The 55713-nt window shown below is 42.6% G+C and overlaps 1 protein-coding gene across 1 annotated transcript; it reads left to right on the forward strand.

Moving 5' to 3' along the window:
• Positions 1–3152: 3152 nt before the first annotated feature.
• IL16 (interleukin 16) lies at positions 3153–50031 on the forward strand. Its single transcript, XM_044981150.1, has 21 exons — positions 3153–3518; positions 12989–13125; positions 14733–14865; positions 16760–16909; positions 17897–18005; positions 21151–21293; positions 25403–25513; positions 28419–28533; positions 30880–30953; positions 31040–31256; positions 33106–33223; positions 34731–34863; positions 35800–35887; positions 37456–37934; positions 40720–40858; positions 41974–43183; positions 44689–44872; positions 46015–46116; positions 47276–47528; positions 48826–48951; positions 49497–50031. The coding sequence occupies exons 1-21, from the start codon at positions 3153–3155 to the stop codon at positions 49700–49702; spliced, it is 4593 nt and encodes a 1530-aa protein (XP_044837085.1). The 3' UTR covers positions 49703–50031.
• The last annotated feature ends 5682 nt before the right edge of the window (positions 50032–55713 follow it).

Here is a 55713-nt window from a genome sequence, read left to right on the forward strand (position 1 = left end):
TCTATGAATAACCCCAGTACCTCTCTCTGCCTGGCTTCTAGTTTTCCCAAGCAGCTGCTAACTGAAATGATCATGATTCTTGTCAGTTTCATTAATGTACACCTCTGAATAGCATCCCTGAAACTGACCAGACCCTGGTTAACGTCACTCAGCTTTTTGATAAAACTATGAGCAATAAGAGGAGATAGGTACTGGGATTTTTCAGAGAGAAGGATTCCATTCAACAAAAAAAGGAAACTAGAGGAGGTACAGCATTGTATGATTACAGAGCTGGGAGGTAAAGCCCTGCATTAGGATTAGATGTTGAAAGATTCCTTCAAAACTGAAACCAGAGAGCTTGGAAGCCCAGGGAGCCCAGTCTCTGTGCCAGCACACCAGGAGAGCTGCCAAGGAGCTGGGAGGTGGGCAGAAGAGCTGGCAGGAAACCAGGCAGGTTTCCATAAAAATTTTCATTGAAATCGACACATTCCAACACAACATTCTGATTTCAATGAATCGGCATTTTCTGATGGAAGAACGTTCCTTTGGAAAATCTCTCACCTAGTGCTAGTATGTAATTTGCGAAGTATTCTGGGATCCAGTTGGATGAAAGACACTATGAAGCAGAAAGATATTATTATTACTATGATAGAAAATAAATTATCCTAAACTCGTATAAAAGAGTATCACCTATCAAAATGCCTGAACCTCTTCAAGGCACCATATGTATTAGCATACTTCTCAATGATGGATAATGGGACCTCTTTGCTTCTCATGAAAAAGCTATGTGCAGTGTTTGTTTTTCTTTTACAAAATTAAACAAACTTTGATGCAGACTGGGTCTTGTACTCCTCTAGCAGCTACATATTTCCCATCATATAGCTCTTTTGCTCAGGTTCTCTATTACACATTACCATATTCATTTTTCCTTCTTTTCCTCAGTGTTTGGTTTGGTTTCTATGGGTATTTGCCAGAGCGGTAGAGGACAGGAATATAATTCGGAGGCTGTCTTGTAGAGTTCTATTATACAGTGGAGCTGGCTTGGTGTAAAATCTACAAGCCTATAATTTTCAGGTGGCTGGTCTCTCTTTTGCGGCTGCAATTTGCCTGTGCAAAATTTGCACCCACATTTTTGCACCGCCAACAGAGCTGTGGGTAGAAATCTCAGTTGTAACATGCAACTTATGACTTACACCCATAATTCATTTGCTGACACAAAAGACATAGGTGCAAATTTTGCACCTTTTTTTCAAGTGCAATTTGTGCTTGTAAACAATGAAGCTGAGCCCTCTGAGAAGCGTTCCCACAGTATCATCTCCCTGTGCATACATTTTCTGTGCTTTATTGCACTGTCCGTGATCTTTGTGCTATTAAACATTCATAAGAACATTTCATTATTTTTAAAAATGTCCAACAAAATCCTCAACTCATCACATCATAATTAGCATTACCTGGCACCTTTGCTAGCACTCTCAGAGATACTAAGGACTGAATGGAACAGAGATTGAACCATTCTCTCATCACTTTTCTTCCTGGTCAGGGTGTACCTGTTCTGGCCCTAACCAGATATTCCAGCCAGTTTTACAACTTTAACCAGCACTAGAGTCACTAAAAGAGAGAGAAAGAAATCCCAGTTTAAAGCATATTGTGTAAATTGCATGGGTCAAAGCTACAGACTTGAAAAGATTTATTTTAAATATGCTTTTCAATTTAACGTAAGCTACATTCCATAACTTTCCCGGACCTGTGCATTTTAATAAACAGATCAAGAGGAAGATAAAAACAGGAGGAATAAACCCTGTATAATTGCATAACTTTCTTACTAGAGCTGGCCAGAAAACAGAATTTCTGTTCTGTAGGAAATTCCTACATTTCAAAATTTGTTTTCATTCAGAATTGGAATGAAAAGTCAAAATTTTCTGTGAAATGGGAAATGCCAAAAAATTTAGGATCAGCAACATTTTATTTCAATAATGTAAAATCATTTAGTTTCAGTAGGGTAAACACATTTCATTTAGATAATGTCAAAACATAATAATATATAACAATAAATATATAATTTAAAATATACTATTCAAATTAATACTGTGATATACTATAAAAGTATAAATGAAATTACTTGAGATGATAAAGTTAAAACAAAATGTTTCAATGTTATCAAAATGAAATGAGAACGTCAGAATGATTCATTTAAACTTTCACCCATCAAAAATCAATATGCTCCTGAAAACCATTTCAATTTCAACTAACTTGCATTTTATGATGGAAAATGGTTATGCTGAACATTTGACTAGTTTTTCTTAATTTTTCTAATATGCTTATTCCTTTACTTAATATTCATTTTATAAAGTACCAATTTTTATGTCATATTGCTACTCTGTGGCATTTCTGCTCTGTTTTATTTTGATTTGGTACGCGGAAACATACAGTGGAAAAAATAATTCCTTTAATGAGTTATTTTTGCATTAATACGCTGGAGTTGTATTCTTTTCTGAGGTTCAATCCTTAATCAGGTATTCACATCTAAATGGCTTCAATGGATCTCTCTTTTGCAATTAAACACAGTTTTTTAAGTGGGCTTAGCTGTCCAAAGGTATGTGTTTCACTCCAGCCTGACATTCCTTCCTTATTCATGGCCAAGATCTACTTTAGCTAAACCACTTACAAGTCAGATGTGCCAGGCAGAGAATTTAACCTTAACAATTTGATTAATCCTATTTGAATTACAATGCTTTCATAAATCAGGCTCCAAGCAGAGCCTCTCCTTCTATGTGAATTTGAAGGATAGAATAGTGCTTTTGTGTATCTTCTTTTCAATTTGGGATTTCATCCTGCAAATTCAGCAGAAACCAGGAAGAAGCAACACAAGGGAAGCCTCAAAAACATTTGTTAAAAGCACTCCTCTGTGCTTGGAGAGCATGGGAAGAGAATGAAAAGGTGAAGGAGAATTTAGTACAGCACTTCTCAGAAATAAACGCTGCAAGTCATAAGGCATCACATGGTTGTTAGCAGACTGAAAGACTCTGTTGACTCAGTTTGTTCATCACAACTTTTCAGTAGTGTAGGTTATTGGGAGGGGAAATAGGACGAGGCAAATTATAACTCACTTTTTATATTTCTCTTCCAGGAAGATATTTAGCTGCTGAGGACTAGAGAAAGTTATTGGCGCTGTCATGCCACATAAATGGGAACACGAGAGGAAAAAGGGCAGCATCACGAGCTCACTGAAGATGGATCGACAGAGCAGCGTTGGGAGTAGGAAATCAAAAAAGTTTCGCTCCATTTCAAGATCACTTATACTCTGTAATGCCAAGAATACTGATGATGGGTCGAGTCCAGATGAGAAATGCCCTGATCCCATTGAGATTTCTACCAATTGGGATCAAGAGGAAATTGACAGTTGTCCTGGACTACAAGTGCTGTGCACTTCAGAACCGGATAACAGCACTCCTTATCCTCTTGTGATCACCAACGTGATCCAGTCCAAAGATGATGCAAGTGAGAGCTGCAAGAATATGAGAAGAAAGTTCTTCATCCAGGTAGGCATTTCACTGACTCTTTTTTTATTTCATGTTACAATGGTTTCATGAATCTCAGGGCACAGAAGACACCCCACTGATTCTCAGAGATCATGAGGCAGCAGTGTTCCAACTCCACATAAATAGCATACAAAATGTATTACACTCCCTCTTGGGCTACAGGGTCTCTCCACTGCACTCTGCTGACTGACATGCCATTGAAGTCAGTGGAATGTTAAACCCTACTCAGTGCATTCAGCAGCACAGCAGGTGCACTCTATCGGGAATGCAGCAGATCAGCTGTCATAATAGAAAGCTGTCAATACAGTACAGACCATTTTTAAACAGTGATCTTGTCAGATATTACAAGCTAAGTGAGGTGCAGCTGGGTTAGCACTATAGGAAACTCAGATGATCCAGTAGGCAAATGATCTGTCTGAGTTTGAAGAGTGCTAGAGACTATGTTGCTAGAGTTGTCACCTTCTTAATAGATATAAAAGTGAGACCCTAAGTACCTCTGGTCATTAAAAAACTGATGCTGCTTTTATGAAGAGGAAATGTAGTAACCCCACCATTCTGGCCATTTTTCAAATTGAGTGATTACATTCTGGACACCTATAATAAATTCCCTCTACAATTTCAGTTGGATGCTGCATATTTCATCACTTTCTGTCCTAAAGTGTTGTATATTGTTGCTGTGCTCAGTCTCATTCTCAGTTCCTTGCACCTCTTGCTCCCAGCTCCTCACATGTGCACCTCACTGATTAACTGGGAGTCTTTTAACTAGTTCCAGCCAGCCCTTGATTGGCTTCAGGTGTCCCAATCAATGTAGCTATCTCCACTGCCTTCTAGAAGGATCTTAATTGGCCCCGGGTGTCTTGATTAACCTGGAGCAACTGCCATTTGGTTACCATGGTACCAGGGATTTGTTTAGCCTGGGGCTAACATACCTGTTCCTCATTACTTTACTGTAGCCATCTGGCCTTGCCCCATCACAATACCTAGGTAATTTATAGCTGGTGACCTCCATGGTATCCTAATACCTATTACATCATATTCATATTAGCAATGCAAATATTGTCCTGTATGAGGGAACTGATTCCTTCGTATTAAATATTCCTTCCATTCATTTTTGCATATCTTCTTTAGCGATGGGCTCAAATCAAAACTTCATATCCAAATATTAACTAATATTTATGGTGTTCAAACTCTGAATCCAAATCTACATCATGCCACTTGAGCTTCTCTCTAATAATCACAGCACATAGCCCAAACTTGACAAAAAGGGAATCAGGAGAATATAGTGCACAACATTTCAGTCTCAAAATGGAGGCCCTCCCCCCTGCCTTCTACTGCATTTCAACGGAAAGAAAAAAAAATGACTTAAATTGAGTCAGCCCCAAAAGACACACAATCACAATGGAGCTCTGCAAAACCACACCCTTCCTCCAGCATGGAAACTTCCACATTCTGGCTGGTGATCTCACTCTGCAAATGAAAGGAGGCTGCTGGCCTCTGCCAGCCAAAGGATTCCTCTCTATCTTCCTTGCACAGTACATTCTAATAATAATAGGAGACATACTTATCTCCTAGAACTGGAAGGGACCTTGAAAGGTCATCGCATCCAGCCCCCTGCTTTCACTAGTAGGACCAAGTACTGATTTTTTGCCCCCGATCCCTAAATGGCCCCCTTGAGGATTGAACTCACAACCCTGGGTTTAGCAGGCCAATGCTCAAACCACTGAGCTATCCCTCCCACCACATGTGCTTGTCAGAGGTTGCAGCTTGTCCATCCACAAACCCAAAGCACTCCGAGTTCCAATAACTGCTACCAGGTTCAGCAGCATATGACTGCTCACCGTTTTACCAAAGATAGTTAAGTCAGAGAATCCAGGTGCCTTGAATTTACAGTAGTCAGGTTAGCTACTGCCGCTGGAGAACAGTTACACATTAATTCATCTTTAACAATGTAAGTGTTCTGTAGTGGCACTTGTTAACCTTCTGTATACAGGGTGGAATCATGGTGATGCCATCAAGTCTTCATTTCTCCTCCTATGAGTGCAGAGATGCTGGCATCATATACTTTGATCTCCCTTCTGTGTCATCTTGCTGAGGCTCTGCAATATGCAATGAAGTGATTGGTACATCCCCTCTATGTCACACAGGTCTGTCATAACCGGCTCCTTCATGCAGCATGTATTAGAGAGCCCTTGGCCCTCTCTTAAAACCTCTCTCCTCAAACATCCAGAAGAGTTGGTGATTTTCTTCAGGTCCCAGTGTGTCAGGCTCTCTATTCCTCTCTATAATCAGCTGCAGAAATTCACTGGTCAATGCACGGCCCATTCTCATTTCAGAGAATCAGAATCCATTTTTCTGTGACATTACTGGGGCACACAGCTGTGCCAGACTATTGCGTTAGTCCATCAGTTTTTTTGCCTGGCAATACCTTCAGCCCTATGCCCACTGCCCATGATACTGAAGGTGCGAACACCCTCCACAAAGACCTACTGAGGGTGTTCGCTGGAGAGGAGAAGTTGTTAAAATAATATTAAATGATTTATTGTTCATTGCGTACGGATGCACCAGATGTAGATGGAAATCCAGAGCACTGAACTCTCAAAAAGCAGTTCCTTCCACGCTCAACAGTGGATGAATTCATGCTCCTGTCTGAGCCTTACCCTGTTAATTGTGTACGATTCACTAGTGTTCATACTGTGATTAAATTACACAGTGTTTCCAGCATCACTTTACTTCAGGCAACCAGTTTCAGGTACTCTTGTTGCAAATACTTGGCAAGTTCTATGTATCAACACAATACATATCATGGGAAGTGCCATGATCTGATTACAGCTATCATTTACATATTACATAGAAATAATTTTGATAACCAGTGATCGTAACAAGAATAATAGAAGTACTACAAGGGTCTTTATCGCTTGTCAAAACAGAGCAGCTGTGAATAGATGGAAGTGTGGAAACTAAGGCAACACTTCTGATCTCTGGAAGACGTGGCTTGTTTTGTTTGTTGTGGTCTGGAGGGCCACACTGACAGCTTACAAAGACCCTGAGAATTGTATGTGACTTGCACCATAATCATAGAATCATAGGACTGGAAGGGACCTTGAGAGGTCATCCAGTCCAGTCCCCTGTACTCATGGTAGGACTAAGGGCTTGTCTTCACTACTGGGGTAAGTCGACCTAAGTTACACTACTCCAGCTACGTGAATAATTTAGCTGGAGTTGACGTAGCTTAGGTCAACTTACCCCGGTGTCTTCATTGCACTGCTTCGATGGGAGGCGCTCTCCAGTCGACTTCCCTTAGTCTTCTTGAAGAACTGGAGTACCGGGGTTGACCAGAGAGCGCTCTGCGGTCAATTTAGCGGGTCTTCACTTGACCCACTAAATTGATCCCTGCTGCATCGATTGCAGCAGCATCCATCTCCTTGTAGTGAAGACCAGCCCTATGTATTATCTAAACCATCCTTACAGGTGTTTGTCTAACATTTTCTTTAAAATCTCTAATGATGGAGATTCTACAGCCTCCCTAGGCAATTTATTCCAGTGCTTAACCACCCTGACAGGAAGTTTTGCCTAATGACCAACCTAAAGTGCCCTTGCTGCAATTTAAGCCCATTGCTTCTTGACCTATCCTCAGAGTTTAAGGAGAATACTACTACTACTTTGCTCTTATTTAACAAACAGAAATTGAGCACAATGCAACTAAAGACTTTTTTTTGTTCCAGTGTGGCTATACTGATGTAGCCACACCAGTGCAGTCCTGGGGCAGACACTGGTGCTAGTATAACAAGTGACTTGTGCCAGTGTAGATTCTCCCAGTTCCACCTTAGTGATTTGTACCATTAAAGCAACAATCGTGTGAGGTTGCATACAGTCTTCACCATGCTGACATGTGTATTATTATAAAGTAGCAGAGAGTGCTGTGTATTAGGTTTGCTTCATAACTGATTTCTAGGCAAAGTCACAACATTTTGGGTCTACTGTGACAATTCTGATAACTGATACCAGGTGGCTGAGTTTCAAATGAATCCCGGGAACTGTAACTTGTGTAACGGTCTCGCTATGGGACACTTATTCTGCTTATGAAAATAAACAAATACTTTGAAGTAAATTCAAACTGAAAAGATCATGGAAAGGTTCTCTGACATTCTGATTACATTATGGTTCTAAATCATTTGCCTTTGCTTTCAAGGAGGAACATTCAAAGCACGGTTAGTCCCCAGTATGCATTTTGGGGATTATTTTAACCCAGCAAATAAAGTGTTAATGATTTCAGAATGCATGCTCAGTGATTAAACTGGGGTGTATGCAATTCTATGTTCCCAATAGGTAGATGGACTTGGGGTGAAACAAAGGTCCCTCACTGATTACTCCAAGGGTTCTCAAAATGGGGGTCGCAAGGTTATTACCTGGGGGGTCACGAGCTGTCAGCCTCCACCCCAAACCTCGCTTTGCCACCAGCATTTATAATGGTGTTAAATATATAAAAAAAGTGTTTTTAATTTATTGGGGGGGGTCGCACTCAGAGGCTTGCTATGTGAAAGTGGTCACCAGTACAAAAGTTTGAGAATCACTGGATTACTCTGTAGTTGGCATGAAACTATGTTCTAAGTGAGTTTGATATTGTCTGAGACAAACTTCCCTATATCACTATAAAAATATACATCCATACAAAAAGTTGTCTGGAAAATGAAAATTGGTCCATTTGGAAAAGCCATGGAATGAAAATGCTTTCCAAATCTTCTAGATGCCTACATAATCTTTTTTATTTTTGATCGACTCTCATGGCAAGAATAGTCTGGCAGTATTCAGAGTATTCTTAACAGTATTCACCAAGAAAGGAAGGCATCTCAATCTTCATCTGGATGGGTCCTATGAGAAATCCTATGGCCTGTGTTATGCAGGAAGTCAGACTAGACTATCGCAAGAGGCCCTTCTGGCCTTAAAGTCTAGCATTGGTGAATCTCTGATGTCAGACAACAGAATCCTAAGAGCATTAAATATTATTGTGCTGGTCGGTAGCTGTCTGAAAATGCAGCTTTGGGAGGGCTAGTGATAGGGGCTATTTTGGCCTCTCTCACTCATTGGAATTCTCTTTCTATGTGTCACAAAAGTTAAGGATTTTGTTAAGTAAGTTCTACTGGGTGTGCTATGATCTTTCAACACATCCAATACTCAGAAGGGCAGATGACTCAAGCTACTGTGACCTTGGCTAAAAAAATAACAAAGAAAATGGAATGTCAAGCCAAAGGCTGGTAGCCTATAAGAAGTTACCCTGAGCAGGATGATCACTGGGAAAGAATGCTCCAATCTGAATGCATTCGCCTGTCATGTGCTGCTCAAAGTAACTTCCTGGCTTTTCATGTGTGCACCAAACAGTAAGGATGCTGGTGTGTAAATAAGAAGATCTGCTTTATAGCCTCTCTGCTCTTGATGACACTTGGTGCACTGACACTGAGGCAAAAGTTGTGGAAGGAGGGTATATCTGATGCTACTGAGAAATCAGAGACAAAGTCAGTCATGGGGAGGAATGGGTGGGACCAGGGACATCCACTGTAGCAAGCAATTTCAAGCAGTAATCCCCATCTAGTTTATTCCTGCTTCTGGCTGCACTACATTATGATATGTGGCTTCTCCTGCACATCTCACCCTCACCCATGTTGGGCAGTGGCATGTAACACCCAATCACTGTAACAGTAGCCATGGCAATAAGGCTACTCAGGGAGAGAGGGTATCCAGGACAGCGTACAATGTTGAGGGGCAGGTTTTCTGCCCAACCACCAAAAGACTGGAGTCAGGATTGTCAGTGGATCATAGAGCTCCATGTGGTTCCAGAACCATACCCCTGGCCTCTTCCATGTGGCCCTCGATCTCTCATGCCTGAGAGAAAAAATAACTCACTTTTTCTGCATCATCATCATCCTGGTATATTTTTTGTTAACTTCCCATTTTCCAGAAGAGGATGATTTGACCCATTCTTTGTGACGGGACGATTTCCATGGCAGAAGACTGTGATGTCTCAGAAACAGGGTTATGGCATGACAGCCGGACAAGGTTGGTTGGGAGGGAGGCTGTATTTATTCCTTCACTTTCTTCATGTGTGCTCTCTCTCTCTCTCTTTCCGTCCTCTCCCTTCTGCCTTTCCCAGAAATGGGACTGTGACATCAGAGACAGGTTCTCTCTTAAACTTGCTGAGTGATGTGACATGTAGGAAGTGGGTGATACAACAGGTGGGGCAGGTTCCCAGAAAAAAAACATGGCTAAGGATAGTTGATGAATAGACCGATTTACTGCGTGATCTGTTTACCTGTCTCTCTATCCATCAACTAGCTATAGCCAGAGTTTTGTGGGAACCTGAATCCCATCCCCCACTTGTTGCATCATCCCATTAATTCATGTGCCACTGATCTCATAATCTCACTACCGAGAAGGAGGGCAATTGGCAAGAAGGTGGTAAAACAGAGAGGGAAGGAGTAGGGCGGCCACCTCCAATGGCACAGTTCCACTAGCCCATGGATTTTTCACAGGTACCAGCTGGTACCTTTATTAATTGCAAAGGGAATTTGCAGACAGATGCTAGGAAAATAAATGGAATTTTGTCTAAAAGTTTTTAAAGGGCCAGTTCCTCAACTGAACATATCAAAATCAATGGAGCTCTGCTGATTTACACCAGCGAGGCCTCTGGCCCTATTTTTCAAAACTGACACAATACAATTTCTCTGGAAGAAAATTCAGAAAGGCTCTATTCTCTTAATCGGTCATTGACTCAGAAATCACAGCTCTTTAGCATTCAGCAGGATACAGAAGCCTAATAGTTGCACTCACTGTTATATTGTTATTACTGTTTTTTAAACAGAGTCAATCAGGTTATCATCATATGTCTGGTTAAGTGATTACCAGACCTTTCTTGAACCATCCATGTGCAGCCATGTATTTCATTTCAAACAATCTAACTATTGAGAGTTACATTCGGAGTGCACAAAAGTGTTTCCAGTGAAGTCGTGGTTACTCTTATTTCAAAACAGCATCTGGAAGGAGATGTTTCAAGACAGGATTCTCAGCTAGAAAAGTCTAATAAGAAAATGACAGAAAAAGAAATCTCCGAAATGGCAGAGAGAAAAATATCCTGAGATTTGGCCTTTGGCATGAGAAGAATGAAGAAAATTGGTTGCAAAATGAAAAGCGTGAAAGATCAGCTGAATCTAGACACAAAAGTTTCCAAAAGGTTCTTGCGATACTCCTTTGATTCAGATTTTTCTTCCAGACTGAGACTTTTTGCTTAAATCTAATCTTACTAACAGTGCACTATTGAAAGGCCTTCATTTTATTTGCATGCTTGGGGTCAATAAAATGTGAACAGATGTGAAATACATGTTTCACCAGCTTCATTAAGCGCTGTATGGCAAAGCTGCCTATAAGTGAAAGATTTTTTTTTATTCACTGGCAACCGATATGCAATAAACATACGTTCCAGTAACGACTAGGTCTGGTGCCCTAGGAGGAACCCCCTGCCCACCCAGCAAACCTGCCAACTTGATTTTAACAAGTTCTCTACATTTGCCAGGCCTGGAACTATGAGTCACCTAACAAAACCAACAGGACACATTAAAGAAAGGGGCAGAACTAATAACTGCTCTGCTCTTGGAAGCACTAGCAGAGCATTTTTATATATAAAATAATAAATGAGACAGGAAATAAGACATTAAAGAGCAAAGCCCAAACAAATTGGCTGCTGTAACATTGGCCAGTCTAATATTTATTTTTTAAAGGTCAGCTTTTATGTCATGTTGCTATAACTTGGATATTAATATAATGATCTATATCCGGAACTCAAAACTGAAAATGACGACAAACACATACGAATTGCTACACATCCCTCCAACAAAAACTAATTTCTAATGTGTTTGACAGACAGAGCTAAACTGAAAATTAACCAAGCCTGATGGGGTTAAAAAAGGGGATTTAAAACAAAAATTATAGCTGTTCTCTAGTATTTGTGAGACACACAACAGAGCTAGCTTCCATTTTTGCATTCTCACTAATTTAATGCATACAAAATGATTGTGCCCAGAAAAATATCCAAACCACCTCTTATTATTATTATTTGGCATTTAAATAACAGTAGCGCCTGCCTTGAAATCTGAGTCAGGATAGTGTCCCCATTGCATATGTGGACAACACATATTGAGTTAATTCCGGCCCCCAAAGAATTTACAATCTAAGCTTCTGATCTTGCAAAGAAAACCATGAGTCCACCTGCATGGAGCTCCACTAACTCAACTGGGAATCAAGCAGTTCTCCTTGCGGGATGGAGATCTAAGACCTGTACACAATTTGGGGAACCCACATGTGGGTTTCAATGGGAGGAGGTGTCTCTGAATAGAGTGGAGCTTGAGACTGGCTGAAAATTTGCCCCAACGTGTCAAAAAATAAAATCCTCCAAATTTAAGTGCTCAACGCTGTAAGCCCTGACTTGTACGAAGAATCATTGCTCATGTGAGCAGTTCTGTTAATTTCAAAGAGGCTATTCATGGGAATAAGTATTTCTGTGAGAAAAGGTTTGCAAGATCCAAGCCTGAATTCTGAATATAAAATGAAACATTGTTCGGGCACCTCCTCAGACCATACGGCCACTACCACTTTTATCCTTAGTTGTCCCAGCCCATGGCACTGCCAACTGCACAAGCTTTACCAGGCTGTAGGTATTTGGCCATGAACCTAGTGCAAGAATCTCACCAGACCTTATGTTCCAACATCAGTTTTTGGAAGCAAGAGTGACTTTCATGTATGTTTCTATAGGCAAAATTTGGCCTTGTATTGGCATGAGTTTCTTAGCAGTGCATAAATCCAAGTTAACAAAATAAAAATGGCAGTTTAACTCTACTGCCACTAGCGGTTGAATATTATAACGTATTACTGGGATTCAATCTCTCATTCTTTTTCTTTTCTTCCCCCCGGGGTGGGTGGCTACTTCTTTCAGGACCATTAACCACTTGTAACATAGTAAGGAGAAAACACTTAACTGTATCAATAAAACAGAGGGAAAAATACTCCACTGACTTCAAGTATAAATGTGTCCCAGCGTATTTAACTTATTATTTCTGTCTCTCCCTTCCCTTCCAGTTGGCATTGGCAAAAAACTCACACATCCCTATTGTCAAAAATCTGTCAACTGCTCTCTTGCCTCTTCATGGCAAAACACATCGTACTATAATCTTTTCCTATGGTAATCAGAAGCCATTGCAGTCCCATGGAGAAGAATTGCTTGACATGTTTGTCTCACACAACAGCATCTACTCACAAGTGAGCTGCATTCAGCTTCTACTTTTCTTGTGCTTAGACATAATCTGGATCTAGGACCAAGAAAATGGATGCTTTTTTAAAAAAAAAATCAAACTGTAAATAACTTAAATATTCTCTGCATATTTACTTTGACGCAATAAAGAGTTTTTGTCTTCATCTTCCTGAACCAGGATGGCTGCATCTGGAGGCTTTGTATAGCCACTGGGAATGATGGCCTGGGGATCCGAGTCTCGAGAACCCCCAACTGCACTTCTGTTGGGAAAGGGTTCACAGTCAGCCAGGTGATCAATGGGGGTGCTGCCCACAGGTACTTTGTTTATAATTATTATTATGGACTAACTTGATGTTTTTTGCAGGATCCATCTTCGGACACTAGCTGCACTTTAAGATCTTAAATACAAAGGAACGCAGTGATGCACAGGAAACATCTTACATTGCAAATGGTTACACATATTAGAAATAAAAGATGCAGCCATGCTCTGCTCTAACGCTTCTCAATGTTAATTGCAAATAAGGATTATAGAATCATAGAGGTGTAGGACTGGAAGGGACCTCGAGAGATCATCTAGTCCAATCCCCTGAACTCAAGGCAGGACTATGTAATAGCTAGACCATCCCTGACAGACGTTTCTCTACCCTTTCTTAAAACCTCCAATGACAGAGATTCTACAACCTCCCTAGGCAATTTGTTCCAGTGCTTTGTTACAGTTTTTCCTAATGTCCAACCTAAACCACCCTTGCTGCAATTTAAGCCCATTGTCTCTTGTCCTATCCACAGAGGTTAACAAGAACAATGTCTCTTCCTCCTCCTTGTAACAACCTTTTATGTCCTTGAAAACTGTTATCGTCCGCCCGACCCCGCCTTCTCTTCTCCAGACTAAACAAACCCAATGTTTTCAATCTTTCCTCAGAGGTCATGTTTTCTATACCTTTAAATCATCTTTGTTGCTGTCCTCTGGACTTTTTCCAGTTTGTCCACATTTTTCCTGAAATGTGGCACCTAGAACTGGTCACAATGCTGAGTAGAGTGGAGAAATTACTTCTTGTGTCTTGCTTACAACATTACAGAATAGTGTTCACTTGTTTTGCAACAGCATTTACACTTTTCCCTCATATTTATCTTGCAATCCACTATGGCCCCCAGATCCCTTTCTGCAGTATTCCTTCCTAGGCAGTCATTTCCCATTTTGTATGTGTGCAATTGATTGTTCCTTCCTAAATGGAGTACTTTGCATTTGTCTTTATTGACTTTCATCCAATTTACTTCAGACCATTTTTCCAGTTTGTCCAGATCATTTTGAATTGTAATCCTATCCTCCAAAGCCCTTGCAACCCCTCCCAGCTTGGTATCGTCCGCAAACTTTTTAAGTGCACTCTCTATGCATTATCTAAATCATTGATTAGAAAGATGCTAGCTTGTGCATTGTACAAGATTTATGGTGTCCTCTTTTTAATAGCCCTTGGTAAGGGCCACCATGCTAGCAGAAGTACTGGAAGGCATTATGGCCCTGAGTTCTCTTAAGAGAGCACAGTATGCAGTGCTCTGCACAGCTTAGACTGGTGGGGGAAGAGGGAGGTCTTGGGGATGTCTTGTGCACTAAGCAGCAAAGTGTCCTGTGGCACCTTATAGACTAACAGACGTATTGGAGCATCAGCTTTCGTGGGTGAATATCCACTTTGTCGGAGGCATGATGCATTTACAGATCCAGACTAACACGGCTATTCCTCTGATACTTGTGCACTAAGGAGTGCTAGCAGGGAGTCATCTGTGATTGTAGCCATCAGGGTGTTCAAGGTGGCAGGGGAAAGGAGAGATTTCATGTGGCTCCTTTGCGGGCGAGACACCAAGAACAATCTCAATTATGCTGTATTGTTCTTGGCTCTGTAATACTGTGTGTGTGGTTTTTTTTAAAGGGATGGTCGTCTAAGCCCAGGGGATGAATTGTTGACACTAAATGGACAATCACTTAAAGAGCTCACCAGCAAAGAGGCTGAATCTCTCATTCAGTCAGCAACAGGCCTGGTGAATTTGGTGATTGCTAGCAAGGTAAGTGTGAGGGCTGTGCCCACCCCCCCCCCCCCATCTCCATGGCAGTTCAACAGCATTTACCTGAAAGACAAGAAGAATCCGTGCACTGAACATCTGGAACATTTGTTTTTTCTCTTCTTGACAAACCCCAAAACCTCATGTGGTCTAAGTCTGCTAACCTTCAGTGTAAGTCTTCCAGGACAAACAGAGACTATGGGGAGCCATCAGCCCTTGGAAATTCTAGCTGGGACTATACAATCACTCCTTTCATAAGCACATATCCCACCCACTGGTTGTTTTCTATGTACAAACTGACCAAAGCTGGAGTGGATGAAGGGAAGATCCATGAACCCAGGACCTGGGCTGGGAAAGGGCCCAGGACCCACCAAGTTTGGATCCAAGGCTCTATAGCTGTGGGACCCACTGCTACAGAGTGCTAGGGTTTGCCATGGGGATTGGAGAGCACGAGGTAGCACTCATAGGACAGTGAGGAAGGAGTATTACAAACAAGCCCTTTTTCAGTGGAAGCCCTTTGATTTTTTTTGTGGGCGGGCCATTTGGATCCAGATCTCAGGGTTTGAATCTACTCTAAAGCACACATCTGAGGGTGCAGGTTGTATTTCCCTAATTTAGTCCTTGCTGCTAGCCCAGTAATCTGCCATATAGTGTAAAGGCATTAAAAAAAAATGAAGCCAGAGCTTTATTACATTTTACATAAATGTATTCATTTAAATTAAAACCCTGCTTCCATAATTTGTAGGAGAGACTCAGAATAAATGGTTGGACAGGGCATTCACTTTTTGATAAAAGCAAATGGCATATTGGCAAAAATTACATGACGACAGCGGGTACTGGACACAGTCTAGTGCACATTAAGGTAGTAGTGTCTGAAACGGGACTACATTAACGCAGACTAGGGAGCTTTTAGTGTGCGCCAGCAGGGTGCACCCAGGCCAATTAGTTCTCAAACTAGGGCCGCCGCTTTTTCAGGTAAAGCTCCTGCCGGGCCAGTTTGTTTACCTGCCACGTCCGCAGGTCTGGCCGATCGCAGCTCCCACTAGCCGCGGTTCACCGTTCCAGGCCAATGGGGGCTGCAGGAAGGGCGGCCAGCACGTCGCTCAGCCCGCGCCGCTTCCTGCGGCCCCCATTGGCCTGGGACGGCAAACCCCAGCCAGCGGGAGCTGCGATCGGCCGAACCTGTGGACGCAGCAGGTAAACAAACCGGCCCGGCCCACCAGGGGCTTTCCCTGAACAAGCGGCGGCAGCCCTAGTTTGAGAAGCACTGCACTAGAATTTATACCCAGCTAGTACAGACTGAAGCACTGTGTAGACAAGCCCTAAGGCACCATTCCTGCAGTGAGTTCCATGGGGTACTTCCCTGTCTTGCATCTGTGTGGAGCCCCTTTGAAGTCAACGGTGTTTGCATAGGTGTTCATTGCAGGACTGGGACCTAAATGTTAATGGGGGAAAAAAAAAGTTCAGTTATCTAGAGCCCGGGAAACTCACATAGCCAGTACAGGATTAGTTAGAGAAATGAGAGCTGAAGCCTGCAGTCCTGCCCAGAGTGTGCCTCTTTTTAGCATCTTCATCCTGTACATTGTCCCGCACCCTGAGGGCTGTTAGACTTTAACCAGGAGTTTGTTTATTTTTCCTTTCAAAATCAAAGAGGACTTCTGATTTATAAGGCAGACTATATTTAACATTGATATTGTGGTAGCACCCAACAGCCTCAGCCAGGGTAGGCCCCACGGTGCACTTTAAAACGTACATTACATTGGCTGAAAAACAAAACTAAAAGTGAATAGAAAACATTTTTGAAATGAGATTCTGGAACTGGCTGCTTAGCCAAAAGCTATAAAATCAGTTTCGCAACGCACCCTTCAGACTCTTCTTTGTGCTTCTTATTCTAAAGAATTCACTAGGGGAAGCAAGCCGGAAAGAAGACGTATTTTTTTATGATTTGGCAATGGCGCCACCTGCTGCTGAAGAGGAAAGGTATCATTCATTGGCTCACTGTGATAGGATACCTCCAAACAGCTCTACTAAAACTAGACTTCAAGTAGTAAGTTACATCTTTTTGTTGGCTCTCCACATCTTATGACATATAGACCCTGCTCCTATACCATTTTGTGGCCTCCTCAACCCCTGCAAGGTTCCCTTGAGTAAAATTGGCTTGGCTTTTTATGCAAAGTGATAGTTTGTCACATACATGTGATTTTATCATCGCTATTTTCCCAATGATTTAACTGAGGGCGGCGGGGGGGGGGGGGTGTTCCATGCAATTAATACTTTTTTATAGTATGATTATACTGCCAACAGTTATCATTCTTTTAGAACTGATAGGGCTCAATACATCCTATTAATTGCAATAAATTGCATTGCCTAGATTCATAGATGGATGAAACTTGTTATTTTTAAAGGATGCTTAGAGTGGGGTTCCTAGTTTGATGGGAAAAGTAAATGATGACACCCAACTCTCTAACCCCAAAGTGATTTTGGTTGCCTGTCTTGGAACTCCTTGAAAGGGCCTGATTCTCAGAAAGTGCTAATCATCTACCCTCCAAAAATCAGGCCCCTTTAAAACCAAACCACTAGTCACATCTGATATTTAGACCAGCATATCTAGAGTTTACCAAGAAATGAAAATATCCTTGTAAATTTGTTGGGGGTGGGGGAAGAAGAGGGAGTTGGTCTCATTTTTTACAGCATCCTGAATGTAACTTCTAAACTGCATGTATTTCCATACTAGTTCTCAGGTAAGTTACAATTACTTCTGATCTTTTGAAAGAAACATTATCAAAGAAATCATTTAGAACCACCATCCCTCATCATTCCATTTATGCCAAATAAACCGCTTTTCTCCCCAAGTTCTGGGATAGAAGTTAAAATCCAGGCTGAAGTTTGTGCAAACTAAATTGTGAGAATTTAAAAAAAAAATGGAGATTAACTTCCATGTTTTTTGTTGTTGCACTTAGTGAAGGGATTAGCACTCTCAGTAAAAACATAGCTGGTCAGATTTGTATTTAAAATATTCTGGGTCTCTTTTCAGGAATCCTCAACAGGTGTCTGTAATGAAAGGCCTGTTAAATTGGAAATACAAACTAATTGTTTTCTGCACACTAAAGCCAGCTGCCAAAGGACTCGCAGTAATTCAACCAGTAAGTTTCTAAGAGGAAATATATTCTCTTGGGAAATTTAAATGTATGAAACGTTCTCAGGTTATGATATCATGATGTTGAAAGAAAGAGCTTTTTTTTTTTTTTTTTGGCCAAGCTTTACTCTGGAGGGTTTTAGCTAAAGTTTCTTCTGTAAGACTCATGGTGCATGAAAAGCTAGTATTAAAAAATGGATTCAGATATCCATGCATACTTATCAGTCATGATCCCTGTACATAAAAATTATGTATATACATACACATGCACACCATTTTGCATATGTTAAAGGTACCCTGAACTGGTTCAGACTATTTTTCTGGGGGGGGGGAAGCTTTGGTTGATTTTTACTGAAATTAACATTAACAAAAATAGTTTTGTAATTTAAAAAAATCATTTTAGATTTAAACATTCCTCTTAAGTGTTATAATTCCCAATGACAACATATACCAATACTGGAGAAACGGGTAGTGCAACTGACTATAAACAAGTCTTTAAAAAGGGTACAATTTACAAGTGTGCCTCCTGTCTGTGTGTTCCATTCTATGCATCCGAAGAAGTGAGCTGTAGCCCACGAAAGCTCATGCTGAAATACATTTTTTAGTCTCTAAGGTGCCACGAGTACTCCTGTTCTTCTTCCTCCCTGATTTGTAGTCACAAATATGGGCACACCTATTTCATTGTGTAGCTATTTGCGCATACACATACACAGTGTGTGTCTGACGTTTTGATGTATGTTGGCTCCACTGAAGATAATGCCAAAACTCTCATCAATTTCCGTAGGACCGGGATTTCACCCACTGTGTTTGTGTGCAAAGATGCACATGAGCTTGATTTGTAGGTTCAATTTTGAAGGTCCCTTCGAGAGATTGAGTGAAAATGCAAAAAGGAAACAAGCAGCATAAATTCTGAGAAATAAATTAGATATTCAAAATTATTTATCTTTCCATACTCTTGAGTGTTGTTAGTAATAGGGGCAGTGGCGTTTTTGAATGTATCAGTTTTATGTTGGGAATGTCGCTTTAACTCAATGCTAACTCCTGTGCTGTAGTTTTAGTGTTAGGCTATGTTAAATGTTTGCATTAAATGAGACATCTGGACATAGAGTTTATGAACTACGTTACGATGTTCTCTCCCTTTCTTTGTCTGTACACAGACAGACATCACACACGGTTACTTCGCTGACAGTGTAGTCTGAGTTTATCATTTTCCATAAAGTTTTAAAACCGAGCCCTTACTTCCAAAATGAAAGATTTTCTGCATTTTAATGTCTTTTAGGAGATGTGAGAGGACTGTCTACTGTACTGCAATAACTGTATACAAGTTCTGGTTGTAATTCCTGGAAACAAAAATAATAGTGTTCTGGGGTACTCAGATGGGCTGAGTACAGTATTTATTCTCTAATCAAATGCACGGACTAGTGATACATGTTCCCCATGTGCTTCATTGGTAAAATATTTTGTCATATGGAGATGATTATTCACAATGCTGTTGTCTGTTTTCCATTGAGTGTAATCAGCATGGCCTTTCAAGTGAAATAGTTAAAACTAACAATTTAGCTGAGTCTCTAGGAGACGGTTCACTTTTGCCCAGAGACCGTGGCAATGGGCACACTGGAAATGCAAAGACTGATATAAACAGCCAGAAAAGAAACTTTATGAGGAGGTGCAGTAGCTGAAATAGCTTGTAATAAAATGAAATCCTTATCAGATGTGCCTGTACACAGCATAGGTGAAGGCACAGAAACAATATAGCACGGGTAGCAGTAGTGAAACAGGACACAGCCAGAAAACCCAATCCTATACGCTGTATGTCAGCATGTTAAAGTTTTAAACAGGTGAATTACCTGCCCAGTCCCCCAGCACTGCATATTCCTTCTAGTAGACATGGCATAGGCCAGAGGGTGGTCATTGATGCAGCAGTTTATTATAGCCAGAAAGCCTGGATCAGGTTCCGGCCTCCTATGATTGTTTGGCATAGGTGACATGAACAGAAGTATACTCCAGTGATTCAAACTGTGAAAGTCTGTAACAGCTAGAAATGCCATCCTCATCCGGGTACAAGCTGCCTGATCTTCCTCCTTATGGCTTATGCCAGCAGAACCCCTTTGTGGACACATAGTCTAGCATTAGGTGATTGGGCCTGATTACCCCCTTCTAAGACAGCTGGGGTTGCTGTGTCCTAGAGGGTCTCACCCCTGGGGAAGTGTAGGTAGTGTCTGCACCACTGTCCTTCTCAGCTGTTTCTCCCAAAGATGGAACTTGAATTTGGAGTCAGGGTTTCATAGGATCCTACACTGGCAGAGGCTGCCCTGGGGATATGCTGAGTCAGCACATCCCCTCCTTTCTCTCCCTCCCCACACAACTTGGTCAGCACCACTGTTGTAGCACAGGCTGGGTGCAAGTCCCTCCGTGGAGCAGAGTGGCGTAGACATGGTGCATCAGTGGGCAGATTTTCCACAACCAGGGGCCTTGCGCTCAGGGTTTTGCTGTGGAAAAAAGTACACATCCAGCCAACTGTCTTTTGAAAACCTGTAACAACTAAAACAAAATCTACCGAACAGTGAAGTCTGTTAGGTTGTGGAATAGTCTTTCAATGAAAGTGGGGAAATATGTGTAATAGTCTCACCCTGCATTGGCAGAAGGAGGAAATGGCTGAGCTAACAGGTCTTTTAATCTGTATCTCCTTTGATTCTGTGATAACTGTCTCTATGTCTTCTTTACTTTGGGGTAATGTGATTTTGCTCTCAGTGCATCATGTGATGCAATTAAGATGCTTCCTTGTAACGAGCCCCTGATATGGAGAGAGAGGGTTATGGATGCAGAAGCTTGTGCATAAAAGTGAATGGAATGTGTGTGCAGCAGGCAGGCTTTGAACAAGGTCCTGTGTGTCTGCCATACACAACTCTCTCTATTAGCTGCGTGTGCCCAGCAGCTGATCATGTGAAGTCACTGGGTGCAACTGAAGCTTGTGAGGTGTGGTTCCTAATGGTGGCTCAGGGAATCCCATCACTGCCTGGGACAGTTACATTTACAACTTGAAAAATCTTTCTAAACAGAATTTATTGAGCACCTGGTCAAGTGTTTGATGCAGAAGTGTTTGAAGCTAATGCTCATGAAAAATACGGTGTCATGCCTTCTGTCTCCTGTAGGTGTAAATCCTTACTGGATAGGGGAAATTGACTATCCAGCGACAAAGAAATCAGCAGCATATAGAGACAGACAGCCCCATTCTCTTTACAGTAACCGGAAGTCACTCTCTCAGCAGCTAGACTGTTTGGTAGGAAGAGGTCCGGTAAGTGCAACAGGAAATCACACACCACTAGAAAGTTACATTCATCAGGCTCAACAAACAAGAACACTCCAGCTAAGTTGCACTTAGTTTTCTTGCCAAAGCTTTCCCACCTTAGGGGCCCTGCCACCGGAGACTGCGCTAGGGATACAACGAATCAGGGCATCTCTCAGTCACTCCAGCCGTGCTCCCTGCCAGCGGGCCATCCCAAGTGAAAGGGTTTGTGCTGCCTCAGTCTCCCCATGGTGAATTTTCTGCCTACTCCCCCCGCCCCGACACACACTTGCGCAAAGCCACACTGAACTGACGGTGTGAGGCGCAGGTCCAGAAAAGGAGGAAAGGTTCAATGACAGCACAGCCCCTCCATTGTCCTTTCTCCAGCAGCTGCCGCCCCGATCATCCCCGATGCATGTTTTCCAGCTACAATGGATCCACAGGAGAGTGGATGCTGTTGCCCCTTTCCTTGTTCACCCCCATAGCCCTCTCGTCTATTTGGAGTTAGCAGAGAGCACTGCCACTGCGACAGCAGAAGAGGCCCCCTGAATGGCTGATCCACCCTGCTGGCCACAGCTAGAAATTGCAATGCTTCTGCACCTTGAAGAGCCTACACAGGCCTTTCCTCAGGGGCACGGATTTCAACAAACTCTGTATAAACTTGCACATATCTCAGGTCCCCAGGGTTTTGACAGAGATGTACCTTTCACCGAGTATATTTTTGGCACTGCACAGCTATCTCCCAGATATTCACACTCTTAACTCTCTCTCTATGGTACTGCACGAATAAGCTTCTTCTCATGTACAAATCAAGCCTCATTTCCTGACATACACAGAAGCTGAATGCTTGACGGGTGTTCCATACATTAGATCCTCATGCAGCTGTTAGTTTCACATCGCTGCATAAACAAATTTGTAGAAAATCAGAACTCTCAGCTTCCCTGCACATGCTTCTGGCCCTGCTGAACTTCATGCATACGTAGCATTAGATAATAACTTGATTCAGTGCTTAAATGAGCTTCGTGCTAATGCTCATCTAGGGAGTCTTCATTATGTATGTAACCTTTCTGCCAGCTGGAGTCGGCAGCAACAAGGTTCAATATCTAGGGGTTCCTCTGAACAATACAAAACAGAAGTGGCTTGAGTCCCCATGCAGTAATCTGGGAAAACTAAACACCACCCCTGGGCACCTCTAAGAGGCAATATCTCCCCAGTTGCAAGCATTGAGTCTGGGTATAACAAAAGAAAAACTTGTATTAAAAAGGAAAGTGAACCAAGCATTCATCTGAGAAAACACCACAACCACCACTCAAAAGCATGTAGCCATAAACAAACACCCACCCCCAGTACTTTGGGCGGTGTCCTTTGCCTCAGTTTCCCACTGTGTGGTGTGAAACTCCGACGAATGAACATCCCTTCAACACGCCCTTCCCCTTTCCCTCCGCTGCTCCCCACTCACAGCTGGTTGTCCTTAGTCAGCAAAGACCGGGAGTTCAGAGGTGCATTCACATGGGTCCATCCATCACTCTTGGTGGGGGGTGGGGTGGGCAGGGCATCAAGCCATGCCCTAGTTGCTGCTATCTCTGCCACTGCTCGCCGCTTGCTGCCGTTGTCTCTGCCATTGCTGGCCGCTTGCTGCCACCACTCATCTCTGCCACTGCTGCTTGCCATGTTCTGGGGTTCCCCAACTTAGTCCAGCTCTTAGTGATTTCACTGGGTAGCAGGGAACCTCAGTGCTGCCCCTCTCCATGTCTTTCACTGCAACACTGTCCCCACAGCACGACCAAAGCTTAGCTCCTAGACCTGCTCATCAGCGGTTTCAGCTCTAGTAATCACTGAACAGAAACAAGGCCTCTCAATTGAGTCCAATCAGCTCTGTCTTTAAACACGGGAGAGGGAAGGGTCAAACGGTAGCTAGGACTCTTTAGGCAGAGCGCACACTGTCGGGTAGGAGCACCAGTCCCCATCCGCTCTCATCCTTGGTGGGATTTGGCATCCTTACCCCCTGCTTAGCAAGTTAGTACTGTATGCCTTGACTGAACCTAGGTTCTGCTGCCCTTTACTCATACAATAAGGATACCCCTGCATTCAAAGTGGGTTGTAACCCAAAACCAGCCAAAATTGATCACTTTGGCAAAGCAGCTCTGTCTGCTGAATACCTAGGCAGAATAGGTGGGTCTGTGCAAATACGGTCTGCCCCAACGTCTTTCTCCCCAGTTCATCACTGGATGTCAGGGTAGAGCTCATTAAGACCCTGCTTACAGGTATATCACTACAGATACAGACTCATATTAAAACTGGTCATGCCTGATGGGCTGGAAACAAATTAAGAAATCTACCATCTATTAAACCAGGCCCGCACAACTCGTAAAGCAGCAAGGGCCATATTACTCCAAAGAAAACAGCTGAGGGCTGAACACCCCCAGCCCTGCCAACCCCGCCCCCCAGCGCCACCAAGCCCCCCTGAAATACTTCCTCCCCCCCAGCACCTGCGGAAACAAACCCTCCTTCCCCAGCACTGCCCCACCGGAACAGCGGTATTGAACCTTGGTAATATGTTATAGCAGGCCCCTAAGGTAGTATAATTAAGGTAAAAGAAAAATGTTTTTTTTGCTAGAAGTAGAATAGGATCTTCCCCCAACTTTGTAATCAATTGCCCTGTTGAATGAAGAGGTGTGACTGAGGAAGGCGTGGAAGGCAGCACCTCCAGACAGCTGCAATCCCTGGAGAGGGGACAGGAGCCAGACCAGATCAGTAGAACAGGTCAGCCACTGACTCCTCGCTTGCCTCCTCAATGCCCCACTCCCCCCCCGGCTGACCTACTCACCCTCCGCCCACTCGCCACCTCAGCCCCCCCACCCAGCCAGCTCGCCTCCTCAGCCCCCGCCACTGCCCGCCCGCTCGCCTCCTCAGCCCTCCACCCCCGCGGCTCGCCTCCTCACCTCCCGTCACTGCCCACCCGCCCCTTCAGCCCCCCTCCCTCACCTGCCGCTTGCCTACTCACCCCCCGCGGGCTGCACAGTGAGCCCACCTACTCACCCCCGCAGGCCGCACAGTGAGCCCACGCAGACTGCATGTTGTGCAGGCCTGGGGGAAGCAGAGTACTTGCAAATTGGTTATCAGCTTCTCACTGAATATATCCAAGCAAAACAGAGCTACTTCCTTCACTGTTTGGAAGAATTTTGTACTACTACTTAATCACAGGACATAGCTGTTTACATCCTTGAAGCACTTATATTGGCATGAACTAATAGTTGTACAACAGCAAGATGCTATAGGTAAGTTTATATTATTGTCACCATTTGATGGCAAAGGAAACAGGCAGAAAAATGGTGACAAAGATACAGAGCTAGTCAATGGCAAAGTCAGGACTGCACAGCGAGGTCCTGGTCTGTGACTAGACTGAACCTTGAGGTGCTACAGTAATAGCAATAAATAATAAGAATAGAAATCCGGAGATGATCTGGATTCACAGTGCTGTACTCAGGCCTTTACACAACAGTGCTTGTTGTGACCCAAATGTCCAAACATAGAATCACAGACTTTATGGTCAGAAGGGACCATTATCATCGTCTAGTCTGACCTCATGCACAATGCAGGCCACAGAATCTCACCCACCCACTCCTGTTTCAAACCCCTAACCTATGTCTGAGCTATTGAACTCCTCAAGTCATGGTTTAAAGACTTTAAACACATAATTCTGGCATGGGAATATCAAATGCCAACACAAATGATATAACTCAAATAATTGATACTATTAGAGAGTACTTCTAGGGTCTAGATTCTAAATCTGGTTGGATCACTGTAGCTAGACAAGCATAGAAATGATTTAAGCAAGTTCAAAATCAAGCCCATAGTCTATAAGGACCTCAGGGTTTTAGCTGACTATCCTATGCATCTGAAAAAAGGCTAAAGTACCAGGCAATTCTGTAGCCCATTGGTTCCTGGATAAACGAGCTATCTGAATCATGCAAACAAATATTTTAAAACCCAGCACTTTCTGCTTGTGGGATCTCTGTTGTTCCGTTAAGACTATACTCTCAGAGCAATTGCACACATTCATCTGGTATGTACAACAAATGCCTGGCACTGCATTAAAACTATTTTTCTTTTTGCAGGCGGTTTCAAGACCTTCTAGATCGCTGAGCACTGCTCAGTTAACGCACACGTCTTGTGGCTCACAGGCTTCCGTAATATCAAACATTGTTTTGATGAAAGGCCAAGGGAAGGTGAGATGCTCATAAACAGATTACTAGTCATCTTCCCAGGTGTACATATCAAATGGGGAGCGAATGGTGCAGGGAGGCTGGTAAGGGGACAGCGAGCCTTTCACCTCTGGGTTGCCAGCTCTAATCTGGGCCTGGGCAGCCAGTGACTAAAAATCACCATCCTCTGCTGATTGTTTGGTGGTCTGTGTCGTGTGTTGCTGGTCACAGGCCAGTTCCTAATGGACATATGTCCATATCACACAACCACCACCAACAGCTGACATTCATTGGCATCCTTCTTAGCAACGAGGGACACTGACTGACTAGGGTGTGGCGACTGAATTAGCCTCTCCCTTCTAGAGATGCTCCCTCCAAGTCAGAGCTGAGTGACAGTGGTGGACTGGCAGTGTGGGGAAGAATGCACTGCCTGTACCGTATCTGACCTCCAGGTAAATAAAGGACTGCAGCCTCCAGAACCTTTTGATTTGTCACCTTTCACAAACACCAAACATTCACACAGCAAGATTAAAGCTGAACTCTATCCTGTTAGGTGCTGACTGCTCTCAACTCCCAACTGATTAAATAGGAATTGAGGGAATTCAGCACCTTGCAGGATTGTCTCTTTAGTGTAATTTGTCTTCAGTTCGATTCGGATTTTGCAGTAATTCATAGCACACCTCCTGTACTCTAAGTGAGGGCTCACTCTCCATGCACATGCATATCTGAGGCTAATGGGAATTGCATGTGTGCACAGTAGCTAGAGCATGTTCTCCATGGCAACATATTACCAGCTTTGTTTATATCATCTAGTTAAACTCTGCCTTGCAGCTTGCATCATCCTGATTTGTTAAGCCAGGAAACTCCACAAGATGCAGTCGGTGATAAAGCATAGTTACATAAGCAAGACCCTCGGTAAAATCATGTACACATGCACAAAAATAAAACTTAGATTTACAAAGACCATATCTAGCAAGACAGAGAGAAGGCAATTGCTATCACACTTACAAATAAAAATGCCAAAGGGGTGCTCTTGCTCTCTGTCTGGCCACACACTTGTATTAGCATATGTGATTATTTTTTGACTGACTTTCATTTGTAACTTGAGATGCATAAAATATGGAAGCTAGAACTTAAACACAGGCCTTTTAGGCCTGTAAATTCTCTAATAAAGATCTCTTTCTAAATAACGTCTAGTACAGATGTAGGGACAGCTATCAGAAAGTCCTTCTGTGGAGTTCAATAAAATAAATTATCATCATCATCTGTATTACGGTAGCACCTAGTCATGTATCAGGGCCCCACTGTGTGTAGTACTTTGCACTTCTATAGCACTTTTCATCCAAGGATTTCCAGTTGGTTTACAAATATTAATTAAGTACAGTCTCTACTTGGGGAATTCTGTGCCAAAAAATTAAAAATTCTGCGCACTATATTTTAAAATTCTGCATATTTTTTGTCAAAATAACACAATATAATCACACCAATTTCAAAATACCTGTTAGCAAGTATGTCTATAACAACAGAGACAACAAAAAAGATTCAGGAATTTTTTTTGACAAATAGTTTCCTTACTAGGCATATTAATACAGAACGTTGAGTAATAATTCATTTACATTACGATACAGAAACATATTTCCCTCCATCCTCAGAAGCCGTGTACAGGGTTTGGGGGAGTCAGGGGTAATGGAGGAGTTGAGGGAGAGGGAAGTAATTGCTGGGAAGGAGCCTGGAGTGAACCTGGAGGATTGTTGGATGTGAGTGGAAGTAGGGATCAGGGATTTTTTTTTGGTGTGGGGGGAGAGGGAGGGAGGAGATTGTTAGGGAGTTGGGGACCTTCCCCCATGCAGATCCTGGCTGACCCCTAGCCTCTCCCATTCAGTCAGGCACATCTGAACCTGTCCTCATGTGTCCCTGCACTCCAGCTCAGCCACCCCTTCTCTGCATCTCCATGTGGCCCTGCATCCTCCTCTCCCTATCCCCATGTGTCCCTGCACCCCCACCTAGCCACCCTCTGCTCCTATGCAACCCCTGCCCCTCACTCCCCCATCCCCATGTGTCCCTGCACCCCATCCCCATCCCCAGGCACACCTCCCCATCTTCATGTGTCCCTACACCCTCACTCAACCACCCCTGGGCACCTCCCACCTCCACTGGCCCTGCACCCACACACAGACACCCCCACCCTCTTGTGGCTCTGCAGCCCCATTCCCATTCAGGTCCTTCACCAGTCTGTCCCCTGCAACTAGCCCTTCAGAATCCTAGAATCCCAGCAGCCCCATCTGCCCTGCTCTGACTGTCCCCACCATATCCTGTGCCTCCTCACCTGGCAGGACGCTGCGAGGAAGGCAGCCTCTTGTTCTCCCTATTGGCAGCCTCCCTATGGCTGGTGAACCGACTTCCCTCTGTTCTGGTGCCACAGCAACCCCTGCCAGAATGTATTTTCTGTGGAGAAAAAAAATCTGAGGGGGACATGAATTCTGCAGGTGAGCAGTGTTGCAGAGTTCCCCCCAAAATAAGTCTCAGAACATCCCTCTGAGTGAATATCAGATCCATTTTATGGGTTGGGAAATGGAGGCAAAAGAGGTTAAATGACTTGCCCAAGGCCACATATTATGTTAGTGGCAGAGTCAGGAGTATGGCACTTAATCCTATGCTCTAATCATTAGACGTTACTATTGCAGCGCATATATAGTCTCAAATTAATTGTGACTTTTATAAAGAAGAACTTCGAAGATATTTAACTGAAATTTTAAGTTGGGGATCACTATATCCACCTTTGTTTTAAATCTTGTAATGAACATATTAATGTCCACCATGCAGTTTTGCTAATTGTTATTGCCCATGTAGCATTTTAGTACAGAAGGGAAAACAGTGCAACCATTATGAGAAATAAAAATGGTCTCTCTCTCTCTCTTTCATAATTTAGGGGTTGGGCTTCAGTATTGTTGGAGGGAAGGACAGCATTTATGGGCCCATTGGTATCTATGTAAAGACCATCTTTCCAGGTGGAGCTGCTGCTGCTGATGGAAGGTTACAAGAAGGTAGGAAGTGACTATGAAAAATATTTAGCATGATTGTTTGGGGTGTTACAAAATTTCTAGCACACAAGCAATACAGACATTTAAAATGTAGAATAAAAGAGGATCAGATTGCTTGTGGGATTGGTGACATAAAGGTCAAAGCCAGCTCAGGTTGGCTGTGAATGAAAGTTGTTTTCCCCTGAAGCTTGTTTGGTGACTGCTGTGAAATGAGATGGCAGTTTAATTTCATTGGCTGCATGACAAATATCCACATTCTAAGTGGCATGGCTCCTCTGTTTATAATCTCAGAAGAGAGGCTAGTGACTCTGCTCCCTTTTTAGCAACTGTAAATAGAGCTAGGCAGAAAACTGGAGTGGGGAAATCAAATATTTTGCTATTTCCCCCTAACCCCCATTCTTCAGTGAAATTTCAAAGTTTTTAGTCATTCACCTGCAGTATTGCCAACCTCAAGAGATCAAAAATCATCAGCAGGACCCCCCAAAATCAGGAGGGTGGGTTTTTTTTTTAAATTAGATCATGTTGTTTAGTGTGTCTTTCGACTTTTTAACTCCCCTCTACTCCTCTTCCAGTGTAGATATGTGATCATTTCAAGCTGAAAAAGGCAGCTTTAATGACCACAGAAATGCATGCCTCTCCCAGGCTGCTCAGATGGAGATGCCACTTTCCCAATCCTCACCCCTAAGACAGGGGAACTGCCATCCATTTCCTCTTCCTGCCCTGACCCCAGAGCAACATGTCTGTGCCTGGGACCCAGCGGCACCACTTCCTCAACTCCCCTCCCCTAGGACTGTACGTGAAGGCAGGGCTCAGTGGCAGGGCTGGTCTGTGTCCTCAGCTCCAAGGCTCTTGCTTAGAGCTCTGCCCACGTGCTGAAAATTATGAATTTCCCTACCTGCCCTGGCTCCATGCTACTCCCTGAAGTGGCTGACACGTCCCTGCGGCCCCTGAGGGGGAGGGGGCAGGGGTCTCCGCGCACTGCCCACACCCCGAGCGCTGACTTCACTGCTCCCATTGGACGCAGTTCCTGGCCAATGGGAGCTGCAGGGGTGGTGCCTGTAGGCAGGGGCAGCATGCACAACCCCCTGGCTCCCCAGGGTCCACAGGGACATGCTGACCACTTCCAGGAGCAGCGCGTGGAGGAGGCAGAGCAAGGAGCGCCCTGGCCCCACTTATCTCAGGTGGCTCCCGTCCCGGTCAGTGGTGCAGCAGGGCTAAGGCAGGCTCCACTCCCACATAGAACTGTGGCCAATGGGCTTCGCCAATGGGATTTGCGGAGTCAGCACTTGGGGAGCATGTGGAGATTTCTGCCCATCCCAGGGGCTGCAGGGACATGCTGGTCGCTTCCAGGACTGGCATGGGGCCAGGACAGGTATGGAGCCTGCCTTAGCCCCTCTGTGCCGCCGACTGGGAGCCGTTCAAGGTAAGCACCCCCCAAACCAGAGCCTGCACCCCTCATCCCCTCCCGCACCCCAACCCCCTGCCCCAGCCCAGTGAAGGTGAGTGAGGGTGGGGGAGAGCGAGTGATGGAGGGAGGGGGGATGGAGTGAGCGGGGTGGGGCCTTGCAGAAGGGGTTGGGTAGGGGCGATGCCTCTGAGAAGGGGCGGGGGGCAAGGATTTTCGGGTTTGTGTGATTAGACAGCTGGTAACCCTATCTTTTCATGAAGCAGGGAAAAAAGCCCCAACCCAAAATATTTAGTCAGAATAAAATTGCGACTGTTGGCAATACTGAAAATGTAAAAATTCTAATAATTTCCTGTATTGGGGAGGAGTCTAACATTAACTTAATTTTCACACACTTGATTTAGAACACGTAATATTTATAGCAGCATTTTAATTTCACTAAATTTCACTGTCTGGTCCCACTGAAATCAGTGCTGTAGGTGGTATATCTTCATCTCCATGCATCACACCAGTGTTTCCCAAACTTGGAATGCTGCTTGTGTAAGGAAAGCCCCTGGTGGGCTGGGCCGGTTTGTTTACCTGTCACGTCCGCAGGTCCGGCCGATCGTGGCTCCCACTGGCCGTGGTTCACTGCTCCAGGCCAATGGGAGCTGCAGGAAGCGACGCGGGCCGAGGGACGTACTGGCCGCCGCTTCCAGCAGCTCCCATTGGCCTGGAGCAGCGAACCGCAGCCAGTGGGAGCTGTGATCGGCCGGACCTGTGGACGAGGCAGGGAAACAAATTGGCCCGGCCCACCAGGGGCTTTCCCTACACAAGCGGCGTCCCAAGTTTGAGAAACACTGCATTACTACATTCAAGGCCTGATCATTCTTGGCTATTTGTCTCACACACAATTCGGTAATAGCAATTAGTAACACAGTTTAAATTATTCCTTTTTAAAACAGGTGATGAAATTCTGGAACTAAACGGAGAATCAATGTACGGATTAACGCATTATGAAGCTTTACAAAAATTCAAGGTTATGCACTCTCCTCACAGCACAATTTCTATTTTTATACAAAAGGTCCCCGTAAGCTCAGCCCACTCATTGTTTTTTCTTTCTAGCAGGCCAAAAAGGGTCTCCTCACTCTTACGGTCAGGACAAGCCTTAGCACCCCTTATTCTGCCTCTAGCTACCTATCGTCACACTTATGTCAGTCTCTGAGCTCCAGCACTCGGATAACCAAGGAAAACAGCTCTTTCAGTTCAGATGGTGCTGCCATCTCATTACGCACCACAAAACCCAATGACAGGGTCATAATGGAAGTTTCCTTAAACAAAGGTAAGTGCTAAAATAAACTGAACAAGGAATACATGGAACAAGACATTGATTCCAAACTGATGGCTCATTTACTTTCTGCATGTCTGTCCTCACTCTATCTTAATTCCTCCCCTGCTTGCACAGATTTTTTTTTCCAACTCACCTAATACAGACTCAGTGCCTGCTATGATATCCTGCCAAGCTATCTATCAATTGTTGTCTTTCGCCTACCATATTTCCACCCACTGTTCCACTCAGGCACTAGATTGACACTTTCAGTTCTCCTCACACCCTTACAAGGCAAATCCCGCTGAGACACCACTCACTGAGCGTTCAAACTCAGTTAATGAAGCACATTACACAACTCTCATTCTTAAGTATACAAAGTCTCTATTTCAGTGTGCAAATTCATGGCTTTATAAAACAGCCATTTCTTTTGTCTCTTCCCCCAACTGCTGTGTTTGTCCAGACACAAAAAACAATCACATCCATTGAAAGAATGACTTAGTTTAGAATACAGAATGCACCAAAACAGAGAACAAAAGTAAATAAGTGTGACTCATCTCTTGAATAGGTTGCATCAACTCAATGGCTGCTGTCTCTGTAAAGAGGAAGAGTTCTTATAAATCTAAAGGTGTTTTGCACAGAAAACAAAAAAGAAAACAATTTCAGGCTACACACAACCACATTTCCTTCTTCATTTTTCTCCTGTTCTCTGTTACTATTTCTCATTGTAAAATGATTTGGGATACAGTTTGCATGACAGAGCCTTTGCAAAATAAAGCTGCATTGTACTGTATCTGCAACATGCTAACAATGAATGCGTGAACTAAATTTTCAAATGTGGCTAGCAACATTTGTGCAGGGCCACCCAGAGGATTCCGGGGGCCCGGGGTCTTCGGCGGCGGGGGGCCCTTCCATTCCGGGACCCGCCGCCGAAGTGCCCCGAAGACCCGCGGCGGGAGCCCCCCGCCGCCGAATTACCGCCGAAGCGGGACCCGCCGCTGAAGTGCAGCCCGGTCTTCAGCGGTAATTCAGCGGCGGGGGGGGTCCCCGCCGCGGGTCTTCGGGGCACTTCGGCGGCGGGTCCCAGAACGGAAGGGGCCCCCCACCGCCGAAGACCGGGCTGCGCTTCGGCGGCGGGTCCCGCTTCCCCCCCGCCCCGGCCCCAGCCTCTTACCCCCGGCTCTCTCCTCACCCGGAGTCTCAGCGCCTCGCTGGAACAGCCGCAGCGTGTGGCCGGCGGGGCCTGAGCTCCGTCCCGCTCAGAGCCGCGTGGTGAGGGGGCGGGGCTGGGAGCTCCGGGCCGAGCGGAGGGAGCTGAGCTCAGCCCGGAGGCAGCTCGCAGCACCGCCCCCTCCCCACGCAGCTCGGAGCGGGGCAGGGCTCAGGGGCCCCGGCGGAGACTCGGCGCTTAATGCGCTGAGGCTCCAGGAGAGGGGCGGAGGCGGGAGCCTCCGCTGTTCTCTTGGGGGCCCCTGCGGAGCCCGGGGCCCGGGGCAAATTGCCCCCTTTGCCCCCCCCTCTGGGCGGCCCTGCATTTGTGTGCATCCTCCTTACACGTGCAAAAAACGTGCATTTGCATGTGGAAAATGCATAACCGTAAGGATATGGCTCTATTTTCAACAAGCATGTTTTGAGGCCACCATTTAGAAACAGTATCAGGGGGTAGCCATGTTAGTCTGTATCCACAAAAAACAACAAGGAGTCTGGTGGCACTTTAAAGACTAACAGATTTATTTGGGCATAAGCTTTCGTGGGTAAAAACCCACTTCTTCAGATGCAACAGATGTTTCTCGTTTAGAAACAGTGCTCCCAAATTATTTTGGTGTTCACATTTCTTATGCATCTTTCTGATGGACCCTTTCAGAAGCTGGCGTTGGCCTAGGAATTGGTTTGTGCAGTGTCCCTTATGCCCAATGCATTTCTGGGATATTTATCCATACCCTCTCACCAGGCTCCGTGGCTCATATGGATGGGAGGCTCAGGTATGTTGAATGTTTTTTTTATCAAAGAACCTTTCAGAATGAAAGTTTCGCATTCCCCTGCCAGATAAGCCCTGTCATCTTAGATGGAGCTCCCATCTCTTCAAGCAGGAGGCTAAGTATTGCAATATACAGGAACAGGTATGAGCAAGAAATGGGATTATAATCCAGGAAAATAGGAACTGAGAATGAAAAGAGATACGTGAGAAAATTGAGGATCAAACTAAGACTGACCTAAATATTGACAATATCTGTCATGGGGTCAAATGCTGCCCTCTCTCCCACACAAAGTTCAAGTAAATGGGCTTTGCAGTACATGGGCCTTTAGATGGGGTTGATGGAAGGAATCATTTCTGGGGCCAGTTTATTCCCCTGCTCAAGGAGAAATGACTAGAGGATCCGCATAGTCACTGATCCACTGGCCCTGCCCCTTTCTTCCCCCTCCCCTCCCCAATACTTGTGTGCACCCACAGTGTTCCTGGGTGCAGATGGCATTGCAGAGGTCTTGCACACGTTCCCCAAATTCTATCCCCTACTGTATGATGGAAATACAGCTTTGCTGCGTCTGGGACCTTCCACACCAACAGAAATTTATCTTATCGGATCTGAGAGCTTCATCGCCAGAAGATAACGTTAGGAGGACCTGGTACATTGTGTCTATTTAGAGTTGTGCAGAACTCAAAGGATTTCTTTTTTTTTTTTACACTGGTTCTGCACCCTGAATGTACCTGGAAACTCAGCTGAAAATGCCACAAATTCTGCAACATTTGGATTGAAACTTTGAAACCCTCAGCACCCATGTGCGTGTTTGGGACGGAGCGGAGAGAGGGCACGATAGTGCCATGCTGGAATTTCATTAGGAAAGACTCAGAGTTCAACCGTGAACAGAGCTTCCAATAATTAGTATCTAAAAGCTGGTTATTAATAAGTTGCTCTTCTGCATTTAATATAAAGGACAGACACCGTATTATGGAGCGGGGTTGTTGGTCCCAGGATATTAGAGAGACAAAGTGGGTGAGGTAATATCATTCATTGGAAGCAGGTCCAATAAAAGATATTACCTCAGCCAGCTTGTCTCTCAAGCACTGTTACTGTCCTTTCTGCCCTTTCAGTGCAAGTAGTAGACTTTTCACAAACAAGAAGTGAAATGCTACATTATAGGCAGGAAGGAAGTTGTGGGTGTAAACAGTACACAACAAGACAGCCTTCTGTGTCATTTTTTGTCTGTCCTGCCATTATAATACAAAACGTGCACTGTGGGAAGTGCAGAGAATTCAGATTTATGGAGAAAGCACCATTGAGGAAGCGTCATGCCTCAGTGCTGATTCCCTTCCCATTTTCTGGGAAGGGACCCAGTGAAACACACTTATTTAATCTGTGACCATAACAAAGCTCGACCACATGAATGTATGTTTCTTGCACAGTCACAGTCATGATAGAACAATACGCTAGAAATAACAATGTAAAGTCTGCTCTTCTTGCTGGATTATTTTTTTTTATCCCTTCGTAGGTGTGGAGATGAAATCATAGAAATTAATGAAGCACCAGTCCAAAATATGACACTTAATGAAGTTTATGCTGTTCTAAGCCACTGCAGTCCTGGTGCTGTGCAGATTATTATTAGCAGACACCCTGATCCACAGGTAGCATTCCACTTTTTTCTGATTTTGAATAAAGCAAATATTGACAAACTAACACTAATACTGGTAGCAGAATTGGTATAAATCAGTTTGGTAAATAACGTGCCGATGTACATGCAGGACCTCTGGTTTTACCTAAGATATAGGCTAAGGTACAAACCCAAGATATTTAAATTCAAAATAGTGTGCTGTCTTATGTATAGAGATATATGTGGTGCAAGGATCAGTGGAGACAGTGTCTGACATGAGAATTCATGAGCTTTGAATAAACAAGGTAAAGAAACAGGTTTTCAGGAACAATGATATACAACATATGCTTATTAGAAAACAAGAGTATCTGAAACTCATTCAAATGAAACTTCTCATTGAGGAGTAAGAACCGGGAAAGATTAAATATACACCAAGAATAGAATGTGAAACTCAACAGTATTGATTTTAAGCCTCTCTCCCAGAATGTAATTAAAAGTCAGCGTTTTGATTTGATTGAATTTTACCCAGCCAATTCTTGCTATTATATTGAGTGATATGAAAGAAATATTTTGTCCTTATGGGAATTTTTTTTTCAGAAATGTTTTTAATAGTCTGTCGGACCTATTAACTGGGTTAATTTGTGCACCAAAAAAAAATACGCCATCCAGATACCTTATAATGGCAACCCCAGAATTGTGCATCTTGTACAACGGATAAGCTACCCTTTATTCTTGAAAAATGTCCCATTTATCTAGATTGTCAATACAGAGGCTTCAACTGTACTGAATATATATTACTGATTAAAGGCCTGAAAACCCTTCCTCATGCATGTAATCCTTGCTCACATGCTTAGGCCTATTAGGTTCATTGAGACCACCTGCGTGAGTAAGGACTATTTTTGTGAGAAAGGGTTTGCAGGAATGGAGAGTTGTGGGGTGAGCTTAGCAAGAATGACATGATATTTTATAGGTATCCGAACAGCAGCTAAAGGAAGCGGTTTCACAAGCTGTGGAAAACAACAGATTTGGACGGGAGAGGCAACAATGGAATACTGAAGGTAAGGGAATTCATTCAGCTGGCTGAGACATTATGACTTAGCGTTGTCAGAGCTACCAGACTAGTTAAGTAACCTGGAGCAGAAGGGAAAGGAGGAGGAAAGAGCATAGAGCTATACTATTGAAGTCCATCCTGAGAGATACTGCCAGAGAATGGTGTAAAAAGCTCAAGACACCTGGTTGACCTCCAACAGTATGTCTCCAGTGCAGCTCGGGTAGACAGGCTCGCATTGTGGGGGCTTCAGCTAGCACACTACAACCAGCGGAGTGGATGGTGCAGCTTGGGCGGAGACTGGGCTTGGTGTGGTGGTGATGAGCATGGGTTGTTAGTTGGAGTCTCTGGCCGAGCCACAATGTCCGCACTGCCATTTTTAGCATGCTAGCTTGAGCCCTGCTAACATGAGTCTGTCTGCCCAGACTGGGAGGCCTGTTCCCAGCCGCAGTGTAGACATACCCCAAACGTTCTGAGACAACTCCAGTGAAGCTGATGCTTTGTGGCACCCCGCCCCCCCCCGCTTCCCGCCCTTGCTGTACTCAGTATTTCACACCCTGCCCTCTATTCTCTCACAACTAAAACCAGCTTTTAACGCGCTTCACAGGAATGTTCTGTTTTTCTGGTAAGAACAGCCAGAGCAATACGCTGCCTTTTGGGAGGACTGAATTTGGGTTTGATCTTCACACTGGGAGCGCCACAGAGGTAGCAGGCTTGGCTCTAGGGGTGGACAGTGCCCAGCCCTATCATCCTCATGCTGAGTAACACACTCTGTTCGATGGATGGAGCAACATTGGTGGGCTCCTGGAAGAGCTGCATCCTTGACTTAAAGGGATAGGCTGAGATGCTGGGCATGAGGTACAGCATGGGTGACAAGGGGTAAATTTTTCAAAAAGGTGGCATGGTTGCAAACTTTAGTGGGATTGCACCACTGAAACGTTTTCGTTGTGATTTCACTTTCCATTTCTGACTTACTTCCTGTCAGAAACAGACTAGATAACGTTCCCTTCACACTTTTCTTAACCATTACATTTTCTTGTGCTCACTTCCTCTGGCGCTTGTTCAGACTTTCTACCCCCCCGGCTGAAGGTATCTGACCCAATGTCAGCAGATCAATAATGCGGTGTTAGTGTAACATGCAGCCTATCCATGGATGGGATGAGCATCCCATTTCCCTTGTTGCCAAAGGCACACTAGGTTCCCCTTAGGGCTCCTTGCCAAGTCCCAGAATGGAGTGCTATTATCGCAATGCTTTATAATATGAGATACATTTCGCCTTCCCTTTCTTTACAAACAGGGTTAATAGAGTGAACCAACAGCAAACTATACAGGAGAACAGTATATCTGGGCAGTACTGTTTGTGTCCAATAATTAAATGATTCCTTGATCTAAAAAGCCTCCACAAATGCTTCCCCCCGTTTTCGCTGTGGTACACTGATCAGATTGCTATACTCAACTGGTTTAGTTTTACAGTGGATTTGATTAACAACCCTAGAAGAAAATGCTTTGAATGTATCTGAGTGTTTTCATCAATGTATAGGCTGCATTTTATATATTTTAATCATGTTGCTGATACAGGTGTTAAAAGACTGGAAACTAGCTGGCATGGCAGATACCAGCATGAAAAACACATTGAGAAGAACACTGCTTATTGCAGCCGCAGATCTCAGAAGCTAATGACCCGTTCCAGCAGTGACAGTAGTTACAACCCCAGGTCATCTTGCAGTAATGGCACCCCATACCAGCGTGCTGACTTGAAGGCAAAAGTACACAGCATTGATGTACCAATTACCAGACAGCCTGGCTTGCTGGATTCATTATCCAGAACCAGTTTGGAGAACCATTCCCCTCCCACTGGCAATGAAGCAGGCCATCCCTCTCAGAACATAAAAAAATCTATGGAGATTCTTGTTAGAAAACCTAAATCGTCAAAGCCCAAACCTCCACCAAGGAAGTATTTTAAACAAGACTGCACAGACACTGATCAGTGTAACACAGACGTGAAAGGGAAACCTATGCTACAAGACGATGGGAGCCCCTCTTCTGCCAACGTTCAGGTGAGGTAAATCCTGCATAGTTCTCAGGGTTTTTAGGAGAAACAGCAGGATTTTTTTCTTTTAGAATTGTCTTATATTTGGAAGGTAAAGTGATATGTTATCTGTTTAGTGAAATTTGAACCTTAGTTCTAAATAGGACCCCCCCAAATGAGGGCCGCTAGGCAGGGGAATGCTGTAATGCATTTGTACTTCACTTCTGGAAAACTGTGTTCAAGTCCAAACGCAGACAGGCGTGAGAATGAATGTGAAGTTCTCCCTGGAGTCCCCTAGTGAACGTCCCTCATCAGTACAAAATTATTTAGAGCATTTGGCAGTCTCTGGTCAAACTGGACTGGAAGACCAGTGGGCTGCAGACTAGGATTGGGATAGTTTGCACCACTTCTACTGTCAAGTCAGTATAGTTACTCCCGAACTCCACAACACCAAATTCAGAGCCAACCCATTCTATAAACAGTGAGATCAGTAAAGTACAAGAACAATAATGTGAAACAGTCACCGCACTAGCATGCTCACTGGAGGAAATAAACTGGTATTAGTAACAGTGGGAACAGTTTGCCCAAAATCCCTAATGTAGACAAGGCCTAAATGCTTTAGCTATATGGTTAAACTAACCATGGACTCTCTCTCCTATTTGTTGATTAATTTAGCTCTTTTGAAGTCTTTTAAAATTAGATGAATTACCCTACACAATCAGATGTACATCCCTCCTACCCCCAAAAGAATTAACAGAAACAGAGAAGCAAATTTGCATAAATGTGTACAGTTCTGTGATGTGTGTGTGGAAACTGAGTTGTGGTTTGTTTAAAAAAAGGAACCCATGTACCCAGGGTTTAGTAATAGACTAGCAGAAATTAAAAGAATTTAGTGCCAGGTGAAACAAGCAAAACTGAGCAACCATTAGCTCAAGGCTTATTAATGAAAATAAACCCACACAACAGTAAAGGCCTTGGTTAAAGTATAGCATAAAGCTAACTAATAAGGACATCGCCGCTTAGCATCTAAAATAAGGAGACTTCTTTCCTATCATCTAAGATGGAGTGCAGTAGAAATATATGCATGCACACCAACAGCTACTATACAATCAGCTTTGTTGGTGAAAACAGCTAAGACAAGGAGAAACAGCTTCTCGAGGTCCCATTTAAAGCAAGTAATTATTTGAGCTGAGAAACAATGCAATTCTTGGTTATTAAGCTGCAAGTGTGATTCTGCTGTGATAAGGGGAACAAAAGAAATCCTGAGATCAATATGCACTAAGCAAAATTTAGTGCAGTCAAAGAAAGATTCCCCGGAAAGACTTTTGATGTCTCTTAAGTAGGTGGCTGCATAGAAAACAAGGCTCCTACTTTTCAAAATGTCTTTCAGATAATTAAGCGAAAGATTTATTAGTGCTCTTCTCTATTTTCCTTTATTCTCAAACATGTCGTATTACTCAATTTGAGAAGTACTGGCCCCGGTTGTGTGGGCGGTGTCTGCAGATTGTGAGCTTACTTTTTTCAAGCCAAAATTATTTGATTTAAAATGTGCTTTAAACTGTAATATTTTACAGATCACAACTATTATTTACAAAGCACTGGTGGTGTGCTTAGCACTGTGTCAATATGCAAGTCGATACAGTCCCTACCAGACAGGAACACACAGTCAGTTGGATCCAATCATGTGTTCCAAAATTCCCATTTTGTTACAATTGAAGATCTGGGTGCGCAGTGTTACACAAGATCAGGCTCCTAACTGGAAGAAAGATGCAAAGCTAGTTGCATTAGAATGCTTTAAAATGAATTTGAATCAGGCTAATTTACTTTCTGTCCCTATGAAAATCATTCATTATTACTCTAACCATTTGCACTATTATCATGTGGTCTCAAGCGAGGGATAAGCACACACTAAGATGCGAGTTTAGGTAACGCCATATTAAAAAGACAGAAGCTGCTCTTGGTGACTGAACGCAAGGTGCTGCCATCCAGAAGGTGATTAGAAAGTGAACCCAGATTGAGACTACCAAAGCCAGTGATGATCAGGGTCTTGACAGAGGTAAACTCTTCACTGGAACAGTGAGGAGTAAGTGCTAACCCATCACCATCAGAATGCTCAGGAGTTGCCAGGTAGTCTGATGTTTGCAGGATAATCTCACTTTTGTTTCAGAATTTCTCCCTCTTGCTTGTTCATGGTTCCTGTGAGTAACACTGGAGCTCAGGCAGATGGTAACTTTGTGACGTTAGTTACATAGTAATCTGGTAAATTCTAGAGCATCTGCAAATGGCTGTCTCCAGTGGCATCTACTAAAACCTCAAACAAAACTTCTCATTCTGCATTTCCAACCAAGAACAAAAGGGGAAAAAATCTTGACATTCCAGCCACGAATTGGGCTCATTACAATTTTGTGTTTGGGGGTAAAGGCCCCACACAGAAAAGCACTGTGTAAAATAAAGACAGACGCTAGACAGTTCATTTTCTGTCTTTGCTTAACTGATTCGCAAGAGATTACTGTGTGGCTGGTTTTAGAAGTCTAAAGTTGTAGCAGCCAATATCTTGCTTTGTTGTGGAACACAACACAAACAATCCATCAAAATTTGAGATGTTAACAGAAAATTTTTCCAATGTGTTTACGTGCATACATATAATATTTTGCTCCCTTTCCTGGAGCATAGAACAAATCAGTCTTTCTGCTGTTTAATATTTATTCTCAGATTAAACACAAGAACATGAAGAGCATTTTTCTACATCTCGTATATAATGTGGTTTGTGTGATTACGTTTTGACATAGTTCTATTTCCTGTTTATTCCACAGGAAGCAGGAGACCTGCTGCTACAGGGAAATAAAACAGTTATAACACAGAGTCTCTCTGCAACTTCTGTAACACCAAGAGGTACTGAACACTCAGCTGCAGTGTCAGCAGACGGAGACCAAGAGAGGAAAGCAAACCTAGGTAGGTGTTTCATTCCATTTGCTTCAAAAGCAACCTCTGTGAGCGCATAAAATATTTAGCAGGGTTAATGAGTTTTGTATTCATTTCAATTCCATCTTTAAAAAATAGACTGCAGCAAAACACTAAATTACTGGGTGAACAATTGTGCATTAACTACCTCTGACTCAAAGTGTGAACGACACCAAAAGAAGATGAATAGATTGTCTGTTATTAAAGAGAATAAGTGGTAATAGGAGTACAAGAATCACTAGTTGTTTTCAGACGATACTTTATTTGTTTATATTAAAAACTGAGTGCTACTGAATTTTATTTTTAGCATGTACCACAGGGCATTTTTGATTTATAGTTTCAAAACTGAACTGCATGTATTATAGATAATTGACATGAAGTTGATGCCCTGTTGATTCTGTTAGTGAAATGGTAGCTAGTAGTATTTAAAATGGCAACCGTTCCTGAGCAGTTATTCTTTTCATTGTACTGAAATAAATTTTCATAAAAAACCCCAAAACCTTCACCACTGTCCTGTCTGCACCAATAGACAGTAAGAGGTTTAATAAGTCCATGATATATAAAACATCCTACATCAAAGAGAAAATGGTATACACTAGGAAAGTGCATGGATCCATATGGAGAGACATGTAGACACATCAATCAAAGATAGGTCTCGGAGATAATATTTAAAGAACCTGCTTTAAAATGCAGAAAGGGAAGTACAACATTTTTTATCTGCTGCGATACCAGCTAGTTCAATCTGCTGTAGTTGAGATGAGATAAATTTAGTCTTATATTTTAACATGACAGTGCTGTAGCATGTACAATGATTTCAGTGTCCCAGTATGTCAGGAGAGAGGCTTACCTGCAGAGGTTACATGTCCCTTGAGGGAAGTGACCAGCACCGAAGAGCCTGGGTTTGCAGCTAAATCCAGTATCAGCACAAGACGGCTTCTGCCACAATGAAACAGAACTTTAGATTAAGAATTGTAACCTTAAATAACCTGTTGGAGGCTTGAATGTAGAGAAGCCCACAGACAGTGAAGCAGCAGCGATGCATGCAAAGGGATATATGGAGGGAATGAAAAGAAAGCTTATGTATAATAATTATTTCTACAACACAGGAAATCCTATCTCATCAATACAAAGGCCTGTACTTAGAAGACAACCACGGGTAGATTACAGTCTTGATACTACAGCAGAAGACCCTTGGGTTAGAATTTCTGATTGCATCAAAAGCTTGTTTAATCCTACTATGAGTGAAGAAAACAGTCACTTAGATTTAGACCCCAACACCACCACCAATGAAGAAATTCAAAGTCCCAGCTGTCCAGAGGTAGTGCTGCAGAAATCAGAAGCAGAAGCAGAAGCAGATGGTTCAAAAGGACACAACTCAGATGAAAGTGACACTGGGAAAAAGGGCCCTCCAGTAGCACCTAAACCAGCCTGGTTTCGCCAAAGTCTAAAAGGTTTGAAGAAAGGAAATTCACATATCAACACACGGGCAGATCAAAGTTCCATTGACCTCCAGAGTGTTTCTGGCAAAGAACGGGGCTCCAGTATATCCCGGGCCTCACCCAGAGTATCATCAATAAAGCAGAGAATAAACTCCTTTGAAACTTTCAGTGCTCCTCAGTCACCTGAAAAAGGAAACAGAAAACCCAGCCCAAAGCCATCAGTCCAGAAAGAAAATCCTCCCAGCCCAAAGCCAGCAGTCCAGAAAGAAAATCCTCCCAGCCCAAAGCCAGCAGTCTGGAAAGAAAATCCTCCCAGCCCAAAGCCAGCAGTCTGGAAAGAAAACTCTCCCAGTCCAAAAGAGCCAGAATCACCTGCAGTTCATTTAAACCAAGGCCCTTACAATGAAGGTTCTGATAACAGCCAACTACAATCAACTCCATCTGTGGTTACAGTCGAGACTCTGAGCCTAAATAGGTCCTGCTCTCCCAAAGAAGCACTCGCTCCTAGTCCAAAGAGAAGCAACAGCACAAGTACTGAAATTTCCTTGGATTTACTACCTTCACAAGCCACTGAACTTCACTGTCCAGTAGCAAAAGCACAGACCCAAAGAACACGAAGCTTCCCCCTTACTGCTAACCAGTCTTGTGAGATGATGAAGACAAATGATGAAAAATACAGCAAAATCTATTCCATCAGCAATCAAGTGTCATCTGCTTTAATGAAATCTTTGCTTTGCCTTCCTCAGTCTCCGCTCTTTTCTGGGAACAATCCATGGAGCACTTTGGAAACCTCATCTCAGCACGCCATGGAAGAGAATGGGACCCCTCCCTCATCTACGAGTGAGAGTCATCATTCAGACACTGGATTTTCCCTGAAGTAAGATACCATATTAAAGTTCCCCACACACTGCACAAAGCAATTTGCACCGCAGGCAATTTAGACAGGAGTATAGGTTGCTTAGAGTGTAGACAGAGTTGTTAACTCCTCAGAGGAATATAAAGGATCAGTCGAATGCATGCTGCCATTGATCACAAGATTTTTAAGCTTTTATGCTGCCAGCTTCTTTGAGCCACAGAACAATATCCCTAGGTTCTCCATAGTTTGGAGCCAGAAGAATGGACCCAAAACTGCTAATCCCAATATTGGGACAGTTTCAAGAGTAAGTCCATGTAGCTGCTCCTACCCCTTTATTTCAATGCTACCAATTTGCCAACATTTGAGGCCAAGTTCTGCTGTTATATTAGCGCATTGATAAAGTAGCCAGCATGGGTTCCATACCTTCCCCAAAACAATGCATTGCACGTCCCCAGAGAAGTCTTGCCTCTTATAAGGATTTGCCCTGCTCAGGTTATCAACACTAGATTTTTTTAATAACCATTTTTTCATAATATTTTATAACTATCTAACCAGGTGAGGAATCTAGAAAAGAATAGCTAAATAAACTAGAATTAAAATGTTGGGGAAGTTATTTTAAAAGCAGGATGTGAACCTCCCAAACCTTGCCTCATGTTCTTCAAGGGTGTCCCAGTATGTAATTCAAATATATTGTACAGAAATTTTTTTAGTCTAGTCTCTGTTTTGCAGACTTGCCCTCTGTGCTGCTAGTTTGATATGACAGAGTCATTAAATAAAGAGGGGGAAGCTATGTGCTTAACAGCTTTTGCAAAGGTTATAGTTTGTGATGAATTAATGTCATGGGCCTTGAGGTTATGGTTTGGATAAGCCTCTGCACTCTCAGGTACACATCTGAACCTTTTGTAACTGCAAAAGTGGGATGGGTATTTCCAAGCTCAGATTTGAAACACAGTGAAAACAACCTCTCTCACAAGAGTCTGATTTATTTACAAGAGTGTGGTACTTTTGCTACCTGTTTCCAATCCCAGATATAACTAGGAAGTCTGGAGTCATGTTAAAAAAGAAAAAAAAAAGTTATCTGGACTTTTTTCCAATGCCCAGGAAAGGTTCAATTTGAGTTGGGGCAAAAAGTTTCAAGAGGGCTCTTATTCCTTCATGTAAATGCTCACACAAGTGTGTCATCACTGAAGCACAGGGTGACCAGATTGCAAGTGTGAAAAATCGGGACAGGGAGTGGGGGGTAATAGATGCCTATATAAGACAAAGCCCCGAATATCAGGACTGGTCCTATAAAATCAGGACATCTGGTCACCCTACTGAGGCAGCAACCCTGCCACCTCTTGGTATGTTACATAGTAGGCATTACTGGGAACAAATAAATAGAGATCGGAACCGCTTGGCCCATTACCAGTTAAACTCTAGTTTGATCAAAAGATGAAGATTCCAGAATTGCCTGTTCTGTGCCACAGTGTGGAAGCTGCTATCACAAATTAATGTTGTTTTTCCCCCTTTTCAAAATGGGAAAGCCTCTCTGAACTGAGAGACTATACTGTGAGTTTAACAGACAGAGGGAAAGAGGAAGAGAAACAGGAACACTGTTCATCTCAAGCATCTGGTGTGTCCGGGCAGTCAGTCATCTCTCTGCTTTCCCCTGAAGAATTAAAGAAGCTTATAGAAGAAGTAAAATCACTAGATGAGGCTACCTTAAAGGTAAGTCCACTTTTCTGTGCACTCTATTCTGAAAGAATAGTGTTTAATTTTTGCTATGTGAAATTCTTACAAACACAACACCAATATCAATATGTAATAGTAACGCTCAGTTCTTTCAGCCATGAATCTCAAATCACTTTACAAAGATGGCTAAGAATTATCAGCCCGATTTTACAGATGGGATAACTGAGATGTAGAGAGGGCAAAGCCAATGTTTTCAAAAGTTTGCATCAATTTTAGGTACCCAACTAGGGGTACCTTAAAGAGGCCTGATTTTCAGAGGCAGAGAACACCCAGTTGACTCAACAGGAGTTGTGGGAGCTCAGAAAAGCTGAAAAATCAGGCCTTAATTGTCTCTCGTTTGGGCAATCAATAGCAATGGACATTTCTGAAGACTTTGGTCTAAATGGCTTGGTCAAGATTATATAATCAGAGGAAGCGCAGAGAATAAAATCCAGGCGTTCTCACTCTTAGTTCAGTGGCCTGTCCACCAACCTATGCATCCAGCTACAGAAAAGCACATTGTTATGAGACAAGTGAAGATAAATCAATCCATTTCTCTTAAGAAAAAAAGTGTTATACTTGAATCCTTAAGAACACTGTAGTACATGCTACTAAAAAAAAAAAGGAATTTTCCTTCATATTAACTGTAATCTAAAAGGGTAACAGACTGAAACAGCTCATTCCAGGCTATTGTTACAATTAAAACTTTAACAAAATGTACATTAAAATAGCAGCCCGGCTTAGAAGTAATTTTTGAGCCAGAGACCATTATTCATGGAGTAGGATGAGTTGTAGATGACAAAAGTTTTTTCCTCTCACAGTTAGAAGACCATGTACATAGTTCTCACCATTGAGCCAATACTATTTTCTATATCTATTTCAGTAGTGATCAGTGATCTTTAATATATTGTAATTTACAGCACATTCACTGAAGCAGCAAAACTTTTAGACACAAACTCATTCATAAGATATGATACCCAGGTGAAGTTAGCCCATTAAATAAAAACAAATACAGAGTTTGTCTTAGCCATCTAAGTGCCACTGCAGAATACACAGTGGATACAGGAGAAAATATACAGATCTTCTAGTAATCTTGAATTATAGTAGGATGCATCCAAAATTATTTTTTTTCTGTTTAGCAATTTGATGATATTCAGGTTACAATTTTGCATAAAGAAGAAGATGCTGGTCTTGGATTCAGCCTGGCAGGAGGAATCGATCTAGAAAACAAAGTTGTTACTGTAAGTAGTATCACTCTCATAAAGTACTCCCAAAATAAACATTCAGTCTAAAAAGAGGTGGCAGAAAAAATGGAATGGGTTGAAAAGAGAACGTCAAAAATTGAAAAGGTTTGGAAGCGAAGACCTATGAGGACAGATTAAAGAAACTGGGCAAGTTCAAGGCTAGAGAAAGCAAGAATATGGTGGGAATGATAACAGGCTATACAAAAGGAAATATTAAAAAATTAGAGCTGGCCAATGTAGTTTCAACTGGAAAATGTTCTCTCTCTCTCTCGCTCAAAAAAAAGGGGGTTTCATCAAAAATGAAAACTTTCTGCAGAAAAATATTTCAAATGGAAAATTTTGAAAGAAAATTTTAATTTTGAATTGAGGTTAATGTCATTTCATTTTGGTTTTCAATTTTTTTTCAGATTTTTGGGTTTTCCCCTTTTTGTCACCTTATGCAAACAAACAAATAAATATCTAGGTTTCCCCACATCTTTTCCTTTTCCTACTCTGTAACTTTTCGAACTTTGAAAAAGTTTGAGTGACAAAAAGAAAAATGGAATTAATTTTGCCATTCCATTTTTTCAGAACATCCTTTTTAAAAAAATGTAACTCCTTAACAGTACCCAGCAACCCTACATAAGCAGCATAGGGCGGGAAATGGAAAAGAATTTATGGTGGCAGAAGATAATTAGCAAATTGGAATGAAATGTTGCCAGAAAACTGGGATTAGCATGCCTATTTTAAGTGCAATGGGATATTTAATCATCAGTAGTGATGAAGGCCTTCAGGAGCACAATACCTACTGCAGCATAGATTCAGCATGGACTCAGAGGAAGATGGTCATTTACTAAATAACCAATCCCTCTTTTCAGACTCCTGACTCTCTCTCTCTCTCTCTTTTTAAGTCACCGGTGCAGGTTCAGGACAAGATGACTGACCTGGTTAGACTCTGTGAAATCGGATGGCTGATAGCATAAGGTGGTACCAGCCACAAGCCACCCAGTATCTCCTGTATCTTAATAAGCTTCTACCACAACAGTTACAATCCATGAGCCTTAAAAATCAGCTCTCTTTCTTGCTAAGAAATGAAAATGTGTCACATTTCAACTTTACTAACTGTGAGACTTAGTCATGTCTTCTCTTTTTTTGTGACGGTTGGGGTCTCTAATAGGTTCACAGAGTATTTCCTAATGGACTAGCATCTCAGGAAGGAACTATCCAGAAAGGAGATGAAGTCTTATCCATTAATGGGAAGTCTCTTAAAGGTGCCACTCACAACGATGCTTTGGTGATCATGCGCCAGGCTCGACCGCCAAGGCAAGCCGTCGTAGTGACTAAAAAAGCTAAAGAGGAAGAAAAAAGTCTTAATGTTTCAGTTGACTCTACTACGTATTCTACAGAAAGTGAAACTTCAACAGAAGCTAGTGAGTACTTTACACCTGCATAAACCACATTCGCTACCTATCTAGATATTTATATACCTCCCTGTATATACCACCACAGAATCCTTGCCCTTTACAAAGGGTTGTATGGGATTTAGCTAGACAAATCTTGGAGTTGTGATTAAAAGTTGTACAACTGTTTAAAAATCCAGGAAATCGGCTTTAAACAATCTGTTACTCAGTTGATACTACTCTCTGCTGTACAAAGTCCAAGTCCTGCAAAATATATCAGCTGAATCAAGATTCTAGGTGTATATATAAATAATCATTATGAAATTACAGATTGAAATCTATGCAGTCTTCAGTATAAATCAGAGTTGCAATTTTGTTACATAAAATATTGACAATTTCATGCAAAACAACATATACTATTTTATTCTGTATAATTATGTGGTAGATGCTGATTTGGGGCTCAGCTGTGTATGAACAAAAAATTAATATTGGTGGGGGAAGGTATGCTGGGAAAATGCAATAAATAAAAATATAAATCTGGTAGTTTTACTAAGAAGTTATATATACACGTTACATAATTCAATAAACTGCACCAAAAAGCAAGATTTCTCAAAATGGAGCTCTAAAAAAGATTCAGATAATGTCAAGCATAGTTAACAGAATTAACTGCATGTGTAATGGCTACTCATGTGAGTAGTAATGAACTTTCATTTTAAGCCCCTAAAAGTTCCTGTGTTGTGAAAATATTTTATTTGAAAGGATACTTACTCCAGATTACCTAAATCATACTCTGGCCTCCAATACACCAGCTGGCTATATTCAAAACATATGGAGGACATATAGTTTTGTAGAATTATCTTCATTCTTAGGATTTTTTTTCAGAAGTCAGAGTTTTGTAATAATATTTACATACCCCAAATAAACATTATTGGCTGTTTAGGTAATATTACTTTTAATATTACCATCAGGTCATTTGTACCGAACACTTAATTTTGGAATATATACAGTATATGGAAATGTTAATGTGTCTCTAGCATGTTTATGTAATTCAAGCAAATGCCGTTTATATTAAATCCAACCTATTCATTCGGCTCAGATTTCAATACACTAAAAATACATCCCCCCCCCAACCATAACCTTCTGTAGGAGCAATTAACAACTTTACGGTGAGCAAAAAGATGAAGAAAATTGTCATTTTCTGCCTTGTTTTCCGCTATCATTTACTTGCCTACAAAAATTAAACAAACAAAAACTCATTCTTTGTTCAGATGTTTTCACTTTTCAGAATATTTTGTACCCCTCCTGATACCATTCTATTCCTTTCCAGCAACTGAAGACACAATCTGCACTGTAACTCTGGAAAAGACACCTGCTGGCTTAGGATTCAGTCTGGAAGGAGGGAAAGGCTCCATCCATGGAGATAAACCCATCATCATCAACAGGATTTTTAAAGGTAGAGGTGTTTAAACACTCTGTCTCTATTTATTATTATTACACACACACACACACACACACACACAGATCCTCAGCTGTGGTAAACTGGAGTAATTCCATTGACTGAGCTACACCAGATGAGGATCCAGTCCATGATCATTTTTATTTAAACTGCAGCATTACATTTTGTCCTGCGGGATGAACTCCTTGCTTTGTAATTAGACCAGACACATTTTATACCATTTATACAGAAACACACTTCTTCTTTTGCATGGAAATGGCAACATTTACAAGTTAGCAGAAAGGTTTGAAATCCATTTGAGGGCTTGAGAAGATGCAGCGTGCACTTTTGCTATACCTCCTGGAAATGAAAAGAGGGGGGCACTTGTTCACAATGTGTTCTATGATTTGGAGGTCTCTGCATTTGCACTGTGGCAAACACTTGATTCTCTATTTGTGCATCAGATGTGCACATCTTCCATGTAACGTCCTACTATCCATAATTACAACATCAAAGATTTCCCCACACAAAAGAACTGAAGTAAATTCATTGTCTCCCGACAGGAGTTGCATCAGAACAAAGCAGCACTGTTCAGCCTGGTGATGAGCTATTGCAAGTGCACACAACTGTGATGCAAGGACTCACCCGTTTTGAAGCTTGGAATATCATCAAGGCATTACCTGATGGGCCCATCACTGCTATCATCAAGAGGAAAAATCCAAGTTCTGTTACCACCAAATCATCTGAAACTTTGCAAGGAGAAGAATGAAACTGCCACCAGTATTCAGACAAAACAAACCCATAACATTTCATTACTTAAAGTTATTTACCAACACAGCACAGATATTGTGGAAGTGCAGATGATCATATTGCAAGTTTTACAGATATCTTTGCAACCTCAAAGCAAGTTGTCCGGAATAAGAGACTGATATAAAATGCTCACAATTCCGTTTACAATATTCATAAGAAGCTGTTGAAAACTGTAGAAGGCTAAAAAAAAGTTCTTAATATAATGAGTGTAATAAAATGTGTGAAAATTGCAGTACTCTCTATCCCATGTAAATCAATTTGATGGCGTCACAGACTAGCGTGCAAAGTTAATTTAACCACCAAATTTAAGGAAAATTAGAGAAAGGCCAAAAGCCTAAGGCAGATTCTCAGTCCAGCTCCAGAGACTGACCAAACCCTAGCTGGGGACTCTGTAACATAGGGTAGCTCTCAGTGGGTGCACAATAGAAATGGCTGGCTCCTAAATCTCCCTCCCCACAGCTTCCAGCACATGGGGAAGGGAGGAAGGAAGGGCAAGCAGCCAAAGGAGAATGGGCTCTATCCAGCACAAAGGAGCCAGGGCCACCCAGTGGAGAAGGGGGATTCTTTGCTAGCATAAAGCTGGCTCTGCTGCCTTCTACGCCAGTTGCCCTACACCCCCATTGTAAGGGGAAAAAAGAGGATGTTTGGGGGTATTCTGGGGTCAGGAGAGGGAGAGGAGAAGACGGGACAGGAAGTAGCAGAGCTCCATCTTATCTTCCCCTGGTGTAACAGTCAGATATGTAAGTTAGAGTTGCACTGGACAGCAATCATTTGCTCAGAAGCCAAGCGGCCCTGAATCAAGGAGCGACTAGTTCCCTGCAGTGCCCCCACCCCTAAATCGGACAAAGTAGAGAATCAAGCTAATATAGATGCAAATCTCGTTTGTCTGAATTAAGCACATACATCTGAAGAACATTGTACCGCAGCACATTATTTACTGTGAAACAAGAATCTGAAAAGCCTTGCAATACTCAGGCATTGCATTGTGAATTAAAAATATCCTAGGTACAGGGTTGAGAATTTTGAAAGGTATTCAGGGATTGCTCTGCTCAGCGCTGCAATGCCTAAATGATTCAGGAGCCTAAGTCATCAAAAGTCACTTAGCAGCCTATATTTCATTGAAAGTCAATGGGTCCCTAAGTGTCAAAGTCACCTTTGAAAATGAGACAGGCTCCTAAATCACATAGGCCTTGCAACACTGAGCAAAGCAATACCTAAATACTTTTAAAAATCTGGGCCAGAGTAACAAGGACATTTAGAACTGAACCTGGTTATCTGAATATATAGTTTGTGTAATTTTTAACATCACTGCAGTAGTATTTAAAATGAAAATATCAGTGATTGATTATGGGATTTAAGGCTCGGTGAGCCAGTTGGTGACTGGAAATACTAAATACCTTGGGGACAGATCTGGCATTGATGGTTACACAAGGCATGCCATTGCTTCAAATGGAGAGTTCTGTGTAAACGCTGATAGTGTAGTACAGCATCTTTGTCAAGGTTTGTAAGTACCTCCAAGATCTGACCAGTCTTCAGGACCTACTATTACAGTACCCTGGACGATATTACTGCCTTGATATCCTCCATGTATTTCTATCACTTACAATAGAATTTAAATTAACAAAAAGTTAATGCAACTGTAACTTATTTGCTTAATTTATTATTGTGCTAAAACTAAAAGACAAGAGGAGAACAAATTCTGTGATTCATGCTAGTTCAGATACAGTAAATGAATGTATCATCAATATGAATGACACACAAAAAAAAGCAAAGAATCCTGTGGCACCTTATAGACTAACAGACGTTTTGCAGCATGAGCTTTCGTGGGTGAATACCCACTTCTTCGGATGCAAGATACTTGCATCCGAAGAAGTGGGTATTCACCCACGAAAGCTCATGCTGCAAAACGTCTGTTAGTCTATAAGGTGCCACAGGATTCTTTGCTGCTTTTACAGATCTAGACTAACACGGCTACCCCTCTGATACTTGACACACAAAAAAAAAGTCCTAAGAGCATCGGAATCTGTAGTTCAACAGTCCAATTATTTTTCCCCTCTCTTTGTTTAAAGAAATGTTGCTGAAGGCAGCACCAATCATGGATTGTTCCACTGTTACCACTATTAGAATTTTAAGGTTTTGTTATTTTTAAAATATACAATGGCCTTAAACACTGAGACAAGTTTTTGCATATTTTTATTAGCACCCCCATTTTCAAAATAAGTCTCTTATGGTGTACATGCACCTAGCACTGCATCATCATTATGATTTGTATCATCAGATTCACCCAGGAGCCCCAGTCATGGACCAGAGTCTTAGCATACAAGATGCTACACAAACAGAACGAAAAGACAGTCCCTGCTCCAAAGAGCTGTCTTATGACAGATGAAAGTTGCTGCTTAGTTTGGTCAAGACAATACCTCTTTGCCCTGTGGTCCTTTTGGTCTCCTCAGACCTGCTTTGTTAATATAGGGGCATGACATATTAAGATGACTGATTATTACATACCACACTGTTAATCTTAAAGGGCAGGTTCCTGCAAAGCACAAAAGCAATTGTTATTCTTTAATCAACAATCAAAAGAAACATTGTAGCAATAGGCAATGTGAAGATAAGCAATACAAGAGTCTAGTCAAGCCATGACTACCTTTTTTTGCACAGTATATATTTTACAATTTCCTGTTTAGCACCCTCTCTCTCTCTCTCGCTCCATGTGAAATCTCATCTGGTTAGCCACTTCTAAGTAAATATCATTTCCGCAGTGTGAATACAGGAAGATCAAAATTTTTAAAGCAGCTGTCCATACAGATCAGTGGTTCTCAACGAGGAGTATGCGTATTCCTAGGGATATGCAGGTCTTCTGCGGGGTACATCAACTCATCTAGATATTTGCCTAATTTTACACCAGGCTACATAAAAAGCACTAGCAAAGTCAGTACAGACTAAAATTTCATACAATGACTTGTTTATACTGCTTTATATACTATACACTGAAATGTAGGTACAATATTTATATTCCAATTATTTTACAATTCTATGGTAAAAATGAAAAAGTAAGCCGTTTTTCAGTAATAGTGAGCTGTGACACTTTTGTATTTTTATGTTTGTTTTGTAAACAAGTAGTTTTTAAGTGAGGTGAAACGGGGTATGCAAGACAAATCAGACTACTACACAGGAGTCTGGGAAGGTTGAGAGCCACTGATACAGATAACATGAAGAATCTGAATCAATGGTCACTTTAGCAGCTGTACAGTGAAGCAGGCCCTGAGCTCTTTAGTTCTGTTCTGGCTCAAGTCTGCAAAAGCCAGGTCAAACTCTTCTTGTGGGTTTTCACAACCTTGCTCAGAAAGACTGAGAGATTGTATTAGATAACAGTCCTTGTACAGGGCGGCCTGCACTAGCATCAGCTTTAGCCATTAACAAAAAAAAATCATCCAAAAATTTGAACCAAGCTTTTCAAAGGTTGTAATAATTTCAGATCACCTGTCTGCTCTTCCCTCTCCTGGCTACCAGTCTTTTAGGTTTCTGAACCTCTGCATTTTCTGGTTCTGGCTGAGACCAAAAGCAGAAATGTCAATGTACCATGTAAAACAGAAATGTCTCCCAGTATTCCAGTCTCCCCCAAAGCAGGAAGTCCCAGAAATCTTACAAGACTGTCTGTACTTACAAATTTCCAGCCTACTTTGCCAGAGTAGAGGGCTCATGGAGCAGTCCTGTGATGGGCTGAACACCCTCAGATCCTGTTGAACTGAGCACCTCACAGGACTGATCCTTTATTCAGATTCTGCACCTCTGACCCCCCCTGAGTAATATTTACTCATGGGTAATGCCGTTGACCTCAAAAGAACTACAGGCATGAGTGAAGGTGGTTGGATCAGGCCTAAGGTTTAGATAAACCCTTGATCTTTTGAGTGCTTAAACAACACAAGGCCCTCATCAGGCAAAGACTTTACACACGTGCTTAACTTTATACACCTTGAGTTGTCCTACTGACCACTCACTGTGCATAAAGTTAAGCATGAACCTAAGCCTTTGCAGGACAGGCGCCCAAACCACTCTCTTACAAAATCACTTGCCCTTCTGCATAGTTGCAGTATGCAGCAGTCTAAGTTAAAAACAAAAAAATCCAAAAAACTAGGACTAGACAAAACTGAGGGGCTCAATCCTGCAAGATGCTGAGTACCCTCCCCCCTCACTAAAATATCTACTTAAGTACTCATCCTGCAGCCATCTCCATAGTGTCTGAGCAGCTAAGGGCACTCTCAACCTCACAGGATTGGCCTTCAGCCCCAAGAAAGCGCAGAGCAATCTTGAAAGGTGCAGAGCTCCCGTAAGTCTCATTGGCAATGGGAGTTGAGGGGACACTATGACAGAGTTAAAGGATAATTCAGAAGAACAAAAATATGAAATATAAAAATAATATTTTATTTAATTTGCAACACACACTGGCAAGTATTAAAAACCCCAGTCACAAAAGAGAATAAATTTAACCCCCCTTCCCTAAAATTCTATTATATACATTAAAAACTACAGTGGAAATATTTGTACATAAATGTCCCACAAACCACACCACATATGCAACAAATACAAGAACAGAAATTTCAATATATTAAAACAAATAAATACTTAATAAAGTAAAAGCATGAAAATTACAACCTGATTTACATATTTGCAACTCAACAATCATAAATTATCATTTTTTTCTTTTGTAAAAGGATAAATGAATAGTATGCAGTTTATAATAACTTCTGACATTACCTAAGTAACCAGCTACATAAATATTTTCGATGGCTGCATGCATCACTGCATATTACATCAATAACTGATTTCCTAAGTTACACCGTGAGGTGTGTCAGTCTTGGAGACATAAACAAGAACATCCTACTTTCATGAACAAGCAAGTCAAAATTAGTCCACAACACTTTACAGAAAGGACTATTCACAAGTTCACAACACTTCCAACAACATATTGGAAAATTGTTCAAATGCATGATCATTTCAAATGCAGTTCGAAAAATGACAAGTAAAGTGCTTCAATACATCTCTTTATTTATTGCCATTATGTCAGTGCAGTTCGGTTTATGACAATTTGTAAATCAGAATTTTTTTGTAGACAGGGGATGATGGGAGAGGACAAGGCCCAGGGATCTGTGAATTGGTTGAGGATATCAGGCTCTGATTCAGCAAAACACTTAAGTGTATGCTTAACATTAGCACTGAAGTCAGTCCGACTTCAGCACATGCTGAATCAGGCCCTTATAGTCTAGAATGAGTGGGACCATATGTTCTCACCTACCCAGTTCATTGTGGTCTACCCCATTTTTGGGGTTGGTCCCAATGTAATATCTCAAACTATACTGATGTCAGCAGCAAAAGAGCTCCCCCTTCAAGAAAGGAACATTGTTTCATATGGGTCATTAGCAGGGGCAGCTCTAGCAATTTCGCCGCCCCAAGCACGGCGGCAAGCTGCGCGGGGCACTCTGGCGGTCGCCAGTCCCGCGACTCTGGTGGACCTCCTGCAGACGTGCCTGCGGAGGGTCCGCTGGTCCCGCGGCTCCAGTGGAGCATCCACAGGCACGCCTGCGGGAGGTCCACCGGAGCCGCGGGACCAGCGGACCCTCCGCAGGCACGCCTGCAGGAAGTCCACCGGAGCCACCTGCTGCCCTCCCGGCGACCAGCAGAGCACCCCCCCGCGGCATGCCGCCCCAAGCACGCGCTTGGCGTGCTGTGGCCTGGAGCCGGCCCTGGTCATTAGGTAGAATCTGAGATATAACAGGGCTCCCTTGAATCTGACTTCTACTGGTGGAACTACATTGACTTCAGCAGAGCTGCTCCTGGTTTTACTCCTGGGGGAATTCTGTGCCATTGCACACATGCATAATTCATGTCTCCCGCAAATTTCTTTGCTTCCCTGCAGAAAATGATTTTCTGATAGGGAAGCAAAGGGAAGCTGCAAGAGCGGTCACGTACTCT

Source organism: Mauremys mutica, chromosome 11, assembly GCF_020497125.1.
Source record: "Mauremys mutica isolate MM-2020 ecotype Southern chromosome 11, ASM2049712v1, whole genome shotgun sequence".
Lineage (NCBI taxonomy): Eukaryota > Metazoa > Chordata > Testudines > Geoemydidae > Mauremys > Mauremys mutica.

Excerpts from the sequence above, each read along its gene's own strand:
- IL16 (XM_044981150.1), top strand. The coding sequence starts at position 3,153 with ATGCCACATAAATGGGAACACGAGAGGAAAAAGGGCAGCATCACGAGC. Across the intron at positions 13,126-14,732 it reads AATGGGGGTGCTGCCCACAG|GGATGGTCGTCTAAGCCCAG; the intron begins GTACTTTGTTTA and ends TTTTTTTTAAAG. Across the intron at positions 30,954-31,039 it reads AAGCTTTACAAAAATTCAAG|CAGGCCAAAAAGGGTCTCCT; the intron begins GTTATGCACTCT and ends TTTTCTTTCTAG.